Source organism: Heptranchias perlo, chromosome 41 (assembly GCF_035084215.1).
Source record: "Heptranchias perlo isolate sHepPer1 chromosome 41, sHepPer1.hap1, whole genome shotgun sequence".
NCBI lineage: Eukaryota > Metazoa > Chordata > Chondrichthyes > Hexanchiformes > Hexanchidae > Heptranchias > Heptranchias perlo.
In genome coordinates, this window is record NC_090365.1 from 884,712 (window position 1) to 956,800 (window position 72,089).

The 72,089-nt window shown below is 46.0% G+C and overlaps 1 protein-coding gene across 1 annotated transcript; it reads left to right on the forward strand.

Annotated features, from left to right (window-relative positions):
• The first annotated feature begins 16,756 nt into the window (after window positions 1–16,756).
• On the forward strand, window positions 16,757–35,016 carry rhoub (ras homolog family member Ub). Its single transcript, XM_067974829.1, is given in 3 exon segments — window positions 16,757–17,216; window positions 27,315–27,377; window positions 31,600–35,016. Coding segments are annotated over 3 exon segments (741 nt in total). The 5' UTR covers window positions 16,757–16,996; the 3' UTR covers window positions 32,058–35,016.
• The last annotated feature ends 37,073 nt before the right edge of the window (window positions 35,017–72,089 follow it).

Here is a 72,089-nt window from a genome sequence, read left to right on the forward strand (position 1 = left end):
TAGAATCATAGAATAGAATCATAGAATAGAATCATAGATTAGAATCATAGAATAGAATTGTAGAATAGAAACAAAGAATAGAATCATGGAATGGAATCATGAATAGAATCATAGAATTGAATCGTAGAGTAGAATCAAGGAATTGAATCGTAGAACAGAATCATAGAATAGAATCGTAGGATAGAATCACAGAATAGAATCATAGAATAGAATCAAAGAATAGAATCATAGAATAGAATCGTAGAATTGAATCATAGAATAGAAACAAAGAATAGAATCATAGAATAGAATCAAAGAATAGAATCATAGAATAGAATCATAGAATGGAATCATAGAATAGAATCATAGAATAGAATCGTAGAATAGAATCAAAGAGTAGAATCATAGAATAGAATCATAGAATAGAATCGTAGAATAGAATCAAAGAGTAGAATCAAAGAATAGAATCATAGAATAGAATGAAAGAATAGAATCATAGAATAGAATCGTAGAATAGAATCAAAGAGTCGAATCAAAGAATAGAATCATAGAATAGAATCAAAGAATAGAATCAAAGAATAGAATCAAAGAATAGAATCATAGAACAGAATCAAAGAATAGAATCAAAGAATAGAATCATAGAATAGAATCAAAGAATAGAATCAAAGAATAGAATCTCGAACAGAATCAAAGAATAGAATCATAGAATAGAATCAAAGAATAGAATCAAAGAATAGAATCAAAGAATAGAATCATAGAACAGAATCAAAGAATAGAATCAAAGAATAGAATCGTAGAATAGAATCGTAGAATAGAATCAAAGAGTAGAATCATAGAATAGAATCAAAGAATAGAATCGTAGAATAGAATCGTAGAATAGAATCAAAGAGTAGAATCATAGAATAGAATCATAGAATAGAATCAAAGAATAGAATCATAGAATAGAATCATAGAATAGAATCAAAGAATAGAATCATAGAATAGAATCATAGAATAGAATCATAGAACAGAATCGTAGAATAGAATCAAAGAATAGAATCAAAGAATAGAATCAAAGAATAGAATCAAAGAATAGAATCGTAGAATAGAATCAAAGAATAAAATCATAGAACAGAATCATAGAATAGAATCAAAGAATAGAATCAAAGAATAGAATCGTAGAACAGAATCATAGAATAGAATCAAAGAATAGAATCGTAGAATAAAATCATAGACTAGAATCGTAGAATAGAATCAAAGAATAAAATCATAGAACAGAATCATAGAATAGAATCAAAGAATAGAATCGTAGAATAGAATCAAAGAATAGAATCATAGAACAGAATCATAGAATAGAATCAAGGAATTGAATCATAGAATCGAATCGGAGAATAGAATGAAAGAAGAGACTCATAGAATCGAATCTATGAATAGAATCATAGAATAGAATCAAAGAATTGAATCAAAGAATAGAATCATAGAATAGCATCGTAGAATAGAATCATAGAATAGAATCATAGAATAGAATCGTAGAATAGAATCGTAGAATAGAATCAAAGAATAGAATCGTAGAATAGAATCAATGAATAGAATCATAGAATAGAATCAAAGAATTGAATCAAAGAATAGAATCGTAGAATAGAATAAAAGTATAGAATCATGGAACAGAATCAAAGAATAGAATCATCGAATAGAATCAAAGAATAGAATCATAGAATAGAATCGTAGAATTGAATCATAGAATGGAAACACAGAAAAGAATCAAAGAATAGAATCAAAGAATAGAATCATACAATAGAATCATAGAATAGAATCAAAGAATAGAATCATAGAATAGAATCATAGAATAGAATCATAGAATAGAATCGTAGAATAGAATCAACGAATAGAATCATAGAATAGAATCAAAGAATAGAATCATCGAATAGAATCATAGAATAGATTCATAGAATAGAATCATAGAATAGAATCAAAGAATAGAATCATAGAATAGAATCATAGAATAGAATCATAGAATAGAATCATAGAATAGAATCGTAGAATAGAATCAACGAATAGAATCATAGAATAGAATCATAGAATAGAATTGTAGAATAGAAACAAAGAATAGAGTCATAGAATAGAATCATGAATAGAATCATAGAATTGAATCGTAGAGTAGAATCAAACAATTGAATCGTAAAATAGAATCATAGAATTTAATCGTAGAATAGAAACAATGAATAGAATCATAGAATAGAATCATAGAATAGAATCATAGAATAGAATCAGAGAATCGAATCATAGAATAGAATCGTAGAATAGAATCGTAGAATAGAATCAAAGAATTGAGTCATAGAACAGAATCATAGAACAGAATCATAGAATAGAATCGTAGGATAGAATCAGAGAATAGAATCATAGAATAGAATCGTAGCACAGAATCAAAGAATAGAATCAAAGAATAGAATCAAAGAATAGAATCATAGAACAGAATCAAAGAATAGAATCATAGAATAGAATCAGAGAATCGGATCATAGAATAGAATCATAGAATAGAATCATAGAATAGAATCATAGAATGGAATCAGAGAATCGAATCATAGAATAGAATCATAGAATAGAATCATAGAATAGAATCAAAGAATAGAATCAAAGAATAGAATCATAGAATTGAATCATAGAATAGAAACAAAGAAAAGAATCAAAGAATAGAATCAAAGAATAGAATCATACAATAGAATCATAGAATAGAATCAAAGAATAGAATCATAGAATAGAATCATAGAATAGAATAATTGAATAGAATCATAGAATTGAATTGTAGAATAGAATCAACGAATAGAATCATAGAATAGAATCATAGAATAGAATCAAACAATAGAATCATAGAACAGAATCATAGAATAGAATCATAGAATAGAATCATAGAATAGAATAATTGAATAGAATCATAGAATAGAATCATAGAATAGAATCATAGAATAGAATAATTGAATAGAATCATAGAATAGAATCATAGAATAGAATAATTGAATAGAATCATAGAATAGAATCACAGAATAGAATCATAGAATAGAATCATAGATTAGAATCATAGAATAGAATTGTAGAATAGAAACAAAGAATAGAATCATGGAATGGAATCATGAATAGAATCATAGAATTGAATCGTAGAGTAGAATCAAAGAATTGAATCGTAGAACAGAATCATAGAATAGAATCGTAGGATAGAATCATAGAATAGAATCATAGAATAGAATCAAAGAATAGAATCATAGAATAGAATCGTAGAATTGAATCATAGAATAGAAACAAAGAATAGAATCATAGAATAGAATCAAAGAATAGAATCATAGAATAGAATCATAGAATGGAATCATAGAATAGAATCATAGAATAGAATCATAGAGTAGAATCATAGAATATAATAATTGAACAGAATCATAGAATAGAATCGTAGAATAGAATCAAAGAATAGAATCATAGAATGGAATCAGAGAATCGAATCATAGAATAGAATCATAGAATAGAATCATAGAACAGAATCATCGAATAGAATCAAAGAATAGAATCATAGAATAGTATCATAGAATTGAATCATAGATTAGAATCATAGAATAGAATTGTAGAATAGAAACAAAGAATAGAATCATAGAATAGAATCATGAATAGAATCATAGAATTGAATCGTAGAGTAGAATCAAAGAATTGAATCGTAGAACAGAATCATAGAATAGAATCATAGAATAGAATCGTAGGATAGAATCATAGAATAGAATCATAGAATAGAATCAAAGAATAGAATCATAGAATAGAATCGTAGAATTGAATCATAGAATAGAAACAAAGAATAGAATCATAGAATAGAATCATAGAATGGAATCATAGAATAGAATCATAGAATAGAATCATAGAGTAGAATCATAGAAGAGAATAATTGAATATAATCATAGAATAGAATCGTAGAATAGAATCAAAGAATAGAATCATAGAATTGAATCATAGAATAGAATAATTGAATAGAATCATAGAATAGAATCAAAGAATAGAATCATAGAATAGAATCGTAGAATTGAATCATAGAATAGAAACAAAGAATAGAATCAAAGAATAGAATCATAGAATGGAATCATAGAACAGAATCAAAGAATAGAATCAAAGAATAGAATCATAGAATAGAATCAAAGAATAGAATCATAGAATAGAATCATAGAATAGAATCGTAGAATAGAATCAAAGAATAGAATCATCGAATAGAATCATAGAATAGAATCGTAGAATAGAATCAAAGAATCGAATCATAGAATAGAATCATAGAATAGAATCGTAGAATAGAATCAAAGAATAGAATCATAGAATAGAATCATAGAATAGAATCAAAGAATAGAATCATAGAATAGAATCGTAGAATAGAATCAAAGAATAGAATCATAGAATAGAATCATAGAATAGAATCATAGAATAGAATCATAGAATAGAATCGTAGAATAGAATCAAAGAATAGAATCATAGAATAGAATCATAGAATAGAATCAAAGAATAGAATCATAGAATAGAATCATAGAATAGAATCGTAGAATAGAATCAAAGAATCGAATCATAGAATAGAATCGTAGAATAGAATCAAAGAATAGAATCATAGAATAGAATCATAGAATAGAATCAAAGAATGGAATAATTGAAAAGAATCATAGAATAGAATCAAAGAATAGAATCATAGAATAGAATCATAGAATAGAATCATAGAATAGAATCAAAGAATAGAATAATTGAATAGAATCATAGAATAGAATCAAAGAATAGAATCGTAGAATAGAATCAAAGAATAGAATCATAGAATAGAATCAGAGAATCGAATCATAGAATAGAATAATTGAATAGAATCATAGAATAGAGTCATAGAATAGAATCATAGAATCGAATCATAGAATAGAATCGTAGAATAGAATCAAAGAATAGATTCATAGAATAGAATCATAGAATAGAATCATAGAATAGATTCATAGAACAGAATCGTTGAATAGAATCGTATAATAGAATCATAGAATAGAATCATAGAATAGATTCATAGAACAGAATCGTTGAATAGAATCGTATAATAGAATCATAGAATAGAATCATAGAATAGAATCGTAGAACAGAATCGTAGAATAGAATCGTAGAACAGAATTGTAGAATAGAATCGTAGAATAGTATCATAGAATTGAATCATAGATTAGAATCATAGAATAGAATTGTAGAATAGAAACAAAGAATAGAATCATAGAATAGAATCATGAATAGAATCATAGAATTGAATCGTAGAGTAGAATCAAAGAATTGAATCGTAGAACAGAATCATAGAATAGAATCATAGAATAGAATCGTAGGATAGAATCATAGAATAGAATCATAGAATAGAATCAAAGAATAGAATCATAGAATAGAATCGTAGAATTGAATCATAGAATAGAAACAAAGAATAGAATCATAGAATAGAATCATAGAATGGAATCATAGAATAGAATCATAGAATAGAATCATAGAGTAGAATCATAGAAGAGAATAATTGAATATAATCATAGAATAGAATCGTAGAATAGAATCAAAGAATAGAATCATAGAATTGAATCATAGAATAGAATAATTGAATAGAATCATAGAATAGAATCAAAGAATAGAATCATAGAATAGAATCGTAGAATTGAATCATAGAATAGAAACAAAGAATAGAATCATAGAATAGAATCATAGAATGGAATCATAGAACAGAATCAAAGAATAGAATCAAAGAATAGAATCATAGAATAGAATCAAAGAATAGAATCATAGAATAGAATCATAGAATAGAATCGTAGAATAGAATCAAAGAATAGAATCATCGAATAGAATCATAGAATAGAATCGTAGAATAGAATCAAAGAATCGAATCATAGAATAGAATCATAGAATAGAATCGTAGAATAGAATCAAAGAATAGAATCATAGAATAGAATCATAGAATAGAATCAAAGAATAGAATCATAGAATAGAATCGTAGAATAGAATCAAAGAATAGAATCATAGAATAGAATCATAGAATAGAATCATAGAATAGAATCATAGAATAGAATCGTAGAATAGAATCAAAGAATAGAATCATAGAATAGAATCATAGAATAGAATCAAAGAATAGAATCATAGAATAGAATCATAGAATAGAATCGTAGAATAGAATCAAAGAATCGAATCATAGAATAGAATCGTAGAATAGAATCAAAGAATAGAATCATAGAATAGAATCATAGAATAGAATCAAAGAATGGAATAATTGAAAAGAATCATAGAATAGAATCAAAGAATAGAATCATAGAATAGAATCATAGAATAGAATCATAGAATAGAATCAAAGAATAGAATAATTGAATAGAATCATAGAATAGAATCAAAGAATAGAATCGTAGAATAGAATCAAAGAATAGAATCATAGAATAGAATCAGAGAATCGAATCATAGAATAGAATAATTGAATAGAATCATAGAATAGAGTCATAGAATAGAATCATAGAATCGAATCATAGAATAGAATCGTAGAATAGAATCAAAGAATAGATTCATAGAATAGAATCATAGAATAGAATCATAGAATAGATTCATAGAACAGAATCGTTGAATAGAATCGTATAATAGAATCATAGAATAGAATCATAGAATAGATTCATAGAACAGAATCGTTGAATAGAATCGTATAATAGAATCATAGAATAGAATCATAGAATAGAATCGTAGAACAGAATCGTAGAATAGAATCGTAGAACAGAATTGTAGAATAGAATCGTAGAATAGAATCATTGAATAGAATCATAGAATAGATTCATAGAAAGAATCGTAGAATGGAAACGTAGAATGGAATCGTAGAATAGAATCGTAGAATAGAATCATAGAATTGATTCATAGAATGGAATCATAGAATAGAATCGTAGAACAGAATCATAGAATCGAATCATAGAACAGAATCATAGAATAGAATCGTCAAACAGAATCATAGAATAGAATCATAGAATAGAATCGTAGAATAGAATCAAAGAATAGAATCATGGAATAGATTCAAAGAATAGAATCATAGAATAAATTCAAAGAACAGAATCAAAGAATAGAATCATATAATAGAATCAAAGAATAGAATCAAAGAATAGAATCAAAGAATAGAATCATAGAATAGAATCAAAGAATAGAATCATGGAATAGAATAATAGAACAGAATTGTAGAATAGAATCGTAGAATAGAATCAAAGAATAGAATCATAGAACAGAATTATAGATCAGAATTGTACAATAGAATCGTAGAATAGAATCAAAGAATAGAATCAGAGAATAGAATCAAAGAATAGAATCATAGAATCGAATCAAAGAATTGAATCGTAGAATAGAATCATAGAATAGAATCATAGAATAGAATCAAAGAATAGAATCATAGAACAGAATCGTAGAATAGAATCGTAGAATGGAATCAAAGAATAGAATCATGGAATGGAATCAAAGAATAGAATCATAGAATAGAATCAAAGAACAGAATCGTAGAATAGAATCAAAGAATAGAATCATCGAACAGAATCGTAGAATGGAATCAAAGAATAGAATCATAGAATGGAATCAAAGAATAGAATCATAGAATAGAATCAAAGAACAGAATCAGAGAATAGAATCAAAGAATAGAATCATAGAACAGAATCGTAGAATAGAATCGTAGAATAGAATCAAAGAATAGAATCATAGAATAGAATCAAAGAATAGAATCATAGAATAGAATCAAAGAACAGAATCGTAGAATAGAATCAAAGAATAGAATCATCGAACAGAATCAGAGAATAGAATCAAAGAATAGAATCATAGAATAGAATCAAAGAATAGAATCATAGAATAGAATCAATGAACAGAATCGTAGAATAGAATCAAAGAATAGAATCATAGAATAGAATCAAAGAATAGAATAATAGAATAGAATCATAGAATAGAATCATAGAATAGAATCAATGAACAGAATCGTAGAATAGAATCAAAGAATAGAATCATAGAATAGAATCAAAGAATAGAATCATAGAATAGAATCAATGAACAGAATCGTAGAATAGAATCAAAGAATAGAATCATAGAATAGAATCAACGAACAGAATCGTAGAATAGAATCATCGAACAGAATCAGAGAATAGAATCAAAGAATAGAATCAAAGAACAGAATCGTAGAATAGAATCAAAGAATCGAATCATCGAACAGAATCATAGAATAGAATCATAGAATAGAATCATAGAATAGAATCGTCGAATAGAATCATAGAATAGAATCGTAGAATAGAATCAAAGAATAGAATCATGGAATAGATTCAAAGAATAGAATCATAGAATAAAATCAAAGAACAGAATCAAAGAATAGAATCATATAATAGAATCAAAGAATAGAATCAAAGAATAGAATCAAAGAATAGAATCATAGAATAGAATCAAAGAATAGAATCATGGAATAGAATAATAGAACAGAATTGTAGAATAGAATCGTAGAATAGAATCAAAGAATAGAATCATAGAACAGAATTATAGATCAGAATTGTACAATAGAATCGTAGAATAGAATCAAAGAATAGAATCAGAGAATAGAATCAAAGAATAGAATCATAGAATCGAATCAAAGAATTGAATCGTAGAATAGAATCATAGAATAGAATCATAGAATAGAATCAAAGAATAGAATCATAGAACAGAATCGTAGAATAGAATCGTAGAATGGAATCAAAGAATAGAATCATGGAATGGAATCAAAGAATAGAATCATAGAATAGAATCAAAGAACAGAATCGTAGAATAGAATCAAAGAATAGAATCATCGAACAGAATCGTAGAATGGAATCAAAGAATAGAATCATAGAATGGAATCAAAGAATAGAATCATAGAATAGAATCAAAGAACAGAATCAGAGAATAGAATCAAAGAATAGAATCATAGAACAGAATCGTAGAATAGAATCGTAGAATAGAATCAAAGAATAGAATCATAGAATAGAATCAAAGAATAGAATCATAGAATAGAATCAAAGAACAGAATCGTAGAATAGAATCAAAGAATAGAATCATCGAACAGAATCAGAGAATAGAATCAAAGAATAGAATCATAGAATAGAATCAAAGAATAGAATCATAGAATAGAATCAATGAACAGAATCGTAGAATAGAATCAAAGAATAGAATCATAGAATAGAATCAAAGAATAGAATCATAGAATAGAATCAATGAACAGAATCGTAGAATAGAATCAAAGAATAGAATCATAGAATAGAATCAAAGAATAGAATCATAGAATAGAATCAATGAACAGAATCGTAGAATAGAATCAAAGAATAGAATCATAGAATAGAATCAAAGAATAGAATCATAGAATAGAATCAACGAACAGAATCGTAGAATAGAATCATCGAACAGAATCAGAGAATAGAATCAAAGAATAGAATCAAAGAACAGAATCGTAGAATAGAATCAAAGAATCGAATCATCGAACAGAATCATAGAATAGAATCATAGAATAGAATCATAGAATAGAATCGTCAAATAGAATCATAGAATAGAATCATAGAATAGAATCAAAGAATAGAATCATAGAATAGAATCAATGAACAGAATCGTAGAATAGAATCATCGAACAGAATCATAGAATAGAATCAAAGAATAGAATCAAAGAACAGAATCGTAGAATAGAATCAAAGAATCGAATCATCGAACAGAATCATAGAATAGAATCATGGAATAGAATCATAGAATAGAATCGTCGAATAGAATCATAGAATAGAATCATAGAATAGAATCAAAGAATAGAATCATAGAATAGAATCAATGAACAGAATCGTAGAATAGAATCATCGAACAGAATCATAGAATAGAATCAAAGAACAGAATCAAAGAACAGAATCGTAGAATAGAATCAAAGAATCGAATCATCGAACAGAATCATAGAATAGAATCATAGAATAGAATCATGGAATAGATTCAAAGAATAGAATCATAGAATAGAATCATAGAATAGAATCAAAGAATCGAATCATAGAATAGAATCAAAGAATAGAAACATATAATTGAATCATAGATTAGAATCGTAGAATAGAATCGTAGAATAGAATCAAAGAATAGAATCGTAGAATCGAATAATTGAACAGAATTGTAGAATAGAATCATTGAATGGAATCGTAGAATAGAATCAAAGAATAGAATCAAAGAATAGAATCATAGAATAGAATCGTAGAATAGAATCAAAGAATAGAATCATAGAATAGAATCAAAGAATAGAATCGTAGAATAGAATCATAGAATAGAATCGTAGAACAGAATTGTAGAATAGAATCGTATAATAGAATCATAGAATAGAATCATAGAATAGATTCTTAGAACATAATCGTTGAATAGAATCGTATAATAGAATCATAGAATAGATTCATAGAACAGAATTGTAGAATAGAATCGTATAATAGAATCATAGAATAGAATCATAGAATAGATTCATAGAACAGAATCGTTGAATAGAATCGTATAATAGAATCATAGAATAGAATCATAGAATAGAATCGTAGAACAGAATCGTAGAAGAGAATCGTAGAACAGAATTGTAGAATAGAATCGTAGAATAGAATCATTGAATAGAATCATAGAATAGATTCATAGAAAGAATCGTAGAATGGAAACGTAGAATGGAATCGTAGAATAGAATCGTAGAATAGAATCATAGAATTGATTCATAGAATGGAATCATAGAATAGAATCGTAGAACAGAATCATAGAATCGAATCATAGAACAGAATCATAGAATAGAATCGTCGAATAGAATCATAGAATAGAATCATAGAATAGAATCGTAGAATAAAATCAAAGAATAGAATCATGGAATAGATTCAAAGAATAGAATCATAGAATAGAATCATAGAATAGAATCAAAGAATCGAATCATAGAATAGAATCAATGAATCGAAACATATAATTGAATCATAGATTAGAATCGTAGAATAGAATCGTAGAATAGAATCAAAGAATAGAATCGTAGAATCGAATAATTGAACAGAATTGTAGAATAGAATCATTGAATGGAATCGTAGAATAGAATCAAAGAATAGAATCATAGAATAGAATCAAAGAATAGAATCATAGAATAGAATCAAAGAATTGAATCGTAGAATAGAATCATGGAATAGATTCAAAGAATAGAATCATAGAATAGAATCATAGAACAGAATCAAAGAATCGAATCATAGAATAGAATCAAAGAATAGAAACATATAATTGAATCATAGATTAGAATCGTAGAATAGAATCGTAGAATTGAATCAATGAATAGAATCATAGAATCGAATAATTGAACAGAATTGTAGAATAGAATCATTGAATGGAATCGTAGAATAGAATCAAAGAATAGAATCATAGAATAGAATCAAAGAATAGAATCATAGAATAGAATCAAAGAATAGAATCATAGAATAGAATCATAGAATTGAATCAAAGAATAGAATCATAGAATAGAATCAATGAATAGAATCATAGAATAGAATCAAAGAATAGAATCATGGAATAGAATCAAAGAACAGAATCGTAGAATAGAATCAAAGAATAGAATCATCGAACAGAGTCATAGAATAGAATCGTAGAATAGAATCGTGGAATGGAATCAAAGAATGGAATCAAAGAATAGAATCATCGAATAGAATCATAGAATAGAATCGTAGAATAGAATCATAGAATGGAATCATAGAATAGAATCGTAGAATAGAATCATAGAATAGAATCGTAGAATAAAATCAAAGAATAGAATCATTGAATAGAATCAAAGAATAGAATCATGGAATAGAATCAAATAATTGAATCATAGAATAGAATCGTAGAACAGAATCAAAGAATTGAATCGTAGAACAGAATCATAGAATAGAATCATAGAATAGAATCGTAGGATAGAATCATAGAATAGAATCATGGAATAGAATCGTAGAATAGAATCAAAGAATAGAATCAAAGAATAGAATCATAGAATAGAATCGTAGAATAGAATCAAAGAATAGAATCATAGAATAGAATCAAAGAATAGAATCAAAGAATAGAATCATAGAATAGAATCATGGAATAGAATCAAAGAACAGAATCGTAGAATAGAATCAAAGAATAGAATCATCGAACAGAGTCATAGAATAGAATCGTAGAATAGAATCGTGGAATGGAATCAAAGAATGGAATCAAAGAATAGAATCATAGAATAGAATCATAGAATAGAATCGTAGAATAGAATCATAGAATGGAATCAAAGAATAGAATCGTAGAATAAAATCAAAGAATAGAATCATTGAATAGATTCAAAGAATAGAATCATAGAATAGAATCATAGAACAGAATCAAAGAATCGAATCATAGAATAGAATCAAAGAATAGAAACATATAATTAAATCATCGATTAGAATCGTAGAATAGAATCGTAGAATTGAATCAATGAATAGAATCATAGAATCGAATAATTGAACAGAATTGTAGAATAGAATCATTGAATGGAATCGTAGAATAGAATCAAAGAATAGAATCATAGAATAGAATCAAAGAATAGAATCATAGAATAGAATCAAAGAATAGAATCATAGAATAGAATCATAGAATTGAATCATAGCACAGAATCGTAGAATAGAATCAAAGAATAGAATCATGGAATAGAATCAAAGAACAGAATCGTAGAATAGAATCAATGAATAGAATCATAGAATAGAATCAATGAATAGAATCATAGAATAGAATCAAAGAATAGAATCGTAGAATAGAATCAAAGAATAGAATCATCGAAGTGAGTCATAGAATAGAATCGTAGAATAGAATCATAGAATAGAATCGTAGAATAGAATCATAGAATGGAATCAAAGAATAGAATCGTAGAATAGAATCATAGAATAGAATCGTAGAATAAAATCAAAGAATAGAATCATAGAATAGAATCAAAGAATAGAATCATAGAATAGAATCAAAGAATAGAATCATAGAATAGAATCATAGAATTGAATCATAGCACAGAATCGTAGAATAGAATCAAAGAATAGAATCATAGAATAGAATCAAAGAATAGAATCATGGAATAGAATCAAAGAACAGAATCGTAGAATAGAATCAAAGAATAGAATCATAGAATAGAATCAATGAATAGAATCATAGAATAGAATCAAAGAATAGAATCATGGAATAGAATCAAAGAACAGAATCGTAGAATAGAATCAAAGAATAGAATCATCGAACAGAGTCATAGAATAGAATCGTAGAATAGAATCGTGGAATGGAATCAAAGAATGGAATCAAAGAATAGAATCATAGAATAGAATCATAGAATAGAATCGTAGAATAGAATCATAGAATGGAATCAAAGAATAGAATCGTAGAATAGAATCATAGAATAGAATCGTAGAATAAAATCAAAGAATAGAATCATTGAATAGAATCAAAGAATAGAATCATGGAATCGAATCAAATAATTGAATCATAGAATAGAATCGTAGAACAGAATCAAAGAATTGAATCGTAGAACAGAATCATAGAATAGAATCATAGAATAGAATCGTAGGATAGAATCATAGAATAGAGTCATAGAATAGAATCGTAGAATAGAATCGTAGAACAGAATCAAAGAATTGAATCGTAGAACAGAATCATAGAATAGAATCGTAGAATAGAATCAAAGAATAGAATCATAGAATAGAATCAAAGAATAGAATCGTAGAACAGAATTGTAGAATAGAATCGTATAATAGAATCATAGAATAGAATCATAGAATAGATTCATAGAATAGATTCATAGAACAGAATCGTTGAATAGAATCGTATAATAGAATCATAGAATAGATTCATAGAACAGAATTGTAGAATAGAATCGTATAATAGAATCATAGAATAGAATCATAGAATAGATTCATAGAACAGAATCGTTGAATAGAATCGTATAATAGAATCATAGAATAGAATCATAGAATAGAATCGTAGAATAGAATCATAGAATAGATTCATAGAACAGAATCGTTGAATAGAATCGTATAATAGAATCATAGAATAGATTCATAGAACAGAATTGTAGAATAGAATCGTATAATAGAATCATAGAATAGAATCATAGAATAGATTCATAGAACAGAATCGTTGAATAGAATCGTATAATAGAATCATAGAATAGAATCATAGAATAGAATCGTAGAACAGAATCGTAGAATAGAATCGTAGAACAGAATTGTAGAATAGAATCGTAGAATAGAATCATTGAATAGAATCATAGAATAGATTCATAGAAAGAATCGTAGAATGGAAACGAGGAATAGAATCGTAGAACAGAATCATAGAATCGAATCATAGAACAGAATCGTTGAACAGAATTGTAGAATAGAATCATAGAATAGATTCATAGGACAGAATCGTAGAATAATGTGGGAGAGGGCAGGTTAATGTGGGAGAGGGCAGGTTATAGTGGGAGAGGGCAGGTTAATGTTGGAGAGGACTGGTTAATGTGGGAGAGGGCAGGTTAATGTGAGAGAGGACAGGTTAATGTGGGAGAGGGCAGGTTAATGTTGGAGAGGACTGGTTAATATGGGAGAGGGCAGGTTAATGTGGGAGAGGACTGGTTAATGTGGGAGATGGCAGGTTAATGTTGGAGAGGACTGGTTAATGTGAGAGAGGACAGGTTAATGTTGGAGAGGACTGGTTAATGTTGGAGAGGGCAGGTTAATGTGGGAGAGGGCAGGTTAACGTGGGAGAGGGCAGGTTAATGTTGGAGAGGACTGGTTAATGTTGGAGAGGACTGGTTAATGTTGGAGAGGACTGGTTAATGTGGGAGAGGGCAGGTTGTAGTGGGAGAGGGCAGGTTATAGTGGGAGAGGGCAGGTTAATGTTGGAGAGGACTGGTTAATGTGGGAGAGGACTGGTTAATGTGGGAGAGGGCAGGTTATAGTGGGAGAGGGCAGGTTAATGTTGGAGAGGACTGGTTAATGTGGGAGAGGGCAGGTTAATGTGGGAGAGGACTGGTTAATGTGGGAGAGGGCAGGTTATAGTGGGAGAGGGCAGGTTAATGTTGGAGAGGACAGGTTAATGTGGGAGATGGCAGGTTAATGTGGGAGAGGACTGGTTAATGTGGGAGAGGGCAGGTTAATGTGGGAGAGGACTGGTTAATGTGGGAGAGGGCAGGTTAATGTGGGAGAGGGCAGGTTAATGTGGGAGAGGACTGGTTAATGTGGGAGAGGGCAGGTTATAGTGGGAGAGGGCAGGTTAATGTTGGAGAGGACTGGTTAATGTGGGAGAGGACTGGTTAATGTGGGAGATGGCAGGTTAATGTGGGAGAGGGCAGGTTAATGTGGGAGAGGGCAGGTTATAGTGGGAGAGGGCAGGTTAATGTGGGAGATGGCAGGTTAATGTGGGAGAGGGCAGGTTAATGTGGGAGAGGGCAGGTTAATGTGGGAGAGGGCAGGTTATAGTGGGAGAGGACAGGTTAATGTGGGAGATGGCAGGTTAATGTTGGAGAGGACTGGTTCATGTGAGAGAGGACAGGTTAATGTTGGAGAGGACTGGTTAATGTTGGAGAGGGCAGGTTAATGTGGGAGAGGGCAGGTTAACGTGGGAGAGGGCAGGTTAATGTGAGAGAGGACAGGTTAATGTTGGAGAGGACTGGTTAATGTTGGAGAGGACTGGTTAATGTGGGAGAGGGCAGGTTAATGTGGGAGAGGGCAGGTTAATGTGGGAGAGGGCAGGTTAATGTGAGAGAGGACAGGTTAATGTGGGAGAGGGCAGGTTAATGTGAGAGAGGACAGGTTAATGTGGGAGAGGACTGGTTAATGTTGGAGAGCACAGGTTAATGTGGGAGAGGACTGGTTAATGTGAGAGAGGACAGGTTAATGTGGGAGAGGGCAGGTTAATGTGAGAGAGCACAGGTTAATGTGAGAGAGGACAGGTTAATGTGAGAGAGGACAGGTTAATGTGGGAGAGGGCAGGTTAATGTGAGAGAGCACAGGTTAATGTGAGAGAGGACAGGTTAATGTGAGAGAGGGCAGGTTAATGTGAGAGAGCACAGGTTAATGTGAGAGAGGACAGGTTAATGTGAGAGAGGGCAGGTTAATGTGAGAGAGCACAGGTTAATGTGAGAGAGGGCAGGTTAATGTGAGAGAGCACAGGTTAATGTGAGAGAGGGCAGGTTAATGTGAGAGAGCACAGGTTAATGTGAGAGAGCACAGGTTAATGTGAGAGAGGGCAGGTTAATGTGAGAGAGCACAGGTTAATGTGAGAGAGGACAGGTTAATGTGAGAGAGCACAGGTTAATGTGAGAGAGGGCAGGTTAATGTGAGAGAGCACAGGTTAATGTGAGAGAGGACAGGTTAATGTGAGAGAGGGCAGGTTAATGTCGATTGCTTAGAAAAAATGTTTTCTACAATTGTCGCATTGGGAGGAGTCTGTCGATATTTAGAGGGGGAGGCTGACGATATTTAGAGGGGGAGGCTGACGATATTTAGAGGGGGAGGCTGACGATATTTAGAGGGGGAGGCTGACGATATTTAACCGGGTCCTCTCCCTCCACACAGAAAAGTCTGAAAATCACCCCTCTTAACTTCGGGTTTAATCGTGTTCTGTGCCTTTAAGAGTCAGGCGGGGGAGGGGCGAATGCTGTCGAGCTTTAGCCTCTGGTCGGTTGCTGCAGTTTCGGGAGGTGGAGACAAGCGGGTGAGAGGTTGGATTTTTATAAAAGGGACCGAGCAAAGAGCAGAGAGGCGATCGGATGCGTTTGAAGTCCAGGGGGAAGGGGCAGGGAGAGAGAGTGGGGGGAGAGAGAGAGAGAGAGAGAGAGGGGGACAGGGGGACAGGGGATCGCGTTTCAGTGCCAGCCCCTGATCGTCCCTCTTTCATCGCGTCAGTTTCAGTGAAATTGACAAGACGCGGAAAAAGTTCTGCAAAAAACTTTTCCAAAACTTTTTTTGTGTGAATATCACCAGGAGTTTTTGACATTAAGTTTCTAGCTTTATTATTTTTTTGGGTGAAAACAAAAGATTCTTCTTCTTATTTATTATTTTTGGAGTGAGTGATGCCTCCCCAGGACTTGCTGGATTATCGAGCGGGCTTCGCTCCGCCGGTCCCGCCGCACAAACCCAAACGGACGGGCAGGAGCGGGTTCCCGCAGGAGCGATTCCTCAAATGCGTTTTACTGGGAGACGGAGCAGTCGGGAAGACCAGTCTGGTGGTCAGTTATACCACCAACGGCTACCCGACCAAGTATGTGCCCACCGCCTTCGATGACTTTTCTGGTAGGTATTAAAAATATATTATTAAAAGTTAATTTTAAAGAGTTTTAAATATTTTGATAAAATGACATCTGTATTTCATATTGGAAGATTTTTATATATATATATATATATATATAGCATATTATCAGGTGTCCTAAAATATCTCAAAGGGGTTTCATGTTCGATTAATTAATTTTATATAAAGGTACAGACTTGCATACAAAATCCCAATAACTGCAATAATTAGCCAGTTGATTTTTTTATAGTTCTGTTGTTGGTTACACCTCGCCTTAAATATGGGAGTTTTAACATCTTCCGGAAGAAATGGACGGATTCTCGGTCTAACGTCTCTTCCCAAAGACGGCACCTCCGACAGTGCAGCGCTCCCTCAGTACTGACCCTCCGACAGTGCAGCGCTCCCTCAGTACTGACCCTCCGACAGTGCAGCGCTCCCTCAGTGCTGACCCTCCGACAGTGCAGCGCTCCCTCAGTGCTGACCCTCCGACAGTGCAGCGCTCCCTCAGTGCTGACCCTCCGACAGTGCAGCGCTCCCTCAGTGCTGCCCCTCCGACAGTGCAGCGCTCCCTCAGTGCTGCCCCTCCGACAGTGCAGCGCTCCCTCAGTGCTGCCCCTCCGACAGTGCAGCGCTCCCTCAGTGCTGACCCTCCCTCAGTACTGACCCTCCGACAGTGCAGCGCTCCCTCAGTGCTGACCCTCCCTCAGTACTGACCCTCCGACAGTGCAGCGCTCCCTCAGTGCTGACCCTCCGACAGTGCAGCGCTCCCTCAGTGCTGACCCTCCGACAGTGCAGCGCTCCCTCAGTGCTGACCCTCCGACAGTGCAGCGCTCCCTCAGTGCTGCCCCTCCGACAGTGCAGCGCTCCCTCAGTGCTGCCCCTCCGACAGTGCAGCGCTCCCTCAGTGCTGCCCCTCCGACAGTGCAGCGCTCCCTCAGTGCTGCCCCTCCGACAGTGCAGCGCTCCCTCAGTGCTGCCCCTCCGACAGTGCAGCGCTCCCTCAGTGCTGACCCTCCGACAGTGCAGCGCTCCCTCAGTGCTGACCCTCCGACAGTGCAGCGCTCCCTCAGTGCTGACCCTCCGACAGTGCAGCGCTCCCTCAGTACTGACCCTCCGACAGTGCAGCGCTCCCTCAGTGCTGCACTGGGAGTGTCGGCCTGGATTGTGTGTTTAAGTCCCGTAGTGGGGTTTGAACCTATGACCTTGTGAGTGGGACCCACTGTGCCAAGCTGAGTACCTTAATTGCAGCACCGACTAACGTTGGAATTAGTTTATTTTGGAGAAAGAAAGACTTGTATTTCTGTAGCACCTTTCACACCCTCTGGAAGTCCCAAAGCCAATGAAGTACTTTTTTTTTTCTTTTTTTTCTTTTAGGCCCCCCTTTTATAAGGAGGGGGGTTTAGGGTGTGTTTATGTGCAAAAAACCCAAAAAACCAAAACAAGGGTCAAATTAAAATGTTATTATTCAGATCGAGGATGCTCTCATGAAGTACTTTTTGAAGTGTAGTCACTGTTGTAATGTAGGAAACGAGACTGTGTTGGTCAGTTTGTTTTTTTTTGCTTCTTTGATTCCTGTTTGTAAAAATGTAAATAATTTGAACTTTAAATTCCAACAGAAACTGTACAAAGTTCGTGTGTGTGTGTGTGTGTGTGTGAGAGAGGTAAACTCCTGTCAAACACTCCCACGGCAGGTACAGCACGGGTTAGATACAGAGTAAAGCTCCCTCTACACTGTCCCATCAAACACTCCCAGGGCAGGTACAGCACGGGGTTAGATACAGAGTAAAGCTCCCTCTACACTGTCCCATCAAACACTCCCAGGGCAGGTACAGGGTTAGATACAGAGTAAAGCTCCCTCTACACTGTCCCATCAAACACTCCCAGGGCAGGTACAGCATGGGAGTTCTTCATCCCTCTATCTTATCCCTAACCGTAGAAGAGCATCTATATTTAATTTTGCTCTCCCCATTCAGAGATGTCCCACTCCGTGACCTATTTGGCCCATGTCCCTGGAGACAGGGTGCCTTTTATTTGCTGTCAGTTTTCATGCCTTGCCTGCTGAACTCAGCATCTTCACCCTTCCATTCTGCCTCTCCAACTGGCACAAAGCCCTTGGGGTGTAGACAGTTCATCATATTGAACTACAACAACCCTCCGTGGCCTTGAAATGGGAGCTGGTAACTGCGGGGACAAGTTTTTAATTACATAATTACTATGAACTTTTTACTTATGGAGAATGTATAGTACGGTAGAATACCCCGGAGAGACAGAGCGGTAGAGGAGACGAGATAAATCAGGATGTAGTGTTTAGACGATATTATCTCCAGTTTTGAAAGCCGGTAGATTGTAGGAGGAAGGGAAGACTGAGGGAGGCGAGGAGTTCCACAGTTTGAGAAAGAAAGCTTTATAATTAGAACTGTAAAGTATAAAAGCAAGGAAAACCTTTACAAATCACTGATTGGGCCCCAGCTGGAGTATTGTGTCCAATCCTGGGCACCACACTTTAGGAAGGATGTCAAGGCCTTAGAGAGGGTGCAGAGGAGATTTACCAGAATGGTGCCAGGGATGAGGGACTTCAGTTATGTGGAGAGACTGGAGAAGCTGGGATTGTTCTCCTTAGAGCAGGGAAGGTTAAGGGGAGATTTAATAGAAATGTTCAAAATTAGAGGACACAGATTTAAGGTGATTGGCAAAAGAACCAAAGGTGACATGAGGAAAATCTTTTTTACACAGCGAGTGGTTAGGATCTGGAATGCACTGCCCGAGGGGGTGGTGGAGGCAGATTCAATCATGGCCTTTGAAAGGGAACTGGATAAGTACTTGAAAGGAAAAAATTTGCAGGGCTACAGGGAAAGGGCGGGGAGTTTGTGCTGTAACCTTTCTATGATTCTATGAGGGGTTTTGATGGAGTAGATGGGGAGAAACTGTTTCCAGTGGCAGAAGGGTCAATAACCAGAGGACACAGATTCAGGGGGGAGATGAGGAGGAATTGTTTTACGCAGCGAGTTGTTCTGATCTGGAATGCGCTGCCTGAAAGGGCGGCGGAAGCAGATTCAATAATAACTTTCAAAAGGGAATTGGATAAATACTTGAAAAGGAAAAATTTGCAGGGCTATGGGGAAAGAGCAGGGGGAGTGGGACTAATTGGACAGCTCTTTCAAAGAGCCAGCACAGGCACGATGGGCCGAATGGCCTCCTTCTGTGCCATGTGATTGAATGGATCTATAAAGAGTTGGGTGAGGAGATGGTACGGTGAGTCCAAATTTTAACACCGGGAGGACACAGAGAATGAAGAGTGTTTCAGGCAGGATTTTTGGAGCTTAAGAGGAACAAGAGAAGGAATTTCTGAGGAGCTCCAACTTGTGTCAGGTAATGCTGGTATATACAGGTGTGCAGCTGGACTTGCTGTGTCTGGGTGAGTGTGTGTCTGGGGGGGTGGGTGTGTGTGTTTGTTTGGGTGAGTGTGTGTGTGTGTGTGTTTGGGTGAGTGTGTGTGTGTGTGTTTGGGTGAGTGTGTGTGTGCGTTTGGGTGAGTGTGTGTGTGTGTGGGTGAGTGTGTGTGTGTGTGGGTGAGTGTGTGTGTGTGTGGGTGAGTGTGTGTGTGTGTGTTTGGGTGAGTGTGTGTGTGTGTGTGTTTGGGTGTGTGTGTGTGTGTGTGTGTTTGGGTGTGTGTGTGTGTGTGTGTTTGGGTGAGTGTGTGGGTGAGTGTGTGTGTGTGTGGGTGAGTGTGTGTGTGTTTGGGTGAGTGTGTGTGTGTGTTTGGGTGAGTGTGTGTGTGTGTTTGGGTGAGTGTGTGTGTGTGTGTTTGGGTGAGTGTGTGTGTGTGTGTGTGTTTGGGTGAGTGTGTGTGTGTGTGTGTGTGTTTGGGTGAGTGTGTGTGTGTGTGTGTGTGTTTGGGTGAGTGTGTGTGTGTGTGTGTGTGTGTGTTTGGGTGAGTGTGTGTTTGTTTGTGTGTGTGTGTGTGTGTGTGTGTGTTTTTAGTAAATGTAGTTGGCCTGGAGCTTCTGCGATGATTGACAGGTGTTAGTCACAGAGGCTGCAGAAAGATCCCAGGATTGATGCCTGAGGCCGCAGATCGCAGCCAGGGCGGGAAAAGTCGGATTTTACTGCAATCGACCCCAGTGTTACTGGGTTGGGCAAGGAGTAAATCAGCCAGGCTTTCCCCCCTCCTGTTCGCTATTCGGAGGCCCGCGCTGGCGGTACCAGTTGCGAGGAGCCTCACTGTCTAGGCTCACAAACAGAAGAACGGCCGTTTGCCTGATGTACTGGTGAAGCGGTTCAACAACTACAACAACCTGCATTTATATAGCGCCTTTAACATAGTAAAATGTCCCAAGGTGCTTCACAGGAGCGATTATCAAACAAAATTTGACACCGAGCCACATAAGGAGAGATTAGGACAGGTGACCAAAAGCTTGGACAAAGAGGTAGGTTTTAAGGAGCGTTTTAAAGGAGGAGAGAGAGGCGGAGAGGTTTAGGGAGGGAATTCCAGAGCTTAGGGCCCAGGCAGCTGAAGGCACGGCCGCCAATGGTGGAGTGAATAAAATCAGGGATGCGCAAGAGGCCAGAATTGGAGGAGCACAGAGATCTCGGAGGGTTGTAGGGCTGGAGGAGGTTACAGAGATAGGGAGGGGCGAGGCAATGGAGGGATTTGAAAACAAGGCAGTTCACCCCAGACTGGAGTCAGCGCTTTCAGGAGAGGAAAAAAAACAATGAATTTAAACAAAGAAAATGTTTCTCTGTGTAAAGCCCAGGTCCCGGGGGAGAGGGGGGGGCCCATGCTGTCTGGCCGAAGTTTCACTTTCCAGTGTGACCTTGTGTTTTTTTGTCAACATCTGCTGTTTGTGTAGCTCGAATATCCTGCCCCCCCTCGCGGCTTTACAGGAGGGAAACGGAGGCTGTAAATGGCAATATCTGTTTGAAACCCTTTTAAAAATAAATAGAAGTTTTAGAAAAATATCTAATGAGTATTGTCTTATTTCCTGTCTTAGTGCCACTGTTGTACAGGAGAAGCAGACACCACTTTAATACCTGGTGATGCTCTTGTAACAAGAGTGCCCACTCTATGGACCTCATGGATATATAGCTGTTTACCATAGAGCCTCAAGGACCATGTATAAAATGTACCCCCGTGTTATACAGTGACAGACCTGTACCCCCCAGTACTGAACCCCAGTGTTATACAGTGACAGACCTGTACCCCCCAGTACTGAACCCCAGTGATATACAGTGACAGACCTGTACCCACCAGTACTGTACCCCAGTGTTATACAGTGACAGACCTGTACCCCCCAGTACTGTACCCCAGTGATATACAGTGACAGACCTGTACCCCCCAGTACTGAACCCCAGTGATATACAGTGATAGACCTGTACCCACCAGTACTGTACCCCAGTGTTATACAGTGACAGACCTGTACCCACCAGTACTGTACCCCAGTGATATACAGTGACAGACCTGTACCCACCAGTACTGTACCCCAGTGATATACAGTGACAGACCTGTACCCCCCAGTACTGAACCCCAGTGTTATACAGTGACAGACCTGTACCCACCAGTACTGTACCCCAGTGTTATACAGTGACAGACCTGTACCCACCAGTACTGTACCCCAGTGATATACAGTGACAGACCTGTACCCACCAGTACTGTACCCCAGTGATATACAGTGACAGACCTGTACCCCCCAGTACTGAACCCCAGTGTTATACAGTGACAGACCTGTACCCACCAGTACTGTACCCCCGTGTTATACAGTGACAGACCTGTACCCACCAGTACTGTACCCCCGTGTTATACAGTGACAGACCTGTACCCACCAGTACTGTACCCCAGTGTTATACAGTGACAGACCTGTACCCACCAGTACTGTACCCCCGTGTTATACAGTGACAGACCTGTACCCACCAGTACTGTACCCCAGTGTTATACAGTGACAGACCTGTACCCACCAGTACTGTACCCCAGTGTTATACAGTGACAGACCTGTACCCACCAGTACTGTACCCCCATGTTATACAGTGACAGACCTGTACCCACCAGTACTGTACCCCCGTGTTATACAGTGACAGACCTGTACCCACCAGTACTGTACCCCAGTATTATACAGTTCAAAAGCCCTCTCCAGACACAAACCATGTTGAAATCTATAATTTGGGTGGTTTTTTTCACAAGTCAAGCGAAAATCGTAGTCAAGACTGAATGTGCCCAGTCTGTATGGTCTAGGACCACATCAGAAGATGCAGGTACTCCCTGAGCCAACGGGGGAGGTGGGTGCAGTGTCGTTTAGTCTAAATCTGATTCAACCCCTGGCAGATTGAAGGGGTCCTGTTTAAAGTGTTGCCTCCTCAAGAGTTATTAACTGCGCCTGGTCTTGTGTCCTGCTGACGGAGGGGAAGCCAAGTACAGGGTACAGCTGGGGAGGTGGGGGCCAGTGCTGGGGCAGGGAGCTCACTATTGAATCTGCTGCCAATCTAATACAGATGTGTTTCTGAATCGAATGCCTGCAGACAGACTGGGTGACATTTGTTTCCCGTGGGGAGTAAGGTGACGTCCATTTCCCTGCAATGTGAATTGGGATTCCAGGATTAGGGCAAATCTCCAGCTTTCTGCAGTCCCAGTGTTGGAATCAAAGTAAGGCAAAAGTCAGTACAACGCTGACTGGATAACGTGAGTGGGGTGCTCCTGATTGATTTTTCCATGGATTTTGTAGCTTCCATTCACAAAGTGACAAGTTTGAGACATTTTACACAACTACAGCATCCCTAGAATGTAATGTACTGCATGGGGAACTTACAGTAATAGCATCCAATGGTGGAATGTCAGCACTGTGTGTAGTTTTATCTATAATAACAACAATTTGCATTTATATAGCGCCTTTAATGTAGTGAAACGACCCCAAGGCTTCACAGGAACGTAAATCAGACACCGAGCCACATAAGGAGATATTAGGACAGGTGACCAAAAGCTTGGTCAAAGAGGTAGGTTTTAAGGAGCGTCTTAAAGGAGGAGAGAGAGAGGTGGAGAGGTTTAGGGAGGGAATTCCAGAGCTTAGGGCCCAGGCAGCTGAAGGCACGGCCGCCAATGGTGCAGAGCAGGTGGGCAATGCACAAGAGGCCAGTGTTGGAGGAACGCAGAGATCTCGGAGGGTTGTGGGGCTGGAGGAGGTTACAGAGATAGGGAGGGGCGAGGCCATGGAGGGATTTGAACACAAGGATGAGAATTTTAAATGATATGAGAATTTAATTTTGTTGTAACTGGTTGTTTGGTTTGAGTGCAGTGCCACCCATTCATTAGATGGTTGGATCTGGGCTGCCCGGATGGTTTTCGTTAGGAGGACGGATGGCTGAGCACAGAGAGCAGGAAGGTGCCATGCTCAACTGTGACCACTCGGTCTGGAGCCCAGGAGAGCAATATCTTTAGGAGAGTGGAGAGAAAATTAGTGTTAAAAAGAGAAGGGGAGGAACTATTCCTTTTGCTGTCTATATTCTCTCCGTGATTAATTGTGCCTTACAGCACAGAAACAGGCCATTCGACCCAGTAGGTCTGTGCTGGTGTCCCTGTGGGAGCGAGTTCCACATTCCAACCGCTCCCTGGGTAAAGAAGTTTCTCCTGAATTCCCTATTGGATTTATTAGTGACGATCTTATATTTATGATCCCTAGCTTTGGTCTCCTCTGCAAGTGGAAACACCTGTTCTACATTTACCCTATCGAACCCTTTCATAATCTTAAAGACCTCCATCAGGTCACCCCCAGTCTTTTCTTTTCTAGAGAAAAGAGCCCCAGCCTGCTCCACCTTTCCTGATAGGTAGAACCTCTCAGTTCGGAGAGGGTAGCGATGATGCCTTGGTATAACTCCTGTGGCCGGGAGCTCTGGTGAAGTTGCCTCGATCACCATTCCCTCCGGAGATACCTGTTCTTCCCGCAGGTGTTGACTCACACTGGGGTCCAGTTCCACAGACAACAGGTACCTCACCCAAAAGGGCCCATTCTTCATGGCAGAGAGTTGAGCGTTGGAAGGCTATTCGACTGGGGAAGGCGGCATCAGGGCATTGGCATTGCTCGCTGGAACAATGAGGTGAAGACTCCAGCTGAGCTCTTTCCCTGCCCCACCCACTCTGGTCTAAGATTACTGCCCTTGTTTGTAATGTCAATGTGCTGAGATTAACTGACTCAACACAGACCCAAGGTCAAGTTTTGGGACTTTCTTGCTCTTGTGCATCAAAAGGCGTATTTGCTGTTTTGAGTTGCTGCTACTTTCCATAAATATTGAGTGGAGAGAGAGAACCGTCACCAGCTGAACTCATTCTGTAAAACAGATTGAAGCTCCCTCCCCTCAATCCTGCAGCAACTCTCGGATCAATGGGACTGTTGGACCTTCACTCCCTCATTCTATTCACTGTACACTGGGGCCCGTTCCCTTCATCTCCCGCAAGGCCTGTTTGCACACTCAGCACTGCCTACAATCACTGTGTGGGGGACAGTCACTCTGATACCAAGTCTAAAGTCTTTGTTTGCATCTGATTTCTCTGAATAGCTTTTAAAATAAGCCTCCATTCGATGTGTGTCTTTATTTTCTCCACTTCCCAGCTCTTTTGAAGATTTCATATCGGTTTTGTTCTCTTCCTCCCTTCCCCCCATCCCTTCCCCCCTTCCCTCTCCACCCTCCCCTCCCCCCTTCCCTCTCCACCCTCCCCTCCCCCCTTCCCTCTCCACCCTCCCCTCCCCCCTTCCCTTTCCACCCTCCCCTCCCCCCTTCCCTCTCCACCCTCCCCTCCCCCCTTCCCTCTCCACCCTCCCCTCCCCCCTTCCCCTCTCCCCCCTTCCCCTCTCCCCCCTTCCCCTCTCCCCCCTTCCCCTCTCCACCCTTCCCCTCCCCCTCCCCCCTTCCCTCTCCACCCTCCCTCCCCTCCCCCTTCCCTCTCTCACCCTTCCCTCTCTCACCCTCCCCTCCCCCCTTCCCTCTCTGACCCTCCCCTCCCCCTTCCCTCTCTCACCTCCCCTCCCCCTTCCCTCTCTCACCCTCCCCTCCCCCTTCCCTCTCTCACCCTCCCCTCCCCCTTCCCTCTCTCGCCCTCCCCTCCCCCCTTCCCTCTCTCGCCCTCCCCTTCCCTCTCTCACCCTCCCCTTCCCTCTCTCACCCTCCCCTCCCCCTTCCCTCTCTCACCCTCCCCTCCCCCTTCCCTCTCTCACCCTCCCCTTCCCCCTTCCCTCTCTCGCCCTCCCCTTCCCTCTCTCACCCTCCCTTCCCCCCTTCCTCTCTCACCCTCCCCTCCCCCCTTCCCTCTCTCACCCTCCCCTCCCCCTTCCCTCTCTCACCCTCCCCTCCCCCTTCCCTCTCTCACCCTCCCCTCCCCCCTTCCCTCTCTCACCCTCCCCTTCCCCCTTCCCTCTCTCGCCCTCCCCCTTCCCTCTCTCACCCTCCCTTCCCCCCTTCCCTCTCTCACCCTCCCCTCCCCCCTTCCCTCTCTCACCCTCCCCTCCCCCCTTCCCTCTCTCACCCTCCCCTTCCCTCTCTCACCCTCCCCTCCCCCCTTCCCTCTCTCACCCTCCCCTTCCCCTTCCCTCTCTCACCCTCCCCTTCCCTCTCTCGCCCTCCCCTCCCCCCCTTCCCTCTCTCGCCCTCTCCTCCCCCTTCCCTCTCTCGCCCTCCCCTCCCCCCTTCCCCTCTCTCGCCCTCCCCTCCCCCTTCCCTCTCTCGCCCTCCCCTCCCCCCTTCCCTCTCTCGCCCTCCCCCTCCCCCCTTCCCTCTCTCGCCCTCCCCTCCCCCCTTCCCTCTCTCACCCTCCCCTTCCCTCTCTCGCCCTCCCCTCCCCCCTTCCCTCTCTCACCCTCCCCTTCCCTCTCTCACCCTCCCCTCCCTCCTTCCCTCTCTCACCCTCTCCCCCACCCTGCTGTTGACTTTCATTTAGTGCCAAGTGGCCATTTCATGTTTGGAATCCAGACAGTGATTGAAATCAGGCCGGTGAGAATTCTGTCAGATGTTCCAATTCTGAAATCCATGCAATCAGCACTGAGTTAACTTGATCCAAATTCCAGGAACACTCCCCATCCCTTTTGGGTCTTCATCTAACCGAAGCTGTTCTTTTTTTTATATTCTAGCTGTCGTCCAAGTTGATGGGACCCCGATCAGACTGCAGCTGTGTGACACAGCTGGCCAAGTGAGTAAAGTGCTCGACTGAGCTCACTCAAATTTACCTCGTGTCATCAGGACATCCCCAACCAACGGATTATATTTGAAGTGCAGTCACTGTTATTTAGGCAATTGCAGCGGCCAACTTATCGACAAGGCCCCACAAACAGCAACTGGCATAGACAACAAGACTGACTGTTTCAGTGACGTTGGTTGAGGGATGAATATTGGCTCAGGACACCAGAGAGAACTCCCCTGCTCTTCTTCGAATAATGGCCGTGGGATCGTTTACGTCCACCTGAGAGGGCAGACAGGGTCTCAGTTTAACGTTTCATTCGAAAGACGGCACCTCTGACAGTACTGACCCTCCGACAGTGCGGCGCTCCCTCAGTACCGACCCTCCGACAGTGTGGCGTTCCCTCAGTACTGACCCTCCGACAGTGCGGCGCTCCCCTCAGTACTGACCCTCCGACAGTGTGGCGTTCCCTCAGTACTGACCCTCCGACAGTGCGGCGCTCCCTCAGTACTGACCCTCCGACAGTGCGGCGCTCCCTCAGTACTGACCCTCCGACAGTGCTGCACTCCCTCAGTACTGACCCTCCGACAGTGCAGCGCTCCCTCAGTACTGACCCTCCGACAGTGCAGCGCTCCCTCAGTACTGACCCTCCAACAGTGCAGCCCTCCCTCAGTACTGACCCTCCGACAGTGCAGCGCTCCCTCAGTACTGACCCTCCAACAGTGCAGCGCTCCCCTCAGTACTGACCCTCCGACAGTGCAGCCCTCCCTCAGTACTGACCCTCCGACAGTGCGGCGCTCCCTCAGTACTGACCCCTCCGACAGTGCGGCACTCCCTCAGTACTGACCCTCCGACGGTGCGGGGCTCCCCTCAGTACTGACCCTCCGACAGTGCGGGGCTCCCTCAGTACTGACCCTCCGACAGTGCGGGGCTCCCTCAGTACTGACCCTCCGACAGTGCGGGGCTCCCTCAGTACTGACCCTCCGACAGTGCGGGGCTCCCTCAGTACTGACCCTCCGACAGTGCAGCGCTCCCTCAGTACTGACCCTCCGACAGTGCAGCGTTCCCTCAGTACTGACCCTCCGACAGTGCAGCGCTCCCTCAGTACTGACCCTCCGACAGTGCAGCGTTCCCTCAGTACTGACCCTCCGACAGTGCGGCGCTCCCTCAGTACTGACCCTCCGACAGTGCGGCGCTCCCTCAGTACTGACCCCTCCGACAGTGCGGCGCTCCCTCAGTACTGACCCTCCGACAGTGCAGCGCGGCTCCCCTCAGTACTGGACCCTCCGACAGTGCCGGGCTCCCTCAGTACTGACCCTCCGACAGTGCCGGGCTCCCTCAGTACTGACCCTCCGACAGTGCAGCGCTCCCTCAGTACTAAGTGCGGGGCTCCCTCAGTACTGCACTGGGAGTGTCGGCCTAGATTGTGCGCTCAGGTCTCTGGAGTCGGACTTGGACAAGACTGCTGCCCACTGTGGTACAGCTGGCCTCCCGCCCATTAAATACACTATTCTGCAGTGTGCACAGCTTCGATCAACAATTCGAAGGTTATCTTTTGATAAAATGAGGATTTACATTTTAGGGCAGTGTGAAGGTTTATTTATTTTTCCCCTCCCCTAAGGCTCTGAATCTTGCTGGGAATTCGATTCCATCAGCACCTTCCCGTTACTCACCAATCAGCCAAACTTCTTGTGTGACACCAGATGATGTGTCAGAAGCTATTTGGCTATGAAGGGCATCACGACCAATCCAGCCCTGCCTTCACTCACGACCTTCTCTGTGTCTCTTTATCTCTCTCTATCTCTCTCTCTCTCTCTCGCTCCCCTCTCTCTCTCTCTCTATCCTCTCTCTCTCTATCCTCTCTCTCTCTCTCTCTCTCCCGTCTCTCTCTCTCTCCCGTCTCTCTCTATCTCTCTCTCCCCTCTCTCTCTATCTCTCGCTCCCCTCTCTCTCTATCTCTCGCTCCCCTCTCTCTCTCCCCTCTCTCTCTCTCTCGCTCCCCTCTCTCTCTCTCTCTCTCTCGCGCCCCTCTCTCTCTCTCTCTCGCTCCCCTCTCTCTCTCTCTCTCTCGCTCCCCTCTCTCTCTCTCTCGCTCCCCTCTCTCTCTCTCTCGCTCCCCTCTCTCTCTCTCTCGCTCCCCTCTCTCTCGCTCCTCTCTCTCTCTCACCCCTCTCTCTCTCTCCCCTCTCTCTCTATCTCTCGCTTCCTCTCTCTCGCTCCCCTCTCTCGCTCCCTCTCTCTCTCTCTCGCTCCCCTCTCTCTCTCTCCTCTCTCTCTCTCTCTCGCTCCTCTCTCTCTCTCTCGCTCCTCTCTCTCTCTCGCTCCTCTCTCTCTCTCGCTCCTCTCTCTCTCTAGCTCCTCTCTCACTCCCCTCTCTCTCTCTCTCGCATCCCTCTCTCTCTCTCGCTCCCCTCTCTCTCTCTCTCTCTCTCGCTCCCCTCTCTCTCTCTCTCTCTCTCGCTCCCTCTCTCTATCTCTCTCTCTCGCTCCCTCTCTCTATCTCTCTCTCTTGCTCCCTCTCTCTATCTCTCTCTCTCGCTCCCTCTCTCTATCTCTCTCTCTCGCTCCCTCTCTCTCTCTCTCTCTCTCTCGCTCCCTCACTCTCTCTCTCTCCCTCTCTCTCTCTCTCTCTCTCTCGCTCCCTCTCTCTCTCTCGCTCCCTCTCCTCATCTCTCTCGCTCCCTCTCTCTCTCTCTCGCTCCTCTCTCTCTCGCTCCCTCTCTCTCTCTCTCCGCTCCCTCTCTCTCTCTCTCGCTCCCTCTCTCTCTCTCTCTCGCTCCCTCTCTCTCTCTCTCTCTCGCTCCCTCTCTCTCTCTCTCTCGCTCCCTCTCTCTCTCGCTCCCTCTCTCTCTCTCTCGCTCCTCTCTCTCTCTCTCGCTCCCTCTCTCTCGCTCCCTCTCTCTCTCTCTCGCTCCCTCTCTCTCTCTCTCGCTCCCTCTCTCTCTCTCTCGCTCCCTCTCTCTCTCTCTCGCTCCCTCTCTCTCTCTCTCGCTCCTCTCTCTCTCTCTCTCGCTCCCTCTCTCTCTCTCTCGCTCCTCTCTCTCTCTCTCGCTCCCTCTCTCTCTCTCTCGCTCCTCTCTCTCTCTCTCGCTCCCTCATCTCTCTCTCGCTCCTCTCTCTCTCTCGCTCCCTCTCTCTCTCTCTCGCTCCCTCTCTCTCTCTCTCGCTCCCTCTCTCTCTCTCGCTCCCTCTCTCTCTCTCTCGCTCCCTCTCTCTCTCGCTCCCTCTCTCTCTCTCTCGCTCCCTCTCTCTCTCGCTCCCTCTCTCTCTCTCTCGCGCTCCCTCTCTCTCTCGCGCTCCCTCTCCTCTCTCGCGCTCCCTCTCCCCTCTCGCGCTCCCTCTCCCTCTCTCGCTCCCTCTCTCTCTCGCTCTCTCTCTCGCTCCCTCTCTCTCTCGCTCTCGCTCTCTCTCTCTCTCTCTCTCGGCGCTCCCTCTCTCTCTCTCTCGCTCCCTCCCTCTCTCTCTCGCTCCCTCTCTCTCTCGCTCCCTCTCTCTCTCGCTCCCTCTCTCTCTCGCTCCCTCTCTCTCTCGCTCCCTCTCTCTCTCGCTCCCTCTCTCTCTCTCGCTCCCTCTCTCTCTCTCTCTCGCTCCCTCTCTCTCTCTCTCGCTCCCTCTCTCTCGCTCCCTCTCTCTCTCTCTCGCTCTCTCTCTCTCCGCTCTCTCTCTCTCGCTCTCTCTCTCTCGCTCTCTCTCTCTCGCTCTCTCTCTCGCTCTCTCTCTCGCTCCTCTCTCTCTCTCTCGTGCTTCTCTCTCTCTCTCTCTCTCTCGCTCCCTCTCTCTCTCTCTCTCGTGCTTCTCTCTCTCTCTCTCTCTCTCTCCCCTCTCGCTCCACTCTCTCTCTCTCGCTCCCCTCTCTCTCTCTCGCTCCTCTCTCTCTCACTCACACCTCGAGTCACCTGAAACACTTCAGAGGACACTTGTGTTGTGGTGACTAATCTGGGAATTGTTCGGTTATGTGGGAAGTGGATTGAAAATGTTGCGCTTTCAGCCAAATAGTGAGTCAGGAGTAAGAATCCTGTGGGAGTTTACTCTCACTTTCCCTCCCCCCGCCCTCTCCCTCGACATTGAACCCAGGGGTGCTGAGGCCAATTCTATTCCTGCCATCACTGCCCCAGTCCGCGAACTCTGTACAAATTTGGGATTGAACTTTGGAATCTTCTGATTCGCGTGGGTTTCAGTAACGGTATCTGCCCATTTATTTATCTTCAAACTTCTCTCTTTTTCCTCCTCCTGTCCAGGATGAATTGATAAACTCCGTCACTTCTGCTACCACAAGACTGACGTCTTCCTCCTGTGCTTCAGCGTGGTCTGCCCATCCTCCTTCCAGAACGTGACGGAGAAGTGGATGCCCGAGATCCGGAACCACTGCCCCTCTGCCCCCGTGGTCCTGGTGGGCACCCAGTGTGACCTCCGAGAGGACGTGAAGGTCCTGATCGAGCTGGCCAAGTGCAGGGAAAAGCCTGTGCCCCAGTCAGCCGCCCGGGCCTTGGCAGAGAAGATCGACGCGGTGGCGTACGTGGAGTGCTCGTCCCTGACCCAGAAGAACCTGAAGGAGGTCTTCGACATGGCCATCTTGTGCGGCCTGCGCTACTCTGACAGTCGGGCGAGCAACGAGCGCCAAATGAAAGTATTGACTGCAAATAAAATGAGGACCTTGTCCAAATCCTGGTGGAAAAAGTACGTCTGCATCGTATGAGGAGGAGAAATCGCCGTAAAATACCCAAGATTTTCATGGAACCGTTGGACTGCTGTACTTCAGGAAAGAGAGACTTCCAGTTGGGAGAGGAGGAATGTCTCGAGTTCTGTCCTAGTAGTGATTTGATGATGCCAGAGATTCGAGGAATTAATTTTTTTAACGAATTGCCCAGTTTTAAATGGAAGACTCGGGGGAGGTGGGGGTCTATAATTGGCCTCAGTGTCCCTGGGCTAGGGAGGGGGGAGGGGGGAGAGGGGAGAGGTGGGGGCTGGAATATCTCGCTCCTGATTTACTGTCCAGTCACCCCTCCTGGAAATGGCGCCTGTGCGTGGACAATTGGCAAGGACGGGATGGGGGTTCAGCTGTGATGCCTTTCACGGTAGAATGGCCTGCCGCACTCGCATGAAGAATGGGCGGTTGGCTGAGGTAACGGAGGGAAGCCCCAGCCCCATCGCCCCCCCACCTCGCCCCTCCCCACCCCACCTCCTGCTTAATCAGTGCCTTCAAAAGAAAATTTGGGGAGCGGGGAAGTAGAGAGGAGACTCTCAATCAAACTTCACTGAAATCTTTTATAATTCCTCCCTGCAATTTTACTGAATGTCATTTTAAAGAAATAAAGAATTAACTTGCATTTATATGGCGCCTTTCACAACCTCAGGACGTCCCAAAGTGCTTTACAGCCAATGAAATACTTTTTGAAGTGTAGTCACTGTTGTAATGTAGGAAACGCGGCAGCCAATTTGCGCACAGCAAGATCCCACAAACAGCAATGAGATAATGAGCAGATAATCTGTTTTTTAGTGATGTTGGTTGAGGGACAAATATTGGCCCCAGGACACCGGGGAGAACCCCCTGCTTGTCTTCGAAATAGTGGCCATGGGATCTTTTACATCCACTTGAGTTAACTACTGTTGAAGATGCTGAGCGTGACTGCCACTCCTCAGTGAAGCCATTGGGAGTATTTTTTTTTGAAACCGTCTGAAATTCTTGACAATCTGATTCAATTGTCGGTGCCTCTATTGTTCTTAAATTACTTCTTGAATGTCGTAACACAGACTCCTTTTGTCAGTCGCAGACGCAGGCAGCAGTTAACATACTGACAACAAGGGGCTCTCAACTCTCTCGATGCTAATAGATGTCTGATGCACCGTTGCCTTGGCAACGGCCACTTTAGTCTTCTCAAAATGGCCTCTCCGTGTATGTCACTGGGATTCGCCTCAGATTTTGTGTGAGTCACTCGAGAACAATATACAAATCATTTTTTTTTCCTGAATCGGTGTTCATGGAAGGGAGAGGAGGGGGAAAGGGGTTCGTTGTCTTGAGATTCTCAAAGAATAGAAGTCTCGAAGCAGCCCATGTGTGAAATTGAGAATATCACAGTCCAATTAGGTTCCAAAATACCCTGTTCTTATAACTGGGCCTTTCCTGGCCTCACATGAAAAAACTCCATTGTAATCGTTAGACAGGAGGCCCAAATCTTGAGATTAGGCCTTGGTGAAAATTTAATTTTGTGGTTTACAGACTCTCCCTCACTCGCCCCTCCCCCCCCCCAGCAAGTTAACAATAACTGAGCCTCACTGTAACGAAGCTAGAATAACAAACCATCTCGGATAATTTGACATTTAATGACTGGAATACGCAAGTGAGGAGAAACCAGTAGTACCGTAACCAATGGCAACCTTGACTGCAAGCCAACAAATAATTGGAAGAGGCCTACAAGGCAGCCAGAGCCTGGCTAAATTAAAATGTTTGAAAAGAAGGGCCTTTAAGGCACAGTCTTTGGCTGCTAGATATCAGCTGGCCCGGTTTAACTTGGTTTTATTAATTTCCTATGATTATTCCATAGCTTGGCTCTGCCGCTGTTGACCTTTCATTTTTATATTACGGAGGCCGACTTCCACTCAAGGCAGCTCCTCGCCAAGTTCCCGTTGCTGCCAAATTGTCCCATTTCTGCAATGCTCAGCCCCGTGACTTTGCCATTCTAAAGCGGGAGGTTGGACCCTTAACTTGGTCTGCGCAGAGGCAGACTCGGGACACTCTGCCCGCCTGTGTCCGGGGAGCGGATGGCACAGCACGAATACCATCAGTTTGGCTGCCAGGCCGTTGACGCTGCACAGCAGCCTCTCTGGTGGTGCTTTTGCTCTCCGCTTGATGAGGTCAACAGGGTGTAATGTGGCCAAGTGGCGACGCAGTCTGGGCACCGAAGCAATGCCCACAGACCGGAGTGGGGGTGTGTGTGGTTATAGTGGGCATAGTAAGTGGGTGTGAGGAGGTGACAATGGCCAGGAGTATCAGGAGACCTCCTATTTTGAGGGTGAAGGGGGAGGGGGGTGGGGAAGAGAGATAAACAACAACAACTTACATTTATATAGCGCCTTTAACGTTAAACATCGCAAGGTTCTTCTCCAGAGCGTAACAAAAAAAAATTTGACACCGGGCCACATAAGGAGATAAAAGATGAAACTTGATTTTAACAGCTGAGCAAATCAGCATCTAATGGTTTAAATTCTCCCAGTGCAAGAAGGGAGAAAATTAGGGGGGGGGAGAAATTCGGAGAGATAAAAGGGGTGGAAATTTATTTCTGGTCTCGTTTGACCGGGAATACAGGAGATGTGTGAAATATTATAACTTGCTTCTTTTTTACAGAAGTTTATAATTGTTGCCATATATATATATATATATATATATATGTGTGTGTGAATGTAAAAAATAAATACTACAGTAATCGTTTAGCAGTGCGAAAGTTACATCAAACATACAGAACGAATGTCTTAGGTCAGTCTTAGGGCTGCTTCTACGAAATAAAATAACTGTGTGTGTGCTGGGACTCTGATCATTCCGGGAGACTCTGTAATGGTCCGTGGGGAACATTGCTTCATAAGCAGCTGTTCTCAGTGGTTGTAGCGTGATTGAAATAAAATTTTAAAAAAAGATTTCTGTATTTTGGAGAAAAAAAGAATCGTTTTGTCTGTTTTCATCTCATAAATACATGTCCTCGCAGGAGCAGATTGCCACGTTCATCCAGTGTACTCATTGGTCAGATTGTGGGGTAAACCAGGGCTCAGAGCTCTCACTGGGTACTGTCAGGCTCTCCTAGACACCAGAGCTCTGCGTACGTGTCTCTGCCTCCGTCTTTCTCTCCCTCTGTCTCTCTTTTTCTCTCTGTCGCTCTCTCTCGCTTTGTATTTCTCTCTCGCTCTGTCTCTTTCTCTCGCTCTGTCTTGCTTTGTATTTCTCTCTCTATTTTCTCTTGCTCTGCTCTTTCTTGCTTTCTCTCGCTCGGTCTCTTGCTCTCTCACCCTCTCTGTCTATCTCTCTCACTCTATCTCTTGCTCTCTCTCACTCCATGTCTTTCGCTCTCTTTTTCTCTCGCTCTGTCTCTCTCTGCCTCTTTCTCTTGCTCTGTCTCTCTGTCTTTCACTCTGTCTCTCGCACTCTCTTTCTTTCGCTCTGTTGCCCTGTCTCTACCCTCTCTCTGTTTCTCTGTCCTCTTTTCTGTTTCTATCTCTTTCTCCCTTCATGTGAGCTCTTTTCTTTCTCTCTGTGTTGACTGTCTGTTTCTCTGTCCTCTTTGTTTCTGTTTTTATCTCTCTCTCCCTCCGTGTGAGCTCTCTTTTTCTCGTTCTCTACTTTTCTCTGTTGAGTGTCTGTTTTTCTGTCCTTTCTCTGTCTATCTGTTTCTGTCTCTTGCTCTTGATCTGTCTGCCTTTCATTTACAAGCTAAAGTATAAATGCCTCCAAATTGTGACAAAAGGTTTTGTTTATAGAGTTGAAATCAACTGATTTGGATGGAACGAGACAGTCAGAGGCTGACTGTGAATATACCGTCCAAACAGCATCATTTCAACCCATGTATCTGCTTGTTAGCATCACTCAATAAATATCGTCCATTGGGATTGGAGGTTGTCAGTATCAACTTACCAGATTGGTTGGCATTAGCTTGTCCGAAGCAACAAATCAAATTGGGCGAAACTGTCTCCCACTGAGAGCGACACAGGACTTGAGGCAGAAATTGTTTTTAAAATGAGGGGATGGTTTCGGAGAGTCGCAGTTACAGGTAAGTTCATTTAATGCTCGTCCCCAAAGAAGTTGAATGTAAAAGGGTTCTGAAATGCACCTTTTAAAGAAACTTTTGATTTTCCTCGAAGGGCATTCCTGGGACTGAGATGTGACCAGTTTTACGTTCATTGTGAGAGCTGCAGCTGCTTTCACGAGATAAAGCAGGAGTTCCGTGATCTGAATACATTAACTGCCTTTATCTAAGCATTCGAGTCACTGCACTAATAGAATTGACAGAGTTTGGAAATAAAAAAGGGGACTGGGGTGGAGTGGTGATGAGTTTTACATCTTATTAAAAATGTGATTGGTATAAGCTCAGCATATTCTTCCACAAAGTGTTACTGTGATAAAGACCTCGATTTCTAGAGCACTTTTCACAGCTTCAGGTCACTGTCGTAATGTAGGAAACGCAGCAGCCAGTTTGCACACAGCAAGGTGATAATAACCAGATAATCTGTTTTGGTGATGTTTGGTTGAGGGATAAATATTGGCCCCAGGAAGAACTCCCCCTGCTCTTCCAATAGTGTTGTGGGATTGTTTTACATCCACCTGAGAGGGCAGACAGGGCCTCGGTTCAACGTCTCATCTGAAAGACCCCACCTCTAACAGTGCAGCACCCCCTCAGTACTGTACTGGAGAGGGGGCCGAGATTATTTGATCAAGTCCCGAACCCACAACCTTCTAACTCCAAGGCAAAAGTGTTACCCACTAAGCCACAACTGACACAATGAGCTGGCACAGGCACGATGGGCCGAATGCTGTTCTGTGCTGCGAGATTCTATGAAGTGTAAGGTTAGGAGATGGGGTCAGGAGGGTAGTTGTCATTTCTTGTGTTCATATTCTCATTGCTTGAGTTTCTGACTTTGATCAGAGTTGGAATAATCTCAGCTCAAACTCCAGCTCCGGAATGTGTGAGAGCAGAATCAGCTGTGATGGTCAAATACAACAACAACCTGCATTTATATAGCACCTTTAACGTAGTAAAACGTCCCAAGGTGCTTCACAGGAGCGATTATCAAACAAAATTTAACACCGAGCCACATAAGGAGATATTAGGACAGGTGACCAAAAGTTTGGTCAAAGAGGTAGGTTTTAAGGAGCGTCTTAAAGGAGGAGAGAGAGGCGGAGAGGTTTAGGGAGGGAATTCCAGAGCTTAGGGCCGAGGCAGCTGGAGGCACGGCCGCCAATGGTGGGGCGAGGGAAATCGGGGATGCGCAAGAGGCCAGAATTGGAGGAGCGCAGAGATCTGGGAGGGTTGTAGGGCTGGAGGAGGTTACAGAGATAGGGAGGGGGCGAGGCCATGGAGGGATTTGAAAACAAGGATGGGAATTTTTTATGGCGGTGTTGGCGGACTGGGAGCCGATGTCGGTCAGCGAGCTGCGTTGTCGGGTTGAAGGAGTCCACAAACACACAATCGCACACCACAAGCAGACACAAACAGCATGGACTCGTACAGCACAGAAGGTCATTCAGCCCATCGTGACTGTGCCTGCTCTTGGAAAGAGCTGTCCAATTAGTCCCACTCCCTTGCTCTTTCCCCATAACCCTACAAATTTTTCCTCAGTTCCAGTGAAAAGAGCCCCCGGTTTGTCTAGTCTCTCCTCCCAACTGAAGCCCCTCATCGCTGGGGGCATCTCTTCGAATCTCTCCTGGTGCCTTTCCCATAACAGCAGCAGAGAACCAGTTGTTGTGAGTGTGCTGAACTTGCTGGCCCGTTCCCCCTGTGTCTGGCTGAGAACGGGGGCAGGGCGGCAATTCAAATGGGAGGGAGAGCAGTGTGACGTGGGCCACCGATACTGTACCAGGCTCCTGAATCAGAGCAGCACAGTGAAAGTCCCTGGAATTTGGTTGTCAGTGCCACATTGAGCAAGTTACCAGACATACAGTGGGAAACTGCGTAATGTTCCTGCATAATTATCCCAGAAAACACAAGGTAACGAAGCTGGCTGGCACTCTGTTCTTTTTAGCTGTGGGCACGGACAGTGAGAGCTCAGTTTGTTCTGCCAAGCTCGATTAGGTGAGAACAGCCCTGAGCTGAGGCAGTGCGAGGGACAGGGAGAACTTAAAACTGCTCTGTGTGTTTGTGGGTATGTGGCATGTGTGTGCATGTGTGGTGTGTATGTGTGTGTGTGGTGTGTGTGCATGTATGTGTGTGCATGTGTGGTGTGTGCGTGCACGTCTGGTGTGTGCGTATGTCTGTGCACATTTGGTGTGTGTGCATGTGTGGTTTGTGCATGTGTGTGTGCACGTATGGCATGTGCATGTATGGTGTATGCATGTGCACGCATGGTGTGTGTGCACATGTGGTGTGTGTGTGCACATGTGGTGTGTGTGTGCACATGTGGTGTGTGTGTGTATACATGTGGTGTGTACACATCTACATTCTGCTGCTCGGCAACATCACCTGAAAACACAACATCAGATTCCACACTGACATTACCCAGCTCTACCTCCCCACCACCTCCCTCGACCCCTCCACTGTCTCTCATTTCTCACACTGCTTGTCCGACATCCAGTACTGGATGAGCAAAAATTTCCTCCAACTAAATATTGGGAAGACTGAAGCCACTGTCTTCGGTCCCCGCCACAAACTCCGTTCCCTCGTCACCGACTCCATCCCTCTCCCTGGCCACTGTCTGAGGCTGAACCAGACGGTTCGCAACCTTGGCGTCCTATTTGACCCCGAGGTGAGCTTCCGACCACATATCAGCTCCATCACCAAGACTGCCTACTTCCACCTCAGTAACATCGCCCATCTCCACCCCCGCCTCAGCTCATCTGTTGCTGAAATCCTCATCCATGCTTTTGTTCCCTCCAGACTGGACTATTCCAACACTCTCCTGGCCGGCCTCCCATCTTCCACCCTCCATAAACTCCAGCTCATCCAAAACTCTGCTGCCCCCTATCCTAACTCGCACCGAGTCCCGTTCACCCGTTACCCCTGTGCTCGCTGACCTACATTGGCTCCTGGTCTGGCAACACCTCGATTTTAAAATTCTCATCCTTGCTTTCAAATCCCTCCGTGGCCTCGCCCCTCCCTATCTCTGTAACCTCCTCCAGCCCCTACAACCCTCCGAGATCTCTGCGCTCCTCCAACTCTGGCCTCTTTCGCATCCCTGATTTCCATCACTCCACCATTGGCGGCCGTGCCTTCAGCTGCCTCGGCCCTAAGCTCTGGAATTCCCTCCCTAAACCTCTCCGCCTCTCTCTCCTCCTTTAAGACGCTCCTTAAAACCTATCTCTTTGACCAAGCTTTTGGTCACCTGTCCTAATATCTCCTTATGTGGCTCGGTGTCAAATTCTGTTTGATAATCACTCCTGTGAAGCACCCTGGGACGTTTTACTACATTAAAGCCGCTATATAAATGCAAGTTGTTGTTGTTATGTGTGCGTGTGTGATGTTTGTGCACGTGTGTTTGCGTGTGGTGAGTTTGTGTGGTGAGTGTGCATGTGGTGAGTGTGTGTATGGTAAGTGCGTGTGGTGAGTGTGCATTTGGTGAGTGTGAGTTTGGTGAGTGTGATGAGTCTGTGGGTGTGTGGTTGGTGTGAGTATGGTGAGTGTGAGTGTATGTGGTGTGTGTGCGTGTGGTAAGTGTGTGTGGTGAGTGTGCATATGCTGAATGTGTGTGGTGAGTGTGAGTGCACGAGTGTGTGTGTGGTGAGTGTATGTGATGAATGTATGTGGTGTGTGTGGTGAGTGTGAGTGTGGTGAGTGTGATGAGTGTGAGTGTGCATGTGGTGAGTGTGGTGAGTGTGGGTGTGGTGAGTGTGAGTGTGATGAGTGTGAGTGTGCATGTGGTGAGTGTGCATGTGGTGAGTGTGAGTGTGATGAGTGTGAGTGTGTGTGTGTGGTGAGTGTGAGTGTGAGTGTGCATGTGGTGAGTGTGTGTGATGAGTGAGTGTGGTGAGTGTGAGTGTAGTGTGGTGAGTGTGAGTGTGGTGGGTGAGTGTGAGTGTGAGTGTGAGTGTGAGTGAGTGTGGTGAGGGTGAGTGTGAGTGTGAGTGTGGTGAGGGTGAGTGTGGTGAGTGTGAGTGTCTTTTTCTTTCCCAAGTTTCCCCTCCAGCCCCATTTCCCTCCCCCGCTCCCTGAAAATTGTGACTCTGACTGGGGTTCATTTCTATGGTCACTGATTTCCCTCAGAAACCCGACCCACATGGTCCTCGAGCCCTGAGCCTCGACGTTGACCGGTGGCAGGCTATTTTACCACAGGGGGCATCACAACCACGTCCAATCCCGACCTTACACACGTACTTTCCAGTGGGGGAGGGAATAACGATCGGGAGCGGGAAAACTGAGAGACGTTTCTCCCTCCCCTTCTTAACCCCAAATGCTACGGCCAGTCGGAGCGCCCCTCCTGCCTGCCCAGCTGGGCTCAGCACTGGACCGGGGATTGAGCCTGGGACTGGAGCTGGTCTGCGAGGCCTAGTACCATCTGGGGAGCCTGACACTGTTTCCAGGAGTATATTTCTTTGCTCACAGCTGTGGGCCGTGCACAGCTGCACAGAGCGAGACAAGATTCATTTTGTGCTTTTCTGAGGCAAATCCAAACAATTTAACCGTTCCCAGTCTGCGCCTCATTAGCTGATCCCAGTGGGCAGCAGGACGAGGGCAGGTGAAAAACTACAATCAGCCAGGGTTCCCGTCAGGGGTTGCCAACTCTGGCTGGACGTTTTCCTGAAGGTGCCCTTCGAGCCCGTACCCCCAGTACCCCGGCACCAGCCCGCGATTCAGACGGGGGAGAAGGAAAAAGTCGACCAAAAAGAAACGTTTAATGAAAAGTGGGACTGGGGCCAAAAGTCAGGATTTTTCTGGTGGGGAAAGTGACCCAAACGGACTGGAACCAACTCAAATCAACAGAATGAGCCCGGCCTGACTAAACACTCCACTCGGTCCCAGGCCACGGACCCACTCACAGGCCGCCCAGATGGGGGAACAGAGCCTTTACTTCTGAGAGGATTTACACTGTCGGGCTGTTTTGAATTCAATCCAAGGCCGACAAAAGCCCAAGGCCAGGGCCTTCAGCTCAGTCCCACCCGCCCGCCCTCGCCAAATAATCCGCTAATAATTCTCATTCTTTCATTTTACTCCCATCCCCCCCCCCCGGCCCACCCCCGCCCCCGCCATTCCTAAAGGTTTGGACGATCACTGGGCAACAGACTCCACAAACTCTGGGTATCCAAACCCGACCTCACCCAAACGGCCATTCTTCACTTGTGAGCCCAGATAATTAGGGTTGGTGGCTATTTGACCAAGGGGGATAGCACAGTGGGCTCTCATCCTGTCACACACACACAAACACCATGAAATGAGAAAAACTCAGGCTTGGCTGCAATGCCCTCCATGACTAAATAGCCCAGTGACACTCACTGGAAGAAGTTAAAGAAAGAACTTGCATTTTTATAACGCCTTTTATGACCTCAGGACGTCCCAAAGGGCTTTACAGTCAATGAAGTACTTTTGAAGTGTAGTCACTGTTGTAATGTAGCAGTCACTATGTGCACAGCAAGATCCGACAAACAGATAATCTGCTTTTTTAATGATGTTGGTTGAGGGATAAACATTGGCCAGGAGACCAGGAGAATTCCCCAACTATTCTTTAAAATAGTAGCTGTGGGATCTTTTAGGTCCACTGCCTCATCTGAAAAACAGCCCCTCTGACAGTGCAGCACCCCCTCAGTACTGACCCTCTGACAGTGCAGCGCTCCCTCAGAACTGACCCTCCGACAGTGCAGTGTTCCCTCGGTACTGACCCTCCGACAGTGCAGCACTCCCTCAGTACTGACCCTCCGACAGTGCAGCGCTCCCTCAGTACTGACCCTCCGACAGTGCAGCACTCCCTCAGTACTGACCCTCCGACAGTGCAGCGCTCCCTCAGTAATGACCCTCCGACAGTGCAGCGCTCCCTCAGTACTGACCCTCCGACAGTGCAGCGCTCCCTCAGTACTGACCCTCCGACAGTGCAGCGCTCCCTCAGAACTGACCCTCTGACAGTGCAGCGCTCCCTCAGTACTGACCCTCCGACAGTGCAGTGCTCCCTCAGTAATGACCCTCCGACAGTGCAGTGCTCCCTCAGTACTGACCCTCCGACAGTGCAGCGCTCCCTCAGAACTGACCCTCCGACAGTGCAGTGTTCCCTCGGTACTGACCCTCCGACAGTGCAGCACTCCCTCAGTACTGACCCTCCGACAGTGCAGCGCTCCCTCGGTACTGACCCTCCGACAGTGCAGCGCTCCCTCGGTACTGACCCTCCGACAGTGCAGCGCTCCCTCAGTACTGACCCTCCGACAGTGCAGCGCTCCCTCAGTACTGACCCTCCGACAGTGCAGCGCTCCCTCAGTAATGACCCTGGATCTGTTGTACAGTTTCTAGATGTTGTGCTCAAATCTCTGGAGTGGAGTTTAACCCCTGACCTTCTAACCTCAGAGACGAGTGTGCTGCGCACTGAGCTGCGGCTGACAGCACGGTGTCTGGACTATGACACCCCCTCCGTAACCTTCTCCTTCCTCAGTTCACATTTGGAAACATGGCCTGTTGGTTGAGATCCTACAGTGCTTGTGAGACCATTCCCTGCTGGAGTTTCCTGTGTTCAGGAGAGGTAGGGGCAAGACTGAGGGCGAAGGGCAATTCTCAATCCTTCCTGAAAATCGAATTGGGCCGTTTATGTGCTGTGACCTCTTATTTTTTCCGCACAGCCTGTAAATTACTCAGGGTTCGGAGATCCCCGTTGCTTTGATGGTTCTTTCCCATGCTCAGAGCTGACATGGTGGCTGGCCTCTCCACAAATCGACTCCACTAGGTCACGCGTATCCAAGCTGGAAAATCATTGCTTTCCCGCAGGGTCACGGAAAATAAATCTGGGGAGTGCGAGGGTTAACTGGTTGTGTTCGCAGTAAGCTGATCGTGGTGCAATGAGATGTTCCCTGAAGCATTGGAACTCTGGCTGACTGGAGAACGGGCGGCTGATGTAATGCTCTGGCAAAAAAAATTGCCTCGACTCAGAACAGGACTGTCAGCAGCTGATGAGACTTTGAACCCTTGAAGAGGGAATCTCGTCATCAGTAGCTGGTCTATGGGTACACGGGTGAGGGCGTCCTGCCGTACCTTGACCGCGTTTAGGTGGCTCAGTGGGCAGCACTGTCTCACCTCTGAGTCAGAAGGTCACGGGGTCAATTCCACACCCCAGAGACTTGAGCACAAAATCCAGGCTGACACTCCCACTGCAGTACTGAGGGAGCGCCGCACTGTCGGAGGGTCAGTACTGAGGGAGCGCCGCACTGTCGGAGGGGCGGTACTGAGGGAGCGCCGCACTGTCGGAGGGTCGGTACTGAGGGAGCGCCGCACTGTCGGAGGGTCGGTGCCGAGGGAGCGCCGCACTGTCGGAGGGTCAGTACTGAGGGAGCGCCGCACTGTCGGAGGGTCGGTACTGAGGGAGCGCCGCACTGTCGGAGGGTCAGTACTGAGGGAGCGCTGCACTGTCGGAGGGTCAGTACTGAGGGAGCGCCGCACTGTCGGAGGGTCAGTACTGAGGGAGCGCCGCACTGTCGGAGGGTCAGTACTGAGGGAGCGCCGCACTGTCGGAGGGTCAGTACTGAGGGAGCGCCGCACTGTCGGAGGGTCAGTACTGAGGGAGCGCCGCACTGTCGGAGGGTCAGTACTGAGGGAGCGCTGCACTGTCGGAGGGTCAGTACTGAGGGAGCGCCGCACTGTCGGAGGGTCAGTACTGAGGGAGCGCCGCACTGTCGGAGGGTCGGTACTGAGGGAGCGCAGCACTGTCGGAGGGTCGGTACCGAGGGAGCGCCGCACTGTCGGAGGGTCAGTACTGAGGGAGCGCCGCACTGTCGGAGGGTCAGTACTGAGGGAGTGCCGCACTGTCAGAGGGTCAGTACTGAGGGAGCGCTGCACTGTCGGAGGGTCAGTACTGAGGGAGCGCTGCACTGTCGGAGGGTCAGTATTGAGGGAGCGCCGCACTGTCGGAGGGTCAGTACTGAGGGAGCGCCGCACTGTCGGAGGGTCGGTACTGAGGGAGCGCCGCACTGTCGGAGGGTCGGTACTGAGGGAGCGCCGCACTGTCGGAGGGTCGGTACTGAGGGAGCGCCGCACTGTCGGAGGGTCGGTACTGAGGGAGCGCCGCACTGTCGGAGGGTCGGTACTGAGGGAGCGCTGCACTGTCGGAGGGTCAGTACTGAGGGAGCGCTGCACTGTCGGAGGGGCCACCTTTTGGATGAGACGTTAAACCGTCTGACCTCTCAGGTGGACATAAAAGATTTCAAAGTATTTTGAAGATGAGCAGGGGAGTTCTCCCTGGTGTCCTGGTCAATATTTATTCCTCAACCAACACCTCTAAAAAACAAATCATCTGGTCATTATCTCATTGGTTTGTGGGATCTTGCTGCAGTGTTTCCTACATTATAACAGTGACTACACTTCGAAACTATCTCAGTGCAAGGGAATTCCAGAGCTTAGGGCCGAGGCAGCTGAAGGCACGGCCGCCAATGGTGGAGTGATGGAAATCGGGGATGTGCAAGAGGCCAGAATTGGAGGAGCGCAGAGATCGCGGAGGGTTGTCGGGCTGGAGGAGGTTACAGAGATAGGGAGGGGACTATTACATTGATCGCCAGTGTTCAGTTGGTGAGCAAGGATTGGGTAAGATTGTGAGCCACTTGAGTTGACTGCTGGAGGAGCGGTTTCCTCCACTCTCCTTTCTTCAGACTCTGGTTTAGTGTTAGCCGTGGCTCAGTTTGTAGTACTCTCGCCTCTGGGTCAGAGGGGTAATGGGTTCATGCCCCACTGCACATAATCCAGGCCGACACTCCCAGTGCAGTTACTTAGGGAGCGCCTTATTCTCAGAGTTACCATCTTTCAGATGAAACATTAAACCAAGGCCCCGTCTGCCCTCTCAGGTGGACGTAAACACCCCACGGCCCTATTTCAAAGAAGAGCAGGGGAGTTCCCCCGGTGACCCGGCCAACATTTATCCCTCAACAAGTATCATCAGAAACAGGATAAGTGGTCATTCATCTCGTTGCTATTTGTGGGATCTTGCTGTGCGCAAAATGGCTACTGCATTTAGAGTTATACAGCACGGATAGAGGCCCTTCGGCCCATCGTGTCCGCGCCGGCCGCATAACAACGGCGACTACTTCAAAAGTTGGCTGTAAAGTACGTTGGGATGTCCTGAGGTGCTAACAGGCACTATATAAATGCATGTTCCTTCTTTCATGGGCACCCACAACTGCCTACAGTACCTCACCAATCCAACGTGCGAGCCAGGGCCCTGAGAACCGCAGACTGATGCTACACTAACTTTTACTCACTAGGTTTTCAAACTGGGGGGTCCTTGGACGTCGGGGGCCTGTGAGGGGTCCACAGAGTCCCTGAGACAATCAGATTTCCACCCACCTGTATTGGATGTGAACGATCCCAGGGCATTACCATGAAGAGGAGCAGGGGGGAGTTCTCCCCAGTGTCCTGGGCCAATATTTACCCCTCAACCAACATCACTAAAAAATCAGGTTATCTGGTCCTTTATCTCGCTGCTATCTGTGGGATCTTGCTGTGCGCCAAGTGGCTGCTGCGTTTTCCCAAATAACAACAGCAATTCTACTTCACAAGTTCTGTAAAGTGTTTGGGACATCCTGAGCAGGTGAAAGGCACGATAGAAATGCCCGTCTTTCTTTTTCTCCTTTCAGTAGCATGTTATGTCTCGTATTAAAGAAACCTTTCCTGTACTGCCTTTCAGAAGATAGAACAAGGAGGGGAGCCTGGGGAGGGTCCCCACACAGAAAACCCTCTGCACTGGGCCATGGGGTGAGGGGAGGGGAGGGAGGGGGAGAGGCTCTAAATGGAGGATTTACTCAGGAAGTTGTCACACAGGCTTTAAAATGGATCCTCTGGCAGCCTCTCCACCTTCGCACAGCTCACCACACAGCGGAGTGACAGAGAGCAGGCTCCCAGCCCCTGGATCCACCCTGGAAACTCTCCAATCAACCTGGGGTTAAGCCACTTCAGAGAAAATGGCTCACCCAGTTTGACACACGTTATCTCTTTAATTTATGGCCAGCTGTTTTATCTTTTAAACAAACATGGCTTTTGTTATTTAATTCCAGGAGAGTTTCCAGCTCTGCAGCTTTTTTTGGTGGTGACGACAACGGCTGGGTTTTTGATTGGCTGAATCCCATTTCTTGGGGCAACGCTCTGTCATCTTATCGGTCACTTGTCGCCCAGTTTCTTCTCAGTCTCTCAGTAGCATAAACCTGACCGTGTACCTGGCCCCGTGTACCTGACCGTGTACCTGACCGTGTACCTGGCCCCGTGTACCTGGCCCCGTGTACCTGACCGTGTACCTGGCTCCGTGTACCTGACCGTGTACCTGACCGTGTACCTGGCTCCGTGTACCTGACCGTGTACCTGACCGTGTACCTGGCTCCGTGTACCTGACCGTGTACCTGACCGTGTACCTGACCGTGTACCTGGCTCCGTGTACCTGGCCCTATATACCTGGCCCCGTGTACCTGGCCCCGTGTACCTGACCGTGTACCTGGTCCCGTGTACCTGACCGTGTACCTGGCTCCGTGTACCTGACCGTGTACCTGACCGTGTACCTGACCGTGTACCTGGCCCCGTGTACCTGACCGTGTACCTGACCGTGTACCTGGCTCCGTGTACCTGACCGTGTACCTGACCGTGTACCTGGCTCCATGTACCTGGCCCTATATACCTGGCCCCGTGTACCTGACCGTGTACCTGACCGTGTACCTGGCCCCGTGTACCTGGCTCCGTGTACCTGACCGTGTACCAGGCCCCGTGTACCTGGCACCGTGTACCTGACCGTGTACCTGGCACCGTGTACCTGGCCCTATATACCTGGTCCCATGTACCTGACCGTGTACCTGGCCCTGTGTATCTGGCACTGTGTCTCTGGCCTTGTGTCTCTGGCCCTGTATATTTGGTCCTGTGTATCTGGTCCTGTGTACCTGGCCCTGTGTATTTGGCCCTGTGTACCTGGTCCTGTGTACCTGGCCCTGTGTATTTGGCACTGTGTACCTGGTCCTGTGTACCTGACCCTGTGTATCTGGCACTGTGTCTCTAGCCTTGTGTATCTGGCCCTGTATATTTGGCCCTGTGTACCTGGCACTGTGTCTCTGGCCCTGTGTACCTGGCCCTGTGTACCTGGCCCTGTGTACCTGGCCCTGAGCTGGTTTCCATGGAGGCGAATCAGTAATTAGATGAGGGGGGGGTGCAGTGGGGGGATGTAGGGGCTGCTGTTCATCTGAATTCAGCCCATTTACACTGCGGGGGTTTGTGGGGGCGAGTGAGGCCGATCTAGAGGATCCACAGTAATGATGAAACAGTCATGATGTGGAGATGCCGGTGATGGACTGGGGTTGACAATTGTAAACAATTTTACAACACCAAGTTATAGTCCAGCAATTTTATTTTAAAAATAAAATTGCTGGACTATAACTTGGTGTTGTAAAATTGTTTACAATGATGAAACAGCAGAGAGAGGGGGCAAGGTGGGGAGAGGTGTAAAAGGCACATCTCCCCTCTCAACAGCTCACTGGGTAAATGCCCCTCTCAGGTGGACTTAAAAGATCCCACGGCCACTATTTCGAAGAAGAGCAGGGGAGTTCTCCCTGGTGTCCTGGGGCCAATATTTATCCCTCAACCAACATCACTAAAAAACAGATGATCTGGTCATTGTCACATTCATGTTTGTGGGATCTTGCTGTGCACAAATTGGCTGCCGCGATTCCTACATTACAAACACTTCAAAAAAGCGCGATGGGAGGTCCTGAGGCTGTGAAAGGCGCTATATAAATGCAAGTTCTATCTTTCTGTGTTACTGAGCTGCTCAAATCAGGACTATCTCAGGTCCCATGGCTGGCCTCTGCTGAGTTAGCTGATCTCAGCCGGGGTGGTGGTGCGGAGGGTTCTGCAGTTGTTGGTGGGGGGGGGCTACAATTAACCTCAGGGTCCCCTGTGCTGGAGCGTCAGATTAACCCGGAGGGGCTGCCACCCCTGATCTGTTATCCAGCGACACCCGCCGGAGAGTGGGTGTGCGTGGGCGGCCATCGAGTGAGGACGGGAATCGGGCTTGGCGGTGATGCCCTTCCCCCCATGGTCGAATAGCCCAGCCACCCTCACCGCCTTGGCTCACGCGTGGAAAATGGCCATCTTTGCTGCGGGGAGGGGTGGGAGGAGCTGCATCCCAGCGAGAGTCAGAGCACTCAGAGAAAGGAGGAGAGGGAGAAACCACCTCGAATAAAAAAAAGGAACAGGTTTGTTCTGCATTGTTTAAACAGAAGGCTATTTCGGTCACTGTTTCCATGATAAGTGACAAACCTCGGGGCAATTAAGAGATCAGGGAGGATTGTAACTCAGTGAACGGCCTTGTTGCATTAGGGTAATCGTAGGGTTCCATCTGTAATTATTAATCAGCACTTAACCTGACTAAAGGCTCTGAGAGGGACCCCCTTAGAGTGCAGAGGTCACCCTTCACTCACATGTGGTGCAACCATGCAAACCTGACCAGTGCTGAGGGTTACTTAATGAGTGCAGGATAACCAGAGGGTTCAGCAACTAAAGGGAAACAATGGAACAGCGGAAGGCGGTAATGGTGTCTTAAAAGGAAGAGTGCGAGCCTGTCACACACTACAGACCACAATGGGGAATGAAAGCTGTACCAAGTATCCCGGAGCTCTGTAAACAGACAGTCAAATATATCTTGCCTGTCACTGAGATGTGGTGCCATTGAATGATGGAATATGAAAGCAATACGTTTAATGGAATTTGTGTGTGGGGGAGGGGTGAGTTGTGGGGAGCGAGAGGCCCATCACAAGAAGTTTTGTCCTTCGAGTGAAAGAACAAACTTGCATTTCTATAGCGCCTTTCACCATTTCAGGACCTCCCTCGGCACTTCACAGCCAATGATGTACTTTTTATGAAGTGTAGTCGCTGTTTTAATGTAGGAAACACAGCAGCCAATATTGCGCACAGCAAGATCCCACAAACTGCAATGTGATAATGACCCATCAGTTTTTAATGATGGTGGTTGAGGGATAAATATTGGCCATGAGGTCTTTTACATCCCCCTGAGAGGGTAGAACATAAGAAATAGGAGCAGGCCAATCGGCCCCTCCGCCATTCAATAAGATCATGGCTGATCTGATCCTAACCTCAAATCTAAATTCATGTCCAATTTCCTGCCCGCTCCCCGTAACCCCTAATTCCCTTTACTTCGAGGAAACTGTCTATTTCTGTTTTAAATTTATTTATTTCATGATGTAGACACAGCCTGAGTTTAACATCTCAGCTGAAAGAGGGCACCTCTCCCTCAGTACTGCACTAGGAGTGTCAGCCTAGATTGCATACTCAGGTGTCTGGAGCGGGGACTTGAACCCACAATCGTCTGACTCAGAGGTGAGAGTCCTGCCCACTGAGCCACGGCTGACACAGGGGAAAACATCGCACCCCAACATCTTCTCAGCTAAGATCTGCTAACTGAGGGTAGACAAGGGATTGGAGCTGGACCCTTCCTGGTGTGTGCAGCTCGGACGAGCAGTGGGCATTGCGTTTACCCACTGCATCATCAAGTCAGCTCCTCACACTGGAGCAACACGTACAATGAGTGCATCGACGTTCTATCCAGAGCTGGAAGGAGCAAAAAGTATTATTTTTTATTCCTTATTGAGAAACCTAAATGAAGGTTAAGGTTCCATGATGTAACACACCACCAAGGTCAACAGAGTTGGAGAGAAGATGAGATACATCAGCAAGTAGGGGGTTAATTGAAGCCAATATTGGGCTGGGACAGCCTTTAGATTGTAGGAGGAAGGGAAGACTGAGAGAGGTGAGGAGTTCCTCACCTTCGAGGCCCAGGCAAAGAATGAGTTACAGTAAGAGACTGTTACATCGACCATGCTGGATGAATTGATCTGGAAAGGGACTCAATTTAGGAAAATTTAGGGAAAATTTAGACCCCGTTGCCTTCGTTTTCCGGGTGTAAAACAGGCACAATGAGGGCTGTTTTCGGTGACCAACGTCCCATGTCCAAAGTACGCCTGAAAGACATTCGGCCCGTTATTGGGGCGGGCCGTTTTTCAGGTGTTCCTGACTGTTGCCTAAAACAAGTGTAAATGCGTAAATGAGGGGCCTAATGCCGGTCTCAGGCCCCACTTTACCGAAAGTGGTTTGGGAATGTAACCATCGAACGGTTAGGGCAGTGGGTAAGTCTTGTGGAGCCAGAAAGACCAGGAGTGCTCCCTGACTCCACAGACCTCAGGATCACCACCCCTCCCCCCTACTCATTGCCGCTCAACCCCCCGACCCCCCAAGGACGTACCTTCGGCTTACTGCCCGCGAGGCAAGCAGCCCGATATTCGTTCTCTTAAAACAGGCAAGCTGCCTGTGAAGCAGAAACAATATTAATGAGGCCCCGGGCCCAATTTCAGGCCGGCCTTTGGCCTCTCAGTTGGGGCGTGGGTGCTCCCATTTCAGGCTCAAAAACAGGCCTAAAGGAATTTCCGCCCCAGACGCTACCCAAAGGTTGATAACAAAGTGTACTCCAAACTGGGTAAATTTGCAAACGATGCCAAACGCAGAGGAGCTGTGGAGCTGGAGGAGGCAGCCCGGAAACTATAGAATGGGCCGAGCAGTATAGCACAAGATTTAATACAGACAAATATAAGGTACTGCGCGTGAGAATGAAAAATGGGAATAAAATGCACCGTGAAAGAAAGGACTTGCATTTATCTATCACCTTTCACAACCTCAGGACGTCCCAAAGGCTTTACAGCCAATAAAGTGTCGTCACTGTTGTAATGTAGGAATCACAGCAGCCAATTTGCGCACAGCAAGATCCCACAAACAGCAATGTGATAATGATCTGATCATCTGTTTTTTAGTGATGTTGATTGAGGGATAAATATTGGCCCAGGATACTGGGGAGAACTCCCCTGCTCTTCTTCGAAATAGTCGCCATGGGATCTTTTACATCCAGCTGAGAGGGTAGACAGGGCCTCGGTTTAATGTCTCATCTGAAAGACAGCACCTCCGACAGTGCGGCGCTCCCTCAGTACTGACCCTCCGACAGTGCGGCGCTCCCTCAGTACTGACCCTCCGACAGTGCGGCGCTCCCTCAGTACTGACCCTCCGACAGTGCGGCGCTCCCTCAGTACTGACCCTCCGACAGTGCGGCGCTCCCTCAGTACTGACCCTCCGACAGTGCAGCGCTCCCTCAGTACTGACCCTCCGACAGTGCGGCGCTCCCTCAGTACTGACCCTCCGACAGTGCGGCGCTCCCTCAGTACTGACCCTCCGACAGTGCGGCGCTCCCTCAGTACTGACCCTCCGACAGTGCGGCGCTCCCTCAGTACTGACCCTCCGACAGTGCGGCGCTCCCTCAGTACTGACCCTCCGACAGTGCGGCGCTCCCTCAGTACTGACCCTGAGGTGTTGGCCTGGACCTTGTGCTGATGTGGGACTTGAACCCATGACCTTCTAACCCAGAGTTGAGAGTTGCTCCCACTGGGCCCCAGCTAACACACGGCCTGCAACCCGGACAGGATTGGACTTGGCTCCGATGGACCCACAGCGATGCCCCGCTGCCGAGGCTCACACACGGGTGAGGTGTCGGAGGGAGAGGGTGGGCTTGGATTTACTGCCTGAGGTCGGTGCCTCTGAGACTGGTCAGACAATTCCACGCCGGCTCACACAAAACAGAGTGTTCCGCCTTGAATAAACACATCTGTTTTTGACTCTAATTCACTCCTCCATTTTCCATTTCATACCGACTGAGGGTGAAAGGTCAAATATCCGATTGGAAAAACAGTGGAAGTTTGAGCTCACTGTTCACTCCATTATCAGCAGAGGGCTTCGTGCAGAGGCACAAGGGATGTCCTGTTGGAGACTGATTGCTGTTTGAACTTGATGATAGTCCCCTTCCCTTCCTTTCCCAGTTCTCGCCCCTTCTCTCCGGAAGGTGTTGACTCTTGCTGGGATATGGGATGGCCTCTGGATCTAGGAGTGCCAGCGGCCATTCTTTGCCTGCTATTTAACCATGGGAGGCATCACAGCCGGGCCTGCATCACCGTGCACACTGGCGTTGCCAACACCGGATGGATGTACTTCTGGAGGTTTCATCACATGACCTCCCCCCTCCAATCGCCCCGCCTGGTCAAACAGCCTATCTTCCCCCAATCTCCAATATTTTTATGACTGATAAACCAAAGTGCTCAAAGAAAATGACAAAACACCCAATTTTTTTTACGCCCCCTATGATTTTTCTCCCGGGTGTTGCCCGCAGCAGTCCCCTGGAGATTAATCTTTCATTCCTGGCGACTTTGGGGCAATCCCTGGAGGGTTGGCAACCCTAGTGTGCACACATACACTTTCTAGCGGCTTGGCGATCAGGACCGGGAACGTTTGCTGATTTTTCTGTTTCCTTCGCCTAAGGGTACTGAGGCCAATTTGCCACACCATCCCAGCCAAGATTGGCCAACTCAGCGCAGGCCAGGGACACAACTCGGGACCTTCCTGATAAGTATGGCTCGCTAGAATTAATCTCGTACCAGTAAAAGGCAAAGGGAAGACTGATATCAGGAAGTTGTTCGTCACTCAAGGCCTGAAAGAGGGTCACGGTAGAGAATGTGCCCAATCAGCTGATTCCCTCCTTCAGTTCTCGTCAGGCTGTGTATTGTGTTATTTACTGAAATGCTAAAAACAGATAATAGCGTTTGTGTTGTATCTGCACTGGTTTACTCTGTCGTCTGGACCTTTCTGAGCATAGGAGCAAAGGGACATTGGAACAGGAGTAGGCCATTCAGCCCCTCGAGCCTGTTCCTCTGTTCAATAAGATCATGGTTGATTTTTTTTTTATTTGTTCATGGGATGTGGGCGTCGCTGGCGAGGCCGGCATTTATTGCCCATCCCTAATTGCCCTTGAGAAGGTGGTGGTGAGCCGCCTTCTTGAACCGCTGCAGTCCGTGTGGTGACGGTTCTCCCACAGTGCTGTTAGGAAGGGAGTTCCAGGATTTTGACCCAGCGACGATGAAGGAACGGCCGATATATTTCCAAGTCGGGGATGGTGTGTGACTTGGAGGGGAACGTGCAGGTGGTGTTGTTCCCATGTGCCTGCTGCTCTTGTCCTTCTGGGTGGTAGAGGTCGCGGGTTTGGGAGGTGCTGTCGAAGAAGCCATGGCGAGTTGCTGCAGTGCATCCTGTGGATGGTACACATTGCAGCCACGGTGCGACGGTGGTGAAGGGAGTGAATGTTTAGGGTGGTGGATGGGGTGCCAATCAAGCGGGCTGCTTTGTCCTGGATGGTGTCGAGCTTCTTGAGTGTTGTTGGAGCTGCACTCATCCAGGCAAGTGGAGAGTATTCCATCACACTCCTGACCTGTGCCTTGTGGATGGTGGAAAGGCTTTGGGGAGTCAGGAGGTGAGTCACTCGCCACAGAATACCCAGCCCCTGACTTGCTCTTGTAGCCACAGTATTTATATGGCTGGTCCAGTTAAGTTTCTGGTCAATGGTGACCCCCAGGATGTTGATGGTGGGGGATTCGGCGATGGTAATGCCGTTGAATGTCAAGGGGAGGTGGTTAGACTCTCTCTTGTTGGAGATGGTCATTGCCTGGCGCTTGTCTGGCGCAAATGTTACTTGCCACTTATGAGCCCAAGCCTGGATGTTGTCCAGGTCTTGCTGCATGCGGGCTCGGACTGCTTCATTATTTGAGGGGTTGCGAATGGAACTGAACACTGTGCAATCATCAGCGAACATCCCCATTTCTGACCTTATGATGGAGGGAAGGTCATTGATGAAGCAGCTGAAGATGGTTAGGCCTGTATCTTAACTCCATCTACCTGCCTTGGTTCGTAACCTTTAATACCCTTTGCCTAACAAAAATCTGTCAGTCTCAGTTTTGAAATTTTCAATTCACCCCCAGCCTCAGCAGCTTTTTGGGGGAGAGAGTTCCAGATTTAACACTGGATGAAACACTGTATGAAAAAAAAAGCAAGAACTTGCATTTATATAGCGCCTTTCACGACCTCAGGACGTCCCAAAGTGCTTTACAGCCAATAAAGTACTTTTATTGAAGTGTAGTCACTGTTGTAATGTAGGAAATTCAGCAGCCAATTTGCGCACAGCAAGATCCCACAAACAGCAATGAGATAATGACCAGATAATGATCAGATAATCTGTTTTTAGTGATGTTGGTTGAGGGATGAATATTGGCCCCAGGACACCGGGGAGAACTCCCCTGCTCTTCTTCGAAAATATTGCCATGGGATCTTTTACGTCCACCTGAGAGGGCAGACGGGGCATCGGTTTAACGTCCCATCCGAAAGACGGCACCTCTGACAGTGCAGCACTCCCTCAGTACAGGCACTGAAGCTGCTGTACAGTTCCACAGGAGCCCCTGCCTCACACCCAAGAAGTCATTCATTATGGGTGACCCTCACCTCGGCAGTGAGCTAGTCGACTACAAAGGGCACACAGCTGAGAGCAATCCGATGTCCACACCTGCCTGCATCCCTCATAGGTGACTGGATCTCAATCATGAGCAGGGACCGAGGCTGATTCTTTCCCCCCAATCTATAAACATGAACACTGAGCCAATTCTGGCATCCCAACCAACAGTGTGCATTTATATAGCCCCTTTAACGTAGTAAAACAACCCCAGGTGTTTCACAGGAACGATTATTAAACAAAATTTGACACCGAGCCACATAAGGAGATATTAGGACAGGTGACCAAATATTGGTCAAAGAGGTAGGTTTTAAGGAGTGTCTTAAAGGAGGAGAGAGGTAGAGAGACGGAGAGGTTTAGGGAGGGAATTCCAGAGCTTAGGGCCCAGGCAGCTGAAGGCACGGCCGCCAATGAGCCAGGCTCGAGGGGCTGAAAGGCCTCCTCCTATTCCTATGCTCCTATGTTCCTATATTCCAATGGTGGAGCAATGAAAATCGGGGATGCGCAAGAGGCCAGAATTGGAGGAGCACAGAGATCTCGGAGGGTTGTAGGGCTGGAGGAGGTTACAGAGATAGGCATCTCTCTGTGATAAGCCAACTCAGCACAGATATTGGGGATCAAACCTGAGGCTCCTTGGTCTCTGCGTTAGCACCACACCCGGCCGTGCCATCAGGAACTCTTCCTACTTATGGATTGTACGAAACCCCTCGAGACTGGAGAGTGTTTGCGTTGCCAGCGTTCTTCATCCCTTTCTCTTCTTCTGCGCGTTGCTCTTCCCCCTCCCACAAAATGGAGGATTGGAATCTCCTTGTGGAGAAGTTATCAAAGAGTGATCAATACTTAGATTGGACCCTTTGGTCGGGTTAGTGGAGCTACTACTCTTAAAGGCATTCGGATGCTGTGATAAGTGGGTTAGGAGTGGACTTGTAGGTTGTACAAGTGGGTGGGTGAGCAAAGAGGGACCGAATGGCTTCCCCCATTCGTAACTGTCTTGGGATCTGGTGAATCAGCTGTGCCTTGGGATCTGGGTGAATTACTGTGACCCTCAGACTTTGCCCTTTGCTTCATCGGAGGGTGTATTTTTAGAGATGTTGAAATGGATGACGACATTGGGCAATGAACATCCCACGTGAAGTATCTTTCATCTCTGTAACATGTCGCTGGCACTCCAGCTCTCAGGTCAGTTTATCGATGTGTATTTATAGATATTGATAAACTATTTAAAGTTCTTTCAAAGGAGAAACAAACACCCAGCGCATTGTTGTGGTGAGAGGGTCACACCAACATTCAGGTCTGGTTATCAGCGATTAATAAGCTCGACAGTCTCCCATTTTAATGCAGGCACTAATTCTCAACAGGTTAATGTTTCACTGAAATACTGAGGATTGAGGAATGCCTCATTATCTCATTGCTGTTTGTGGGATCTTGCTGTGCGCAAATTGGCTGCCTCTTTTCCTACATTACAACAGTGACTACACTTCAATAAAAGTACTTTATTGGCTGTAAAGCGCTTTGAGACATCCTGAGGTGGTGAAAAGTTTTATATAAATGCAAGTCTTTTTCACAAACTCATTTCAACATGATTTCTGGGCCTTCAAGGGGTACGATTGGTGTAAAGTCTGAACACAGAGTGAAGTTGTATTTGGCATCTTCTCAATCCAACAGGCGGAAAATAGAGGCTAGAATCAGTAAAGCATAGTGAAGACCACAGTCACCCAGTGGAACTAATGATATCGAGATTGAAAAAAATAGAATTTGCATTTATATAGCGCCTTTCACAACCTCCCAAAGTGCTTTACAGACAACAAAGTACTTTTTTTGAAGTGTAGTCACTGTTGTAATGTAGGAAACGCGGCAGCCAATTTGCGCACAGCAAGATCCCACAAACAGCAATGTGATAATGACCAGAGCATATGTTTTAGTGATGTTGGTTGAAGGATAAATATTGGCCAGGACATCAGGGAGAACTCCCCTGCTAAATAGTGCCATGGGATCTTTTATACCCACCTGAGAGGGCAGACAGGGCCTTGATTTAACATCGCATCTGAAAGATGACACCTCCGACAGTGCAGCACTCCCTCAGTACTGGTACTGTCAGCCTAGATTTTTGTGCTGTAAGTTTCTGGAGTGGGACTTGAACTGATGACTTTTTGACGCCAAGGCAAGAGTGCTGTCCACTGAGCCATGGCTGGTACTTAACAGGATGGCCATCCATTGATGAGTATGCTGGCCTAGTGGTTATGATGTTGGACTAGCATGCCAGAGTTCAAATCCCACTGTGATATGTTTATGTAATTGAACTTAAAAGATTTGGTCATTTATGGGCAGGTAGCAGAAAATGACCATGAAAGCTGGTGGATTGTTGTAAAAACCTAATTGGTCGCACTAATGTCAGGGAAGAGAGTTGGGCCTACATGTGACTCCTGCCCCACATTGTGTAGTTGACTGTTTGTGCCCCTCAGGGCAATAAATACTGTCTTGTTGCTCACATCCAAAGAACAAGGGAACATACCAGAGTAGGCCCTGACACTGTAAATAAAGGAGGTTTAGGTGCAAAAATTGATCTAAAGGAAGATCAGTACAGAGTTGGGCTGAAACCACAGCCTGGAACAGTAGAGAAAAGATAAGGAATTAAATAACTACAAGACTCCCCTCCCCCTCATAAAGTGTGTAATGTCCATTCCAAACACAATTAACTAGGGTGTGGTCTGAGGCCACTGTAATTACAAAACACTAATAGTATTACAAGCACAATTCAGAAAGGGGGAACCAAGACTACGAACTTACCCTAAGAAAACACAAAGATTGAGTCTTTGCTTATTTAGGGGTTGGGGCTAAGATCTTGTAGTTGTGCCTCTGACCCACAGTCCTTGTGAGCATTGCGTCCTAGGGTTGCCAACCCTCCAGGATTGCCCTGAAGTGTCCAGGAATTAAAAACTAATCTCCTGGACACTGCTACATGCAACAACCGGGAGAATAATCATGGAGCATTAAACAGATTGTGTGTGGGTTTTTTTCCATTTTCTTTGAAGTCTTTTGTTTATTAGTTATAAAAATATTGGAAATGGAGGAAAAAATGTTGATCCACCGGGCAGGGCAGTTGGAGGTGGGAGGTCATGTGATGAAAGCTCCAGGAATACATCCAACCAGAGTTGGCAACTCTGCCGCTTCCCCACTGGGAGAATTGAAAGGTCACAATCACTCCCACGATCCTATTGGAATGGGCTGTTTTCCACAGCGTCTCCGCCCAGGCCAATTGGGAAGGGAAATCTACCTGAGACCATGGAGTCAGGAGACAGGAAACACACTGCGTAAGCGAGCCGGCCAATGACATGCCCATGTTGGGGCCAAGGGAGGAGTTTGATGGGGAGTGCAGCCAAAATGGCTGCTGTGTTTTCCTGCATATCAACAGTCACTGCACTCCAAAGTCATTAATTGTGGGTGGAAGGTTCCTGAGAGATGTGATAAGATGTTTTATAAATGTGTCTTCCTCTCATTTTTATTTGTATTTGTACACACGGAAGAGATATATTTAGAATTAAACTAGTAAATTTGCATCACACTTTGTGACGTTAATGTTGGGTTTAGTATATTGTTGTGTGTAGCTTGTGCTTCAATCTGAAATACATAAAATTCAATTCATAAATAAAACAGATGGATACAATTCCATTTATTTGATACTGCCCTGTAAGTAAACTCCATAATCTAATGTAACTATTGTCGCTGGCGGTCTCTGCCTGTGCAATGACCTGAGGTGAACAGTATATGTGAACACTTCATGCAATCCATTACTTTGAAGTGCAGTAGTTGCTCTAACGCAGGTGCGATGCTCTCCATGACTGAATAGCCCATTGATGCTCACTGCCGAGGTCACACATGAAACAATGGCCAATTGGGTGAGATTCTAGGTGGAAGAGGGAATGCTCTCCTTGTGATGCCACACCCCAGCACGAGTCTCCTCTTCCAGGGAGGAAGGGAACAAATTGGAAGGAGAGAGAATCAGGAGCACCATGAACTGACTCTGAGAAGCCTCTCCTACAAGGCACAAGTCAGGAGTGTGATGGAATACTCTCCACTTGTTTGGATGGGTGCTGCTCCAACAACACTCAACACTATACAGGATAAAGCAGTCTGCTTGATCGGCACCCCATCCACCACCCTAAACATCCACTCCCTCTACCATCGACGTACCATGGCTACAGTGCGTACTATCTACAGGATGTACTGCAGCAACTCGCCAAGGCTTCTTCGGCAGCACCTCCCAAACCCAGGATCTCCACCACCTAGATGGACACAGACAGCAGGTGCATGGGAACACCACCACCTCCAAGTTCCCCTCCAAATCACCCATCACCCTGACTGACATAAATCGGCTGTTCCTTCATTGTTGCTGGTTCAAAATCCTGGAACTCCCAACCTAACAGCAACAATTTGCATTTATATAGCGCCTTTAATGTAGTAAAACAACCCAAGGAGCTTCACACGAGCGATTATCAGATAAAAAAGGAAACTTTAGGACAGGTGACCAAAAGCTTGGTCAAAGAGGCAGGTTTTAAGGAGTAGCTTAAAGGAGGAGAGAGAGGTGGAGAGGTTTAGGGGGGGAATTCCAGAGCTTAGGGCCGAGGCAGCTGAAGGCACGGCCGTCAATGGTGGAGCGAAGGAAGTCGCAGACGCGCAAGAGGCCAGAATTGGAGGAGTGCAGAGATCTCGGAGGGTTGTAGGGCTGGAGGAGGTTACAGAGATGGGGAGGGGGTGAGGCCACGGAGGGATTTGAACACGAGGATGAGAATTTTAAAATCGAGGTGTTGCCGGACAGGGTGCCAATGTAGGTCAGTGAGCACAGGGGGTGATGGGAGAACGTGTTAAGGTAACAGCACTGTGGGAGAACCTTCACCACTCGGACTGCAGGAAGAAGAGGACGGCCCATCACCACCTTCTCAAGGGGCAACTAGGGATGGGCAATAAAAGCCGGCCTTGCCAGCGACGCCCAAATCCCCAGAATGAATTTAAAAAGAAACAGCGACCTCCAATTATACAGCGGCCTTAATCGTGGCAAAAATATCTGGCAGCATTCCGCAGTGTGGGGATGGCTGTATTACATCCTCCTTACAGAGATCGTGAGAAAGGGTTAAACCCTGAGGGAATGTGACTGCACAGAGGCTGCATCCCCGGCACATTTGATCTTTCTGAGAGCCTTGCAGCTCAGATCAAAAGCAGAAGGCGGTTTAAATCCCGGCAGGTCAGGACAGGCTGAGCTGGGCTCTGACCAGGTGTGTGTGCTCAGCAACAAAGAAAAACAGCAACGAGAGGCACTGACACAGATTAGGTGGCTGAGGCTTTTGATGTCGCCCGAGTGTTGTTTTGGTGACAGGCCCTCACCTTTATTTCTCTTTCAAATGCCTCAGGGCTCATTTTACAGGAAGGCCTGTATCCAGATACTGAATTCCACTGGGTTACGGGGCTGATTTAGCCACGGAATCCCCATTAGGGACCCAGTGGGCCTAGCCTCACTGATGGCGCAGTGGGCCCTGTTGCGATAAGCGGACTTTGTACCGCGGTTACACCCCCTGTTGGTGCCGACTCCTGGGTCTCACGCTGACAATTTTTCACCAGGACTACCGAACCCAGCAACAACAACAACGTGCATTTATATAGCGCCTTTAATGTCGTAAAACACCCCGAGACGCTTCACAGGAGCGTAAATCAGACAGAATTTAACACCGAGCCACATAAGGAGATATTAGGACAGGTGACCAAAAGCTTGGTCAAAGAGGTAGGTTTTAAGGAGCGTCTTAAAGGAGGAGAGAGAGGTGGAGAGGTTTAGGGAGGGAATTCCAGAGCTTAGGGCCGAGGCAGCTGAAGGCACGGCCGCCAATGGTGGGGCGAAGGAAATCGGGAGATGTGCAAGAGGCCAGAATTGGAGGAGTGGGAGGTTCTGGTCCGGGAGCCAATGTAGGTCAGTGAGCACAGGGGTGATGGGTGAACGGGAACAAATTAGGATACGCACAGCAGGCATGGCAAGTTTACTTTCGAGTTGCAGCCGTCTCCCCAAGTCCCAGGGGTCAGGACTCCAAATGAGACTTTAAACCGAGGCCCCGTCTGCCCCCTCAGGTGGACGTAAAGGATCCTACGGCCACTATTTTGATGAAGAGCAGGGGATTTCTCCCCAGGTCCTGGGCCAATATTTATCCCTCACCCAACGTCATTAAAAGAGATGATCTGGTCATTATCACATTTGCTGTTTGTGGGATCTTGCTGTGCGCAAATTGGCTGTCGTGTTTCCTCCATTTCAACAGTGACCACACTTCAAAAAGTACTTCATTGGCTCTAAATCGCTTTGGGACGTCCTGAAGCCATGAAAGGCGCTATATAAATGCAAGTTCATTCATTCAAGTGACCCCAATTGAAAGTGTGAGTGTGTGCGGACAGGATTGGACATGGCTGTGATGACCCCCCACCCCCCATCATGGTCAAATAGCCGGTGACACCCAAGCCTAGATTTTCTACGGCATTGACCCATTTATTTTAAATGGCGTAATGGCAGCTTGAAACTAATACCACTGAGAAGATCTCTGCTTCACCATGTGGGCTCCCACATGAAGAACGGCCATTTTGTGAGGCTGGGGTTGCCAACTCTGGTTGGACATATTCCTGGAGGTTTCATCACATGACCTTCTGCCTCCAACTGCCCTCCCCAGGTCAAACAGCCTTTGTTCCTCCCCCTCCAATATTTTTATAACTAAAAAAACAGAAATGTTCAAAGAAAATGAAAAAAAAAACCACAACTTTGTTTTTATGCCCCCGATGATTTTCTCTCCTGGCTCACAGCAGTGACCCGGAGATTGACCCTCAATTCCTGGAGGGTTGGGAACCCTGGCCTGCGCTCCAGCGAGAGTCAAAGGCTTCAGGAGACGGAGCACAATGAAACAATCAAGCAGAGAGAAGTGCTTCACCCTGTCACACTGAACAGTGGCCAATTGTTTAATCAGCCGCTCATAGAGACAGGCAAAGTACACAGCTCAGAAAACAGCGTTTCAACTTGTTTGTTGCTTTAGCCTCTTCAAGAAAAATGAGCTTTATAAAAACAGTTGAGGTGTCACAGAGCCATGTTCTCTAAGTACAACATCTTTTTCTAACTGCCTTCTCCATTCAACGTGTCAGTACATGTCACTCCACATGGAGCCTATCAGAATGGCACTGTTTGTGCAAAGTAGTGTACGAGCCACGGTGCCAGGAACCCAATACCTCAATCCCTGACTGTGAGGTTCTTAACCTGTGGAGATCTTCAAATCTATTATTTCTACACCAACTCTCAATTAAACATCGGTCTTCTGTCTCAATTATTTTTTTCCCTCCAATTTTTTTCTCTTGGCTGGAAGGCAGTGACTCATTCGAGGGGCACAGTATCCAGTTGCACAGTATCTGCTCTCCTCGAGTACCTCACACAAGGGACACCTCCTCACGGTATCTGCTCTCCTCGAGTACTTCACACAAGAGACACCTCCTCACAGTATCTGCTCTCCTCGAGTACCTCACACAAGAGACACCTCCTCACGGTATCTGCTCTCCTCGAGTACCCCACACAAGGGACACCTCCTCACGGTATCTGCTCTCCTCGAGTACCCCACACAAGGGACACCTCCTCACGGTATCTGCTCTCCTCGAGTATCCCACACAAGAGACACCTCCTCACGGTATCTGCTCTCCTCGAGTATCCCACACAAGAGACACCTCCTCACGGTATCTGCTCTCCTCGAGTACCCCACACAAGGGACACCTCCTCACGGTATCTGCTCTCCTCGAGTACCCCACACAAGAGACACCTCCTCACGGTATCTGCTCTCCTCGAGTACCCCACACAAGAGACACCTCCTCACAGTATCTGCTCTCCTCGAGTACTTCACACAAGAGACACCTCCTCACAGTATCTGCTCTCCTCGAGTACCTCACACAAGGGACACCTCCTCACAGTATCTGCTCTCCTCGAGTACCTCACACAAGGGACACCTCCTCACAGTATCTGCTCTCCTCGAGTACCTCACACAAGGGACACCTCCTCACGGTATCTGCTCTCCTCGAGTACCCCACACAAGAGACACCTCCTCACGGTATCTGCTCTCCTCGAGTACCTCACACAAGAGACACCTCCTCACGGTATCTGCTCTCCTCGAGTACCCCACACAAGAGACACCTCCTCACGGTATCTGCTCTCCTCGAGTACCTCACACAAGAGACACCTCCTCACGGTATCTGCTCTCCTCGAGTACCTCACACAAGAGACACCTCCTCACAGTATCTGCTCTCCTCGAGTACCTCACACAAGAGACACCTCCTCACGGTATCTGCTCTCCTCGAGTACCCCACACAAGGGACACCTCCTCACAGTATCTGCTCTCCTCGAGTACCCCACACAAGAGACACCTCCTCACAGTATCTGCTCTCCTCGAGTACCTCACACAAGAGACACCTCCTCACGGTATCTGCTCTCCTCGAGTACCTCACACAAGAGACACCTCCTCACAGTATCTGCTCTCCTCGAGTACCTCACACAAGAGACACCTCCTCACGGTATCTGCTCTCCTCGAGTACCTCACACAAGAGACACCTCCTCACGGTATCTGCTCTCCTCGAGTACCTCACACAAGAGACACCTCCTCACAGTATCTGCTCTCCTCGAGTACCTCACACAAGAGACACCTCCTCACGGTATCTGCTCTCCTCGAGTACCCCACACAAGGGACACCTCCTCACGGTATCTGCTCTCCTCGAGTACCTCACACAAGAGACACCTCCTCACGGTATCTGCTCTCCTCGAGTACCTCACACAAGAGACACCTCCTCACGGTATCTGCTCTCCTCGAGTACCCCACACAAGAGACACCTCCTCACAGTATCTGCTCTCCTCGAGTACCTCACACAAGAGACACCTCCTCACGGTATCTGCTCTCCTCGAGTACCCCACACAAGGGACACCTCCTCACGGTATCTGCTCTCCTCGAGTACTTCACACAAGAGACACCTCCTCACAGTATCTGCTCTCCTCGAGTACCTCACACAAGGGACACCTCCTCACGGTATCTGCTCTCCTCGAGTACCCCACACAAGGGACACCTCCTCACGGTATCTGCTCTCCTCGAGTACCCCACACAAGAGACACCTCCTCACAGTATCTGCTCTCCTCGAGTACCCCACACAAGAGACACTTTCTTCAGCGCAAGTAGACCTGATGTTCGACATGTCCAACTAATGCACAGAAGCGACCGACAGAGCCATTAGGACGTTGGACTACACAGCCAAAAGAGATGAGGACAAGCCAGAGGAAGTCATGTCTGAACTGGTCAGGAGCTTGACCATTGTGTCCAGCTCTGATCACCAAGAAAAAGGAGAGATTCAAACCCTGGAGGCGGTGCAGGGAAGAGGCAGGAGACTGATCTCAGGCACAGGATCTGAGATCTGAGGAAATACCGGAGAGACCTGGGCTATTCAGCCTGAAAAAGGAGGCACCTGAGAGGCGACCTTATAGAGGGATATAAGATAGTAAAAGGTATGGGGAAGGTAAATCTGGAATGTTACTTTCAATTAAACAGTGGGAGTAGAACAGAGAGACACTGGTTCAAACTAATAAAATTATATTTAAGGCTGATGACAGGACGTTACTCACACAGAGAGAGTGGTCAACACTTGGAATGGACCCTGGACAGATGTTGGAGGCAAAAACCCTGGAACCATTTAAGAAACAACTGGATGCAGCACTGGTGGGAGGGGAGGGTTGTCCTGGATGGATGAATTAAGATGGACTGAATGGCTTTCTTCACCTTTAAGCATCTTGTGATGTGTGAGCCGACAGACTGAGTGTCAACGTGCTATTCAAATGTGGGTTGAATGGAAAGTCTTAAACAGACCTGGAAGATCCCATGTTTAAAACTGCAGTCGGTCAGAATCGGGGGTGGGAAAGGAGTTGGGTATTTTCCCTCTCCCCCTCCGCCAGGCCGGGTCAGAGTTAAAGTGGAGAGCGTTTCGTTCCCCAAAACTAACAGATCACATTTGATGAGCACAAAAATGTAAAGGGGGACTGGAGGAGGTGCTCCAGGGCATTGCGTGAGGAATAGTTGGAGGGAATTCAACGCCAATCCTCATTTAAACAGCTCGCTGTCGAGCTGCCATTTTGTGAAAGGGGGACTTCAGCCCGAGAGTTTGTTGTCTGCCAGATCGACATATTATTGGCAGTGAGTTGCTCATTAGCTAGCGAGGAGTGTTTCTGACTTGGCAACGGAGGGGTGATGTTGAAATCAGTGTACGCCATCAGAGGGAAAAGGAGGTGTGTTAGCAGGAGACAGAGACGGTGTGGGACAGTTATAGATTTTATTGCAGAACTTTGGTTCCTTTTGCTGATTAAGAAAATCGCAAAGAAACCAAACAAACCTCAACCCTTAAAACTGCAGGAACATAGTGAGGAGGCCATTCAGCCCCTCGAGCTTATTCTGCCATTCAATGAGATTATGGCTGATCTGTACCTCAACTCCATTTCCCTGCCTTGGCACCGTATCCCTTGGCGAGCAATTCTATCGATCTCAGATTTAAAATTAGTAATGGAGCCAGCACCTACTAATTTTTGTGGGAGAGAGTTCCACATTTCTACCACTCTTTGTGTGAAGAAGTGTCTCCTAACTTCTCTCCTGGAAGGCCCTGGCTCTGATTTTAAGGTGAAGTCCTCTTTTCTTAGACCTCCCCACCAGCAGGAACAGTTTCTCTCTATCTACCCTATCAATTCCTTTCAAAATCCTAAAAACCTCAATCAAATCACCCCTTAACCTTCTATATTCCGAGTGGATGATCCATCTCAGCCTCCTCCCGATATCCCCACCATCACTGAAGCCAGTCTTCAGCCAATTTGATTCACTCCACGTGATATCAAGAAACGGCTGAGTGCACTGGATACAGCAAAGGCTATGGGCCCCGACAACATCCTGGCTGTAGTGCTGAAGACTTGTGCCCCAGAACTAGCTGCGCCTCTAGCCAAGCTGTTCCAGTACAGCTACAACACTGGCATCTACCCAACAATGTGGAAAATTGCCCAGGTATGTCCTGTCCACAAAAAGCAGGACAAATCCAATCCGGCCAATTACCGCCCCATCAGTCTACTCTCAATCATCAGCAAAGTGATGGAAGGTGTCGTCGACAGTGCTATCAAGCGGCACTTACTCACCAATAACCTGCTCACCGATGCTCAGTTTGGGTTCTGCCAGGACCACTCGGCTCCAGACCTCATTACAGCCTTGGTCCAAACATGGACAAAAGAGCTGAATTCCAGAGGTGAGGTGAGAGTGACTGCCCTTGACATCAAGGCAGCATTTGACCGAGTGTGGCACCAAGGAGCCCGAGTAAAATTGAAGTCAATGGGAATCAGGGGGAAAACTCTCCAGTGGCTGGAGTCATACCTAGCACAAAGGAAGATGGTAGTGATTGTTGGAGGCCAATCATCTCAGCCCCAGGGCATTGCTGCAGGAGTTCCTCAGGGCAGTGTCCTAGGCCTAACCATCTTCAGCTACTTTATCAATGACCTTCTCTCCATCATAAGGTCAGAAATGGGGATGTTCGCTGATGACTGCACAGTGTTCAGTTCCATTCACAACCCCTCAGATAACGAAGCAGTCCGAGCCTGCATGCACCAAGACCTGGACAACATCCAGGCTTGGGCTCATAAGTGGCAAGTGCCAGGCAATGACCATCTCCAACAAGAGAGAGTCTAACCACCTCCCCTTGACATTCAACGGCATTACCATCACCAAATCCCCCACTATCAACATCATGGGGGTCACCACTGACCAGAAACTTAACTGGACCAGCCACATAAATACTGTGGCTACAAGAGCAGGTTAGAGGCTGGGTATTCTGCGGCGAGTGACTCACCTCCTGACTCCCCAAAGCCTTTCCACCATCCACAAGGCACAAGTCAGGAGAGTGATGGAATACTCTCCACTTGCCTGGATGAGTGCAGCTCCAACAACACTCAAGAAGCTCGATACCATCCAGGACAAAGCAGCCCGCTTGATTGGCACCCCATCCACCACACTAAACATTCACTCCCTTCACCACCGGCGCACTGTGGCTGCAGTGTGTACCATCCACAGGATGCACTGCAGCAACTCGCCAAGGCTTCTTCAACAGCACCTCCCAAACCCACGACTTCTACCACCTAGAAGGACAAGGGCAGCAGGCACATGGGAACAACACCACCTGCACGTTCCCCTCCAAGTCACACACCATCCCGACTTGGAAATATATCGCCATTCCTTCATCGTCGCTGGGTCAAAATCCTGGAACTCCCTTCCTAACAGCACTGTGGGAGAACCTTCACCACACGGACTGCAGCGGTTCAAGAAGGCGGCTCACCACCACCTTCTCAAGGGCAATTAGGGATGGGCAATATATGCCGGCCTTGCCAGCGACACCCACATCCCATGAACGATTTTTTAAAAATTCCGGGGTACACAAGCCTAGTTTATGTAATCTCTCCTCATAATCTAACCCTCGCAGAAATGGAAGGTCTCAATCCCACACCCAGCCAATGAAGCAAATTGGTTGATCATCGAGTGTCCAACAGCCCTCGGTCTCACACCGTTGAGTAAATTTCCATTTTTAGTGTCCTTGGGAGAGCTTCACTCTTCGGAAAGACATGGTGGGAATTTGGGAACAAATAGCAGCAGGTATCCAGACCTCCCATTGGTCTCACAGACCCAAAGCTAATTCTCAGAGCAGCAACAACAACCTGCATTTATATAGCGCCTTTAACATAGTAAAACGTCCCAAGGAGCTTCACAGGAGCGATTGTCAAACAGAATTTGACACCGAGCCACATAAGGAGATATTAGGACAGGTGACCAAAAGCTTGGTCAAAGAGGGAGGTTTTAAGGAGCGTCTTAAAGGAGGAGAGAGAAGCGGAGAGGTTTAGGGAGGGAATTCCAGAGCTTAGGGCCCAGGCAGCTGAAGGCACGGCCGCCAATGGTGGAGCGATGAAAATCAGGGATGCGCAAAAGGCCAGAATTGGAGGAGCGCAGAGATCTCGGAGGGTTGTAGGGCTGGAGGAGGTTACAGAGATAGGGATGGGGCGAGGCCCTGGAGGGATTTGAAAACAAGGATGAGAATTTGAAAATCGAGGCGTTGCCGGACTGGGAGCCAATGTAAGTCAGCGAGCACAGGGGTGATGTGCACCCTGCGCTCGCAGATATACCCTGCACCCCTTACTGTAACACTGATATAACCCACACCCCCTCAGAGTAACACTGATATACCCCACACCCTTCACTGTAACACTGATATACCCCACACCCCTCACTGTAACACTGATATACCCCACACCCCTCACTGTAACACTGATATAACCCACACCCCTCACTGTAACACTGATATACCCCACACCCCTCACTGTAACACTGATATAACCCACACCCCTCACTGTAACACTGATATACTCCACACCCCTCAGTGTAACACTGATATACCCCACACCCCTCAGTGTAACACTGATATACCCCACACCCCTCACTGTAACACTGATATAACCCACACCCCTCACTGTAACACTGATATAACCCACACCCCCACAGAGTAACACTGATATACCCCACACCCTTCACTGTAACACTGATATACCCCACACCCCTCACTGTAACACTGATATACCCCACACCCCTCACTGTAACACTGATATACCCCACACCCTTCACTGTAACACTGATATACCCCACACCCCTCACTGTAACACTGATATACCCCACACCCCTCACTGTAACACTGATAAAACCCACACCCCTCACTGTAACACTGATATACCCCACACCCCTCACTGTCACACTGATATACCCCACACCCCTCACTGTAACACTGATATACCCCACACCCCTCACTGTAACACTGATAAAACCCACACCCCTCACTGTCACACTGATATACCCCACACCCCTCACTGTAACACTGATATACCCCACACCCCTCACTGTCACACTGATATACCCCACACCCCTCACTGTAACACTGATATACCCCACACCCCTCACTGTAACACTGATATACCCCACACCCCTCACTGTCACACTGATATACCCCACACCCCTCACTGTAACACTGATATACCCCACACCCCTCACTGTAACACTGATATAACCCACACCCTTCACTGTAACACTGATATACCCCACACCCCTCACTGTAACACTGATATACCCCACACCCCTCACTGTAACACTGATATACCCCACACCCCTCACTGTAACACTGATATACCCCACACCCCTCACTGTAACACTGATATAACCCACACCCTTCACTGTAACACTGATATACCCCACACCCCTCACTGTAACACTGATATACCCCACACCCCTCACTGTAACACTGATATACCCCACACCCCTCACTGTAACACTGATATACCCCACACCCCTCACTGTAACACTGATATACCCCACACCCCTCACTGTAACACTGATATACCCCACACCCCTCACTGTAACACTGATATACCCCACACCCCTCACTGTAACACTGATATACCCCACACCCCTCACTGTAACACTGATATACCCCAAACCCCTCACTGTAACACTGATATACCCCACACCCCTCACTGTAACACTGATATACCCCAAACCCCTCACTGTAACACTCTGTGATCTTTAACCTGTAGGTGGATCTTTTTCCAACTGAGCTGTTATGTTCTAAGTGCCAGCTCTCTATGCAATAAAAGTCCTACTTATGACGCACGGCTCTTTTCAGGTCTGGTGTTGGAGAGGCAGCTCTTATCCTCAAGGTTAAAGAGAATCCACTGCCTATCGAGGACGCGGGCTGTCGTTCTGAGCCAAGAGCAGCAGCCAAGGCGGAATGAAAATCTGTAATCTGTCCTATAAACTGATATAGTGAGCACTGAATGGCAGAGTGCCATTGATGGCCGTATGTTAACTCATCAACGTCTCAAACCCTCTGAATGCTAACCAGACAAACAGAATACTCAATGATGTCTTTTACTTTGGCCTATACGTGACTCCAGTCCCACACCAACGTGGTTGACTCTTCACTGCCCTTGGAAGTGGCCTAGCCAGACGCTCTGTTCTATCAACCTGTCACCAGCAGTTCAAGAAGAAGGCCCACCGCCATCTTCTCAAGGCGACTAGGAATGGGCAATAAATGTTGGCCTTGCCAAGAGGAAAGGTCGGACAAGTTGGGCCTGTATACATTGGAGTTCAGAAGAATGAGAGGTGATCTTATTGAAACGTATAGGGGGTGATTTTAAACCCCAAGAACGGGTGGGAGTTGAAAATAGTTGATTTTTGGGTCGCGACCGCAACCCGGCTTTATTTCTGGGTTTAACGTCGGCGGTAAAAGTCCAGGCTTCCCACTGGGGATGGCAAGTCCAAAAAAAAGCAACAATTTTCAACTCCCACCCGCCCCCAACCCACCCGTTCTTGGGGGTTAAAATTACTCCCCTAAGATCCTGAGGGGACTAGAAGGGGTAGATGGTGAGGGGATGTTTCCCCTTGTGGGAGAGACTAGAACTCGGGGCCACAGTTTAAAAATAAGGGGCCTCCCATTTAAGACGGAGATGAGGAGAATTTTTTCTCTCAGAGGGTCGTGAGTCTGTGGAACTCCCTTCCCCAGAGAGCGGTGGAGGCAGGGTCACTGAATATTTTTAAGGCTGAGTTCGATAGATTCCTGATTAACAAGGGAGTCAAAGGTTATAGGAGGTAGATGGGAAAGTAGGGTTGAGGTCACAATCAGATCAGCCATGATCTTATCAAATGTTAGAGCAGGCTCGAGGGGCCGAATGGCCAACTCCTGTTCTTAATTCATAGGTTCATATGTAACATCCACATCCTGAGAATGAATTAAAACTTCCACTGCTCCTCTCCTCAGGTTTCGGTACCACAGCGAGCCCATCCCCTGGTACCTCAGCCCAGTGACCATTCTTCATGTGGGAGTCTTGAGAGTGTCAGCAGACTATTCACACACCGGGGGCATCACAACTGAGCCAGATCCTATCCTCACCTGAGATCCGCACACGCCCACTTTTGATGAGGCGTCCTCTAATTGTTATCAAGAGTAGGAAGCCTGGCAGATGTTTCCTCTCCCTGGCTCATTTGCATTGAGGTCAACTGTAGCCGCCTGTAACCGGGACCTTCTGGTGTGTATGGGTCAGTTGGACAAAGTAATGGAGCCTCCGTAAAGAGGGAGGCAGGTCGGAGATGGGGCTAAATGCTAAACACTGAGTCAATGATCCACCTTAATGTCAGAGCACTTACCTCACCCGTCCATGTTACAAGAAAAAGAAACAAGGACTTGCATTTATATAGCGCCTTTCATGACCTCAGGACGTCCCAAACTGCTTTACAGCCAATGAAGTATTACGTAGACATAGAATTACATAGAATTTACAGCACAGAAACAGGCCATTCGGCCCAACTGTTCTATGCCAGCATTTATACTCCACACGAGCCTCCTCCCTCCTCTCTTCATCTCACCCTATCAGCATCTCCTTCTATTCCTTTCTCCCTCATGTGATTATCGAGCTTCCCCTTAAATACATCTCTGCACACTTTCCACAATTTTGCTGACAAGTTAAAACACATTTGAGATTGAACTGTTGTAAGATAAAACATGAATTACTTTCCTAAACAGTCATAGTATGGGGTTATAAAGAGGGTCAATTCATTCAAAGTCACTGACTGTTACTTTAGTAGTGAAGGCAGATGAGACACTTAATAAAACTGGGGTGTCTGCAGGCTTTCGGGGGGGGGGGGTGATTTTAACCCCCAAGACGGGTGGATTGGGGTCAGGTGGGGGGTAACGGGAGCTGATTTGTGGAGCAGGACCTTATCCCAGCTCCAATGGGTTTGGATGCGCGCACACAACAGAAACCAGGAAGTCCAGTCCCCACTTAAGGCCGGTGGGCCGATATTTAAAGGACCAATCAGGTTGTTGAAACACCTTTAGGTACTTTACTTTTTGTGGATTCCACAATAGAAACCGATTTAACTAATCGTGAACGCGTCTCCCGCGGCTTCTGAAACACGCCGTTGAAATGGAGGCGAGTTGCAGCCGAAGCTTATTTGGCCTTTTAAACCCACGATCGACGCATCTCAACAAAAAGTGAGGTATTGCAGCAGGGCACTCAGCTCTCTCAGGGAAGCCTTTGGCCGGGAGTTCTTCGTGTTTAGACTGAGATTTCTTTGTTGAGACTGAGAATTCTTGTGTTCAAACAAATTTACTTACATTTTGGAGCCGCTCAAACTGACAAGATCTTTAGAAGTGTAGTCACTGTTGTAATGTGGGAAATGTGGCAGCCAACTTGTGCACAGCAAGATCCCACAAACAGCAATGAGATAAATCACCAAATAATCTGCTTTTTAGTGATGTTGGTTGAGGGATAAATAATGGCCAGGACTGGTGAACTTTGAACTAGTGCCGTGGGATCTTTTACATCCACCTGAGAGGGCCTCGGTTTAACGTC